This window comes from Grampus griseus (assembly GCF_964374135.1).
Source record: "Grampus griseus genome assembly, chromosome: 2".
Classification (NCBI taxonomy): Eukaryota; Metazoa; Chordata; class Mammalia; order Artiodactyla; family Delphinidae; genus Grampus; species Grampus griseus.
In genome coordinates, this window is record NC_139018.1 from 145,477,438 (window position 1) to 145,548,968 (window position 71,531).

At 48.5% G+C, this 71,531-nt stretch overlaps 1 pseudogene across 1 annotated transcript; it reads left to right on the forward strand.

The window, feature by feature from the left end:
- The first annotated feature begins 9,004 nt into the window (after positions 1 to 9,004).
- Positions 9,005 to 9,236, forward strand: LOC309817875 (NADH dehydrogenase [ubiquinone] 1 alpha subcomplex subunit 1-like; annotated as a pseudogene). Its single transcript has one exon. The product of its transcript is annotated as an NADH dehydrogenase [ubiquinone] 1 alpha subcomplex subunit 1-like (transcript).
- Positions 9,237 to 71,531: the final 62,295 nt, after the last annotated feature.

The following is a 71,531-nucleotide window of genomic DNA, read 5'->3' on the forward strand; positions in this document are numbered from 1 at the left end:
TTGCGGAGCACAGGCTCTAGGTGAGTGGGCTTCAGTAGTTGTGGCTCACGGGCTCTAGAGCACAGGCTCAGTAGTTGTGGCACACGGGCTTAGTTGCCCTGCGGCACGTGGGATCTTCCCGGACCAGGGCTCGAACCCGTGTTCCCTGCATCGGCAGGCGGACTGTCAACCACTGCGCCACCAGGGAAGCCCCCTCAGATTTGTTTTTAAACTGGGTAGGCGTGACTAGGACTTGTGACGACTTATATCATGGGTACAGGGGTTCATTTTCAACCTGTGCCTAGAAAATCTGATGGTGGTGACCCGTTGCCCTGAGCTCTGGTTGGCGGTTGGAGAATAATGGACATGTCACAGGTGACCCAGAGCCCTTCATGGGGACAGCAAGAGGGCTTGGGAGCTTGCCACCCAGGGCAATAGCTAACATTGTTGGTGGATTGGTAAGGTGTTTTCCTTTTTTCACTCGGAGGTACCATGGATTCTTTGCACTTCCTGCCCCTGGAATCAACTCTGAAATGTTCAGGCACTTGTTCTGGACAAATTTTAATTAGTCAACAGTCAGTGAGTAGGAGCATACTATTGGCATTTAGAATTTTCAGTTGGGAGATATACACATATATATGTATAATTGTATTTTAAAAAATATATATATATATATTTATTTCTCATTGGATTGGTTTTACATTCACAGAATGGATTCTCAAGCAAGGCAGCTCTAAATATGTTTTTCTCTGGGCTTCCCTGGTGGCGCAGTGGTTGAGAGTCCGCCTGCCGATGCAGGGCACGTGGGTTCGTGCCCCGGTCTGGGAAGATCCCACGTGCCGCAGAGCAGCTGGGCCCGTGAGCCACGGCCGCTGAGCCTGTGCGTCCGGAGCCTGTGCTCCGCAACGGGAGAGGCCACAACAGTGAGAGGCCCACGTACTGCAAAAAAAAAAAAAAAAAAAAAACCCACAAAAAATAAATATGTGTTTCTCTGAACTGTTGTGGGCCCCGCTAATTTTCATTTAAAAATGGAGTGTATAGTTTTTCCCAGTTTGTCTATCAGTTGACTTGGAAAAATCCATTGTTTCGAAACTAGGAGACCCGTTTGCTGAGTGAGTGCCTACATTAAGGATGATGGATTTCTCAGACCCCTCTGGCAGCAAGCGTGCACGTTGCTCAAATAAAACACGGTTTACGTTCCTCAGTCTTTTGGTGTTATGAGCGGGCCATGTGCTCTGACATATGTCCATGTTATCCAGAGCTGGTGACAGCTGTCAGGGGTGGGGAATCGGAAGTTCCAGAAAGCCTCCAGCAGCTGGCCAGCCAGCCAGCGTGGCTGTTGGGAGTTCAAATGACTCCTTCTAAGAGGGGCACCCGGAGGCCTGCGCTTCCTTCCTTGCCAGCCACCAGCTGTGGTGAGGATGGAGTGCGACCAGATGTGTGTGTGTGAGCGTTTGTTACAGTAGAGTGCCTGGGTGGTGCCAGTCACCAGGCTTGGTGTGTGTGTGTGTGTGTGTGTGTCCGTGTCCCCAACTCGCCTGCCAGGCCTCAGACACCAGGTGCTACCTTGGGTCTCTGGCTGGTCCCCGCTGGTCGCAGTGAGAGCTGGTGGTTGACTGCTGGACAGTGGGTCTTGGCCCCGGATCCCAGCCCTGCCTGCCTGGCCTTGACCGCTAGATCCTGAATCCCTGAGGCAGGCCTGACCTACGGCCCCTCCTGGACGTGCCTTTATCAGTGTACGTGTGCCGCGAAGATTCTGCCTGTGACCTTTCCCTGCCCTTCGGGTGGCGGACAGGAGCGAGCCAGTGTGTGGTAGGGTGGACGTGCCGTCTGCTTCCTGCTCTTGGGGGGATACCTCTGTGCTGTTTCTTGGGTTGGAAACTCTGACAGCAAAAGCCCCTCCAGACCAAGAACTCTTGATTGTGTCTCTCCTTCGGGCTTTAAGAGGTTTCAGCTTTTCAGTTAATTGCATTTCATTAAATAACGGTTTTCTTCGTGATCACAGGCTGGTTTGTGCTTAATCAGCAGTGAGGACTGTGTGGCTTCAGTGGCTGTGACCGCGCCCAGGGGCAGAGGCGCCTCTCGCTTGCATCGACTTCATGGGGGAGCTGCTGTGGGGGCCCCTGCATGTGGCATCGTGCTCCCCACTCCTCGCTTTGGGAACCCTTGCCTTCACTCTGCGTGTGTTGCTACTTTCATGTGTCGTATGAGATGACTTGTCTAATAATGGAAATAAAGGGGTGCCAGGCACTTAAATGGCAACCCCTTCCCCACCCCCGGCATTCACCTCCCGGCCCTCTGATCTCTTGGGTCGCTGCAATGCTAGCCCCCGAGCCCCTTTGCTGGGAGCTCCATCTGTCCATCCATCCATCTGTCCGTCCATCCAACAGGTATTTCCTGAGCGCCCGCTCTGTTCCATCACTCCCAGTCCCTGTCAAGAGCTGACTGGAGTAAGGAGAGAAGAGCCGAGAGGGGGGCTGCTGTGGAATGCAGGCGGGCATCGGAGCCCAAGGCTGCCTCTGGCTCTAAAGTGCTCCCGGAGCAGCCCAGGCTGGAAGGTTTGAGCGCCCGGCATGGGGGGTGCGGGTCAGGAACCCCATCCTGGAAGAGTGAGTGGGTTTGCCCGTCCAGAGCTCAGGCCAGAAGAGCCTCCAGGCAGAAGGGCCAGCCTGGAGTGGGGGACCCGGTATGGGGGTGGAGCTGAGTGTCTGGCAGCAGGATAATGTGGTTTGGGCAGGTCAGCAGGAGATGGCGGGTCCTGACCGTCAGGGGCTTGAGCTGCCTTGGAGGCCTGGGGGAGTCTTGCTGTGGTTGGGGGCAGAGCAGGTGGGGTGACACGCACTCTACCCGCCATTGTCCCGCTGAATCTAGGAGGTGTTTGCATCACCCAGCTTCAGGACCAGTTGGGTCGCCGGAGGGGTGGTGAAGGATGAGAAGGAGGCTGTGATGAGAACGGGGGGAGGGCGTGGGGATTGGGCGGGGGAGGTACATGGAGGGGTGCCTTGAGGCTCGAGGGGGGCTCTAGGAGGGGTGCTGCCAGGAGGCGTGGGGAGGGAGGAAGGATGGAGCCCGACACCTTCTGTGGGAGGAGGCTGCTGCCGCCACGTCCCGGCCTTGCTAGCTCGGATGTTTAATTTTACCCTTTAGAGATTTACAGGCTTTCTAGATTAAATTGCCACTATTCCTCTGCAAGAAAGACAAAGTCCATGACAGACCATAAATCACATTATTAATTTGCTTACATGGTGTCAACCTCTGTGGCCCCACTGACTTACTCGGAAGGATGCAGGACGCCTGGGAGACAGGGAGGCCTCTGTCCAGTTGTCAGCGAGCGTGAAAGGCTAGAGGGAACCAGGTCGCGGTGGCCAGGCCGCTCTGCCCACCAGGTGGCCGCCCTCATCCCGTTGCCAGGGCTCCTGGTGGCTTCCTGGCCTCTGTAGGGAGGGGGACCGACTTCTGCACCAGCCGTGCAGAGGGCAGGGGGCGTGGGGAAGCCGGGCTGCAGGTCAGGAGGCTGGGCTCCAGTGGCCTCTGCAGGCTGCTGAGCTCTGGGGGGTTCTTGGAGAGCTCCTCTCAGGAGCCCCGAAAGCCTGGGCACGCGAGATCCTGCCCAGTCTTCCCCTTTCAGGCTCTGGTGGGCTGTTCATCCTCCGAGTAATGATGGGTCAGAAAACATGCCTTACAGTTGCTCCCCTTTCCGGACCTATGGACAGCCTGCTCTTTGCGTTGGCACGGGTGGGGGTGGGCACCATTCCCTCTCCGTGGCCCGAGGCTCGGCCTCTGCGGGGAGCTGGCTAGGACGCTGGTGAATGCGTCTTTCACAGCTTACTGCCGTGCGCTGGAGCTGGAAACTGCCTGCTAATTGTGGGGCAGTTAGAAGTCATGATTTGTTGGGAGAAAGATGCATTTGTTGGGGTGGGGGACTCTCCCTGTGTGTTGACCTCTCTGCCTCCAAGGGCCAAGTGGCTGCTCCAGGTGGGGACGGGTGGGGATTGCGTGCTGCAGGGGGGCAGGCCTGGGGCTCGCTCCCCTGACGGTTTTCATCAAACCCCGAATATTACGCTGTAGTTCGTGTTGACTGGTAGCCCGACCCGGCTTTCTTCCTTTACAGTGAAGTAGAGAATCCAGACTTGGTGTATTTAATATCCGATATTTCATGGCAGAAAGCCAGTGGTCACGCTGGTGGCGTGGCTGCCTCTGTGCTCACGCGTGGTACCCACAGCCGTAGGTGGGCCGTCCCGTGCAGCCTTGATTAGCAGCTGCTGCCGACTGACTCAGGAGATTCTGTAAAATCCACATGTATTTGTAGAAATACAAAGAGAGTTTAATGTCCCAATGTAATGGTCACTTCCTTGAAGTGAAATTAGCTCTGGTTTCAAGGAAGAAAATGGAAGCATAACACATTAATTTCGGGCTGAATTGTGTCTCGCTCACCTGAGTTCCCAGCTACAAAAAAGTCGTGCGTTTTCCTTATGGAAACCATCTGCACTGACAGAGTCCTGGAGGCCGTGGTGGGTGTTCATCATCCAGAATTCACGGCAACGCATCACTCACATCCATCTGGACCTCACATCTCAGGCCCTGACACCAAAAACACATGTTCCCCTCCACACTGTGTGCTTCGTGGAAGATGTTCTAACAAATTACTCATCTTAAAATAAAGCACTGTCCAAGAAAAAGGCAAACAACTGAGTAGGAAAAGGGACCAAAGACATTTCACCAAAAAGAAGGCCCAGTAGCCACATGGAAAGGTCCTCAACTCCATTAGTCATCAGGGAGGGAAATGAAAAATAAATTGTAAATGTTTTAGGGTTCTCCATAGAAACAGACCATAGTGTGTGAGTGTGTGAGTGTGTGTGTGTGTGTGTGTGTGTGTGTGTGTGTTATATTTTTTTGGTTTTTTTGGCTGCACTATACGTGGCTTGCAGGATCTTTGTTCCCCGACTGGGGATTAAACCCGGGCCATGGCAGTGAAAGCACCGAGTCCTAACCACTGGACCGCCAGGGAATTCCCTATATGTGGAGATTTATTATGAGGACTCACATGATTATGGAGGCTGAGAAGTCCCCAGATCTGTGGTCAGCAGCTGGAGGCCAAGAAAGCTGGTGTGTAGTTCAGTTTGAGACTTGAAGGCCTGAGGACCCAGGGGGCCCATGGTGTGAATCCCAGCCCAAGGGCAGAAGATGAGGTGAGAGGTCCCAGCTCAACAGTGAGGCAGAAAAAGGGGCAAATCCCTCCTTCCTCCATCTGTTGTTCTGTTCACGCCCTTAGTGGGTTGGACGCCCACCCACATTGGGGAGAGTGTCTGCTTTACCGAGTCCACTGATGCAAACGCTCATCTCATCCAGAGACACACAGACACACCCAGAAATAATGTTTAATCTGGGCGCCCTGTGGCCAGTCAAGTTGACACATAAAAGTACCCACCCCAATTTGATACCGTTACACACCACCAGAAGGGCTAAAATTGAAAAGAGCAGAAACTAGGCATTGAAGAGGTTGTGGAGTGGCTAGAACTCTGATGGTTGATCGGGGTGTAAGTTTATACAGCTGCTTTAGGAAGCGGTTTTGCAGTGTCGCCTAAAGTTAAAAATGCACGTACTCTGTGACCAGCAGTCCCGCTCTGAGTGAAACTGGGTGCAGTGTGCATACGGCCACTGTCGTGGGCTGCATGGTGGCCCCTAAAGATGGCAGGTCCCCATCCCTGGAACCTGTGAATGTGACCTTACATGGTGAAGCCTTTGCAGACGTGAGTTGGGACACTGAGATGAGGAGATGATCCTGGCTTATCTGGGTGGGCCTTGCATGCCATCACAAGGGTCCTTTTTTTTTTTTCGGTGCGCCCCAACCAGGGATCGAACCCGGGGCCCAGTCCTAACCAGTGGACCGCCAGGGAAGTCCCCACAAAGGTCCTTCTAAGAGAGAGGCAGAGGGAATGTAGACACAGAGGAGAAGACAGTGACCACGGAGGCAGAGATCGGAGTGATGTGGCTACAAAGCAGGGAATGCCGGCAGCATCGGCAACTGGAAGAGGTGATTCTCCCCTGGAGCCTCCAGAGGGAGGGGGGCCCTGCGAACACCTAGATTTCAGCCACTGAAACTGCTTTCAGGTTCCCGGTCTCCTGAACTTGAGTTGGTCAAAGGCACGTGTTGGTGGTGATTTGCTCCAGGGGCCCCAGGAAACTAACAGAGCCTTCCAGACGCATGCACCAGAGCATCCGAAGAAGCGTGGTTGTCAAACTACAGATGACCCAAGGTCCACCAGCCGTAGACTGCTCTGTACACTGGGGCTTATCGCACATGGAAACCATCCAGCAGGCACTGCAAGTGTGTGCAGTGGCCTGGATGAGTCCTGCCATGTGCTGTTGAACCCAAAACCCAAACCCTAGAGTCCCTAGTCCCTACCGCATGGCTCCACTGATGGGAAGGGCAACAGGCAACTCTCCCATGTGGGGTGGGAAGTCAGGGTGCCCTTGGGAGATGGTGATTAGAGGGGGCACCAGGAGGGCACCGGGCTTCTGGAGGAACTGACAATGTCCCATTTATTTCTTTTGTTCTTTTTAAAGATTTTATTGATGTAAATTAAAACAATGTTGTTTTAATTTCTGCTGTTCAGCAAAGTGACTCAGTTATACATACATATTCTTTTTCATATTATTTTCCATTATGGCTTGTCACAGGGATATTGAATATAGTTCCCTGTGCAATACAGTAGGACCTTGTTGTTTATCCATTCTATATGTAATAGTTTGCATCTGCTAATCCCAAACTCTCAATCCTTCCCTCTCCCACCTCCCTCCCCCTTGGCAACCACAAGTCTGTTCTCTATGTCTGTGAGTCTGTTTCTGTTTTGTAGATATGTTCATTTGTGTTGTATTTTAGATTCCACATATAAGTGATATCATGATATTTGTCTTTCTTTGATTTACTTCACTCAGTATGATAATCTCTAGGTCCATCCATGTTGCTGCAAAGACAATGTCCCATTTTTTTTTTAATTAATTAATTTAATTTTATTTTATTTTTGGCCGCGTTGGGTCTTTGTTGCTGCACACGGGCTTTCTCTAGTTGCGGCGAGCAAGGGCTACTCTTCGTTGTGGTGCGTGGGCTTCTCATTGCAGTGGCTTCTCGTTGCGGAGCACGGGCTCTAGGCGCGCGGGCTTCAGTAGTTGTGGCACGTGGGCTCAGTAGTGTGGCTCTCGGGCTCTAGAATGCAGGCTCAGTAGTTGTGGCGCATGGGCCTAGGTGCTTCGCAACATGTGGGAGCTTCCTGGACCAGGGCTCGAACCCATGTCCCCTGCATTGGCAGGCGGATTCTTAATCACTGCACCACCAGGGAAGTCCTAATGTCCCATTCTTGATCTGTGTGAGGTTTGCCTGGGTGGGTTCCACTTTATGATAAGGAACTTTTCAGTGTCTATATTAAACTTCAATAAAAACTGAAAAAGAAAAAAAAAAGAGCAGTACAGCATCATGGAATCTTCAGGGAGAACTTTCAATTGACTGACTCATGGCTTATTTTCCTGCTGGAACAATAATATCAAAATCAAGATTACATTTAATTTAATGTGAGATGATTAAATGTGGCCATTCCACCAAGTGCTTATTAATATTCAGATGCACATTGTATTTTCTAAATGAAATCAGAGTCCATAAACCCAAGTAGGATGCTGAGATCTATACACAGGTAATTGATATGGATAAGTTCTCTCCATGAGAGTTTTTCTTCCTGCGCAAGGGCAGAGCTGTGCACTTAAGGAAAACCAGACACAAACAGCCCGAGCCCTTGAGGGTCACAGGCTCTGTGGTTTCAGGTGAGTGGGAAGCCAGAGAGCTGTAAGAAGAGATAACGGAGCGAGATGGTGTGTATGAACAGCTCCTTTGGGTTGGCCCAGAAACTGGGTGGGGATTCCGAGGGGCCCCCTGTCCGGCGCTCTCCAGGCCACCCTGCCCATCACACTGAGATCCTAGAGGTCCCTGCTGTCTGTGTCCACAGCGCCCCCTGGCAGCCTTCCCGGCCCCTCCCACCCCTCCAGTTGTGCTGGGAGACTGTCCATCAGCCGTCCAGCTTTGGGCTGGGTCCCACGTGTGGTCACTGCATCCGAGCTTGCGCACACGTGGTCTGTGTCCTGCGCCGTCTGAAATAGACAAGACCCACAGCATAGTGGTCTCCTCTGAGGTGGTCCACAGAGATGCGAGGGAGGCCGGGAGGTGACACCTGGCCTCAGTGGTCCTAGGCATGCTCCTGGCTCCACTCTGCTGGACTCCTGGCCCAGTCCTGGTGCTGGGATAGCACGGAGGCTTCAGCCGTGTGGCTCGAGGATCAGAACGGGGGTCTGAGGGCTGTGCCTGGACAGGCGGAGGCTGGGGACTGGGTGGAGCTGCACCCACCCTCCGGGGCCCGTGGGGAGCCAGCCTGGAGCAGCGGGCCCTGCAGCTCTGCTCAGCCTCTCCCCATGGTCCTGTGGCTGCTGTTTGTGATATGGAGAGCACCTCTGCTTGAGCGTGTGGGGTCCCAGTACATTGTCCGTGGTTGGGATTTTAGGAGGGGGTCATATCTGTGGGTGGTGTGGTTCAGAAGTCTAGAAACGCAAATTCGCTGAGCCTAGTGAGTGCCCTCCAGCTGCACCTCCTGCAGCCTCCCTGACCGCACCGTCTGCAGTGCATCTCCCCGGCTCCCCTCTTACGTGGCCAGTGGGTGGAGGAGGGTGTGGGCCTGGGCCAGGAGCAGCTTTGCCCTGGATGGTTAGCTAGGGAGCTGGACTTCCGCCAGGGGCCTGCCCGCCTCTTGCTGGCCTGAGGGCTGCTCCTGGCAGCCTGGCCACCCCGGGGACATCGGGACAGCTCAGAAGGAGACATTTCAGCGTGTGCAGAGGGAAAAGCACCACGCTGGGTTCTTGCACACTGGAAACGGGGCGGAGGAGGTTGGACCCTCAGGGAGCTTTTGATTTGTGTGAGATAAGAAGAAAGGGCCAGTTACCGGAAAGGGATTGAAGCCGGGTCACCTTTAAGGAGCTTGGAAGGAAGTGTTTGGCCTTGGTAACGGTGTCGCGATGTGGTTCGAGATTCTCCCCAGGATCGCCATCATGGCCGCGTGCTTATTCATTCCGGGAATGGCCACTGCACGCAACCACAGGTTCACTCACGGGGGCAAGGAAAAAAGGGTTGCCCATTATTCATATCAGTGGAAAGAGATAGGCGCCTCTCTGGAGTTAATCGTTACTATGTGTCAAAGGGTTTGGAGAACATTGATTAAGGAAGCATTTTCTTTTCTTTTTTTTTTTTTTTTGCGGTACGAGGGCCTCTCAACTGTCGTGGCCTCTCCCATCGAGGAGCACAGGCTCCGGACGCGCAGGCCCAGCGGCCATGGGTCACGGGCCCAGCCGCTCCGCGGCATGTGGGACCCTCCCGGACCGGGGCACGAACCCGCATCCCCTGCACCGGCAGGCGGACTCCCAACCACCGCGCCACCAGGGAAGCCCAAGGAAGCATTTTCTTGATTGATGAAAAATAACTCAGTTATGCTTGTCTGCCCCTGCTAGAAGGTTATGCAGTGTATTTTGTAGTGTGTAATAAAAATAAAACAAAAAAGTAAAATAAAAAAAAAAAAAAAGAAGAAGAAAGGGCCAAATGGGGCTTCTGTGGGGTGTGGCCACAAAGGGAGATTCGGGTCTGCAGGAGGTGGTCCCTGCTGGTGTTGACTAACAGAAATGAGGGGGGACGGAACTCCCCCCTCTTCAAGCGTGGGCTGTACCTGGTAACGTCCTTCCAAAGAGCACAGCCTGGAAAAGGGGAAACAGAGGAACTTGACAGTGGAGAAACCGGATAACCCCTCCTCGGCCACGGGATCCAGGTCCACCAGCAGTGATGCGTCGCCTTGATGGTGTGCCCCTGCATGGGATGTGATGGGGATGGCTCTTCAGCTCTGTGGCCTTTCTGCCCAAACCCCAAAACTTCTATCTAATCACAAGGAAAACAGCAGTTCAATGCCAGCAGAGGGGCGTTCTATCAAATACCTGAGCAGCACTCCTTAGAACAGATGAAACCGTAGTTTCACCAAACTCTGAGAATCTGTCACAGCCAAGAGAAGCCGAAGGAGACAGGATGTTTAAATAGAATGGGTGGGATCCTGGAGCAGATAAAGGACACTGGGTTAAAACCAGGGAAACGTCAATAGAACGTAACCTTGGTTAGCAGTAACGCACTGATATTGGTTCATTAGCTGTAACAGATGTGCGACTTGGATGTAAGATTTAATGACTGGGTAAATCAGATGTGAGGGTATTCTATGGGAACTCTGTACGATCTGCACAATTTGTTTGTAGGTCTACAACTATTTAGAAAAAAAATGTCTTTTGAAAGAAATTGGAGGGCAGTTTGAGTCCCGTCACCCCGGGGTTCCTGGCAGTGGGACCTGGGCTCAGAGCCTTGCTGTCCATCCCCCTGCCCCCGTCCAGCTCCAGACCCTTGGCTTTGTCGTCCCTGTTGGTCTTCCTTCTTTCCTCTCCACATGGAACCTGAGGGAAAGTTCAGTCCAGTATTTAGAATAGATTTTTTTAATGCCCCAGATTTCTGGGTGCTTGGAAAGAACCAGCTTCTCAGATGCAGTCTGCGTGGGTGCTGGGGGCCATCCCCAGGTGAGATAAGCCCCCCGGTAAGCTTGCGGGCACCCTGCCCAGGTTTCCTCTGTCTGACAACTCCAGAAAGCGCGCCCTGGGCATCTGCTTCCTTCTTTTTTTAAAAAAAAATTTTTTTAAAATAAAAATTGAAGTATAGTTGAGTTACAATGTTGTGTTAATTTCTGCTGTACAGCTCAGTGCTTTGTGACCACCTAGAGGGGTGGGATAGGGAGGGTGGGAGGGAGGGAGACGCAAGAGGGAAGAGATATGGGAACATATGTATATGTATAACTGATTCACTTTGTTATGAAGCAGAAACTAACACACCATTGTAAAGCAATTATACTCCGATAAAGATGTTAAAAAAAAATTTCTGCTGTACAACACAGTGATTCACATATATATATATATATATATATATATACACACGTTCTTTTCTTTATATTCTTTTCCATTATGGTTTATCACTGGGTACTGAATATAGTTCTCTGTGCTGTTCAGTAGGACCCTGTTGTTTATCCATATATAATAGTTTGCCTCTGCTAATCCCAAACTCCCACTCCACCCATCCCCCAGCTCCCTCCCCCTTGTCAACCACAAGTCTGTTCTCTATGTCCATGAGTCTGTTTCTGTTTCATAGATAAGTTCATCTGTGTCATGTTATAGATTCCACGTATAAGTGACATCATATGGTAATTGTCTTTCTAACTTATTTTGCTTAGTATGATCATCTCTAGTTGCATTCATGTTGCTGCAAATGGTATTATTCCTTTCTTTTTTATGGTATTCCTTTGTATATATGTACCACGTCTTCATTATCCATTCATCTGTCGACAGACATTTAAGTTGTCTCCATGTCTTGACTATTGTAAGTAGTGCTGCTGTGAATATTGGGGTGCATGTATCTTTTCGAATCAGAGTTTTCTCTGGGTATATGCCCAGGAATGGGATCACTGGATCATATGGTAATTCTATTTTTAGTTTTTTGAGGAACCTCCATACTGTTCTCCATAGTGACTGTATCAATTTACATTCCCACCAACAGTGCAGGAGGGTTCCCTTTTCTTCACGTCCTCTCCAGCATTTATTGTTTGTAGATTTTTTGATGATGGCCATTCTGACCTGTGTGAGGTGATACCTCATTGTAGTTTTGCTTTGCATTTCTCTCATGATTTCTGCTCCCTTCTTATGTGTTGAGGTCCTGAGACGGCTGCCCTCCCCTGATCAGCCCTGGGTCACTTCTGTGAGTGACCAGTGACCATTTTTTTAGGGGGTGACATTGCTCACAGCCGACATCATGGACCAAAGCTGATGTGTGTGCGGTTGGCAGTTCAGCCAGGAGGCAAAAGGGAGCTGAGCGTCTGTGTTTCTGGGCTGACTGAGGCTTCATGGCCAGCGCTGAGTAGGTGGTCGGGACAGCTGTGTTTCCACAGGAAGGGTGGCCTGGTGGGGACACGGGAAAACGGGTCCAGCCGGCAGCTGGAACCCTGGTTTGGGGTAATTACATCTTCTTTAACTTTTGTAATGGTCACTTCCAGTATTTTTGGAGGAGGTGCAGGATTCAGAGGAAGGAGTGAGCCCCACAGGGGAGGAGAAGCCCAGTCAGGACCCCGTCTTGTAAATGAGCGCAAACAGTAAGGATGGAGGGTGGGAAGGGCTTGTCTGGACCCGGCCTGCCTGCCGAAGCCCCCCGCACGCTTTGCAAGATGACGTGAGTTACAGATGAGATGATCCTCGCACAGGGTTACGGTGGCATTGGGCACGTGGGAGGCGCTCGGCGTGGTGGGGCTGGTGTCTCCTGGGGGAACGGGGGACCTGCACCGAGAGGGTCAGTCAGTCACGGCCCCTCACAAGTCCCTGAGAGGAAATGATTCCTGTGGGTCTCACGGCTCATCTGGATTTTAGGACAAGATCATGTTGAACCCTATGAAACAGCTGTTTTTGTTAAGTCAGAAGTGGTCAAATATAAGCAGCGTCATACGGCTTAATGCAGTTGTTTAGTATTAAAGCAGTTTTGGGCAAGAGAGAACACTTTTTCTTTTAACAACTTTAGTTATCGCAAGCCTCCCAGTTCATTGTATTAGAAAATAGAGATCAGCAAACAGGAAACTTAGACATCCTGGATTTTTCCTGCAGTGGGGGGTGGGGGGAGGCATTGTTCACGCGGGTTCTTCTGTGTGCTTGGCACGTGCACAGCTGCCCACACGCCTCCCCCTCTGCTGCGCCGGGGGCCTCTTTCTTCGACCCGCAGCGATGGGAGTTTGTCCGTCGTGCACTGACCCATGCCCCTTGCTTGGACATTGGGCTTGTTTAGAATGTTTTTCTGCTCTGAACGATGCTGTCATAAACACCCTGTAGCTCTGTTTTTCTTTTTTCTAAAATTTATTTATTTATTTATTTATTTTTGGCTGTGTTGAGTCTTAGTTGCTGCGCGCCGGCTTTCTCTAGCTGCGGTGAGCGGGGGCTATTCTTTGTTTCGGTGCACGGGCTTCTCATTGCCGTGGCTTCTCTTGTTGCGGAGCACAGGCTCTAGGCACGCAGGCTTCAGCAGTTGTGGCATGTGGGCTCAGTAGTTGTGGCTGGCGGGCTCTAGAGCGCAGGCTCAGTAGTTGTGGCGCACGGGCTTAGTTGCTCCGCGGCATGTGGGATCTTCCTGGACCAGGGCTCGAACCAGTGTCCCCTGCCTTGGCAGGCGGATTCTTGAGCACTGTGCCACCAGGGAAGCCTTTTTCTTTTTCAGCAGATCCCCATGATTCTTTCCTTATGGTATATTTCCAGAAGTAGAATGGCTGGACCTAATGTGAAGACTGCAGATTGACCTCCAGAAAGGCTCCATCGCCCACAGACCCTGTGTGAGGGGGAGAGCCTGCCTTGCTTCTCTCCCTTCCCCTTTCCTGTCCTCTGCCTCCTCCCTCCCCTCTCTCCCCAGCCCTCCCTTCTCTCTCCCTCTCTTGTCCTCCGCAGGAACATTCTCTCTCTCCTCCTCCCCTCCCTCTCCCCCTTCCCTCCCCCTGCTCCTCCCCCTCCCTCCCTGCTCCTCCATCCCCTCCCCTCCCCCGTTCCTCCCCTCCCCTCCCCCTTCCCTCCCTCTCCCCCTCCCCTCCCCCTGCTCCTCCCCCTCCCTCTCCCTCCTTTGATGCTGCACCACTGAGCAGGGGTCCAGCAAATAGCATTCCAGCTGACCACCCTGGGGGGCCTCCCAGCACACAGGCTCCCTAGGGCCCCTGGTCTGGGGTTTGCTTTTGGGGTTTTGAGGGGAAACCAAGAACCCATGGGGGAGCCTGCGGGGAGCTTCAGAGGCTTCCCTGTGACACACAGGCTGATCCTGAGGTGTGATAACCTTCTTCTAGGGAGACATCCCTTCCCTGAGAGCACCCCACCCCTATGCTGGGGGTGCTGGGGCGCTGACCCCATGGGCGGGAACCCGAACCCTGGGCTCACAAGCCATTATTTATTTAAAGAATACCTTATTTCCCTGGCGATTTGGCAAATGGATTGACGCCAGGCCCTCTTCCTGAACCACCTGGGACCACCCGGTGCATGAGTCAGGCTGGTGGCCCCCATGGGGCCCTTGGCCTGGTGTCCTGTTCCCCCTACGCCGTTGGCTGCCCTGAGAATCCAGGGAGAAGCTGCTGCCAGACCCGGTGGCCCCAGGAGGGTCTTTGTCCTCCTTTCACAGAAGCAGTAGATTCGTGGATTCGCTCTGTTGAGCTGGAAGGAAGAATCTTTAAATTTCCTCCGGTTGAAAAGCCCCAAATGGACCAATCTACATCAATTTCCCCAAATCGGACTTGTAGGCAAGTACTTGGAGAAATGGACTATTTCCTATGCATGGAAGCCAAGTCTGTGGGAACCTCCTGGTAATGAATTTTAAAGTGCTTGTCTACTCAGTCTCATTCCCAAATCCTGAGAGTCTTAAAAACCAGAAGCTGGAGGCCTGGGGGGTGGGGGGCAGGACTCCCCACTCTGAATGGTGGGGAGGGGGCAGCTGGGGAGGCCCACCCTTCTCTGCTGCGGTTCCCTTCCTCCAGGTCAGCAGCACTGTTTGTCAACAAGCGAGACCGTCTCTTCTACCCGAAGATTCTGAAATTTAGGAGTGGTTTTGAGCCCTCTTTACGTAGATGCCGTGTTCTGACATGCAGAGTTTCCATGTATTATTTCATTACCAAACGGTGAAAGAGCTCATAATTAACATGGAGATATGCCATCTCTGTGTTTAAATATTGCCTTCTAATAGTGATCTCGTGTCTGTAGAGGAGAGAGCCAACTTCTGGCCGCAGAGCGTGGGGTTGAAGGACCCTGGCCTCGTGGGTGGGGTCTGCAGCCTGTGGGTTGGGGAGCCTGCCCCGGGCTGTGGGCTGCAGATGGGGTGTTTTGATTATTGCCGCCCCATCTTCCAGGAACCCCCTTCCTCTCTGAGGTTCCCTGACACCCCATTTCTGGCCTCGTTCAGGCTCACTTTCTCCACTCACACGAGGGTGCCCAGCAGGAGGAAGCGGCAGGGCTTTCCGTGTCATCTTCAGAGCTGATGGAAGTGAAACCAGGCCAGCCGTGTCAGAATTTCGTGGGGGAGCAACTGGCAAGAAAACCCACTCTTTCCCTGTGGCACCAGAACCTCTGGTTAGAGGGATGGCCAAGAGTAGGAACAGGACGTCCACCGTGGACAGGAAGTGGCTCCCAGCATGCCGGAGATGGAGACCAAGTCCAAGGGCCCCGGATGGGAGACCAGGATGAGTGAGGTCTGATGCTAGGGGGCGGGTGGGGCTCGGTTATTTGAGAAGAGTGTATTTCCCTGATCAGCGGGACAGGAGTTCCATTTCATTGGGGTCCTTCCTTCCAGTTTGGGATGGGTTCTGGAATGGTGGTGGTGGTTTTTTTCTTTTTTTGGCCATGCTACACGGCTTGCAGGATCTTAGTTCCCCCGGCCGGGGATTGAACCCGGGCCCCCTGCATTGAAAGCGCAGAGTCCTAACCACTGCACCGCCAGGGAAGTCCCTGGAATTTGTATTCTAAGTGATAAAAAGGGGCAGGCGACTTTTCATGGCGGTGGGGTTAGCTTTGTCAGGTCCCCCTGACCTGGAGAGGTAGTGTCATTAAAATCCGGTAACTCAAGCAGTGCAGTATGATTAAGGACTTATTTATGTCATTGCGTTTTACTCGAAAGTTTGAAATCTGTTAAGGTGACTTTTAGGATTCTTGGTGTGGGTTGGGGACAAGTCTTTCTGTGGGTGGGTTTAATACTTTCTGTGTGCCCCTCGTTTCCTGGGAATCACTGAGGAACCGCTCTTTGATTTTCAATTTTAAACCCTTATCTTCCGACAGTCGGCCTCATCCGGAGCAGAATGGGCTGCAATTACAGTCGTCCTAATGGGATGGGTTTTATTTCGGGTGAGTGGACTGCGACAGCATTTCACTTCGTTCGTATGACTGCTCACCATCGCCCATTTTTCTTTCGTTTAATGGAAAATGTGTCGCTGAAGCTGCTTCACAGTCCTGGCCCCATGGTGGCCTGGGCGGATCCTGGCTCAGATCTGAGGCCACCTGTGCGCATCATCGGACGGGCCAGCCGTGGCCCAGGGAGGGAGGGCGAAGGAGGGGCCTATGTGGCTTTTATTTTGCTGCATTTTGTCCAGAAACATTTCGTATGCTGGGCCGAGTGGTTTTGATTTGGCCTTCAGCGGGAGCAAGGCATAGCAGGATTTCACGGGCTTCTGTGATGGCCAGAGATGCTGGCCAGGGTGCAGAGGCAGGCGGGTGCCAGGTGGGATGGAGGTGCAGGTCCCAGAGAGCCTGGCAGGGCCTGGCCATTCTCTGCAACAAAACTGTTTGCTTTCACTGACATTGGAGCGCTGGGATCAGGGTCCCACCGTCGACACGACCACTCACCACCTCTCCCCACAGCTGGCTCGTGAAACGTTCCAGAGTCAGAGAGTATCTGAGCTGTTTGTTGTAGTGTCTCAACTTGGGAGAGCTCGGTCACCCTTTCAGGAATAAAGTCTGCCTTTCCCCAGAGGAGTAGATGTCAGAGAAGGTGTGTTTTCTGTTTGAATCAACCCTGATGCAGCCTCGGAAGTACCAGAAAGGGGATCTCGCCTTGACACATACAGCTGGGAACCCTTTCATTTCCAAAGTCTGTTAAAAAATCTTAATGCTTGTTAAAAAAAAATCCACTCTACCATTGGTAAAAATATCCTCTTGTGCGTTTGCAAATGATACCTCTGCCTCTCTCAGGTGCCCCGTGAGTGTGGGGTGGTGCTCCTGAACGAGGCTGGAGCCCCTGGATTTTCCGGAGCCCCCGGCCTGGCTCCTCCTGTGAGCTGCTTGTGCCGTAGAAAGGGCACCTCCCCCCGATTTTGATAAGAAGGGCCTCTGGGCTCCTCACCATTCGGAGAAGCAGTGGAGTATCTTCTCTGTCTCTCACCTCATCCTCCCGGAGTGAGTCTTGCTCCTTGTCCCTTGACAGTCATTCCACCAAAGTTATTTTTTATTTTTTTAAAAATTTTTAATTTTTAAAAATTTTTTAAAATTAAAAAAAAATTTTTTTTTTCCGGTACGCGGGCCTCTCACTGTTGTGGCCTCTCCCGTTGCGGAGCACAGGCTCCGGACGTGCAGGCTCAGCGGCCATGGCTCACGGGCCCAGCCGCTCCGCGGCATGTGGGATCTTCCCGGACTGGGGCACGAACCCGTGTCCCCTGAATCGGCGGGCGGACTCTCAACCACTGCCCCACCAGGGAAGCCCTACCAAAGTTATTTTTTAGGCAGAGGCTTCTCTCTCGGTTGCCCCAGGCCCGGGGCCCCTCCACGGGGAGAGGAAACATCTGGGAACATCAGCTGATGAGACGGCTGTTGCGCCCCCCACTCTGTCTTCTGGCATCAAGGATATCTTAATTTTTTTAAGTTTTTAAAATTGTGGTAAAATATACATAGCATGAAATGTACCACTTAAATCATTTTTATTTGTACAGTTCAGTGGTATTAAGTACAGTCACTTTGTGGTGCAACCGTTACCACCATCCACCTCCAAAACTTTTTCATCTTCCCAAACTGAAACTCTGTCCGCATAAACACAAACTCCCCATTTCCCCCTCCCCCAGCCCCTGGAAACCACAATTCCACGTCTAAGTGAGATCACGTACGTAGTGTGTATTTGTCTGTCTCTGTCTTATTTCACTTAGCATAATGCCTTCCAGGTTCATCCACAACATCACAAATGATAGGATTTCCTTCTTCTTTTATCTATCTATCTATCTATCTATCTATCTATCTATCTATCTATCTATCTGTCTATCTTGTTTGGCCACGCCTTGCAGCCTGCAGGATCTTAGTTCCCTAACCAGGGATCGAACCCATGTCCCCTGCAGTGGAAGCGCAGAGTCCTAATCACTGGACCGCTAGGGAATTCCCTCCTTTTTTTAATACTATATAGTAATCCACTGTGTGTACGTGTGCGTGTATACGTATATGTATGTATATATGTGATATATTCTTTATCCATTCATCTGTCTATGGACCCATATTGCTTCCATATCTTTTGCGGCGAGCGGGGGCTACTCTTCGTTGCTGTGCTCGGGCTTCTCATTGCGGTGGCTTCTCTTGTTGCAGAGCACGGGCTCTAGGTGCACGGGCTTCAGTAGTTGTGGCTCGTGGGCTCTAGAGCGCAGGCTCAGTAGTTGTGGCGCACCGGCTTAGTAGCTCCGTGGCATGTGGGATCTTCTCAGACCAGGGCTCGAACCCGTGTCCCCTGCATTGGCAGGCGGATTCTTAACCACTGCATCACTAGCGAAGTCCCCTGCTTCCATATCTTGGCTATTGTGAATAATGCTGTAATGAACATTTGAGTGCAGATACCTCTTTGAGATAGTGATTTCATGTTTTTTTTGGATATATACCCAGAAGCAGAATTGCTGGATCATATGGTGGTTGTATTTAAAAGTTTTTGAGGAACCTCCATACTGTTCTCCATAGTGGCTGCACCAATTTACATTCCCACCAACAGAGCATGAGGGCTCCCTTTTTCCACGTGCTCATCAACGCTTGTTATTTGTTGTCTTTTGGTGATGGCCATCCTAACAGGTGTGAGATGATACTTCACTGTGGTTTTGATTGGCATTTCCCTGATGATCCGTGATGTTGAGCACCTTTTCATGTGCCTGTGGCTATTTGTATGTCTTTGGAAAAATCTGTTTAGGTCCTTTGCCCGTGAAAAAAATTGTTTTTTTCAGAGTTGTATGAGTTCCTTACGTATTTAGGGGTTCCTTCTTTTTTAAGGCCGAGTCACATTCCGTTGTATGTACATGCCACATTTTGTTTATCCGTTCATCCGTTGGACATCAAGAATACGTCGTGTAGTAGAAAGAACAAAGCGGTGAGACCTCGGTCTCTGCGGTTCACAGCCTCTGTGCGTTGGCAGGTGGGGGCTGACCACACTGGTGCTCGCTCGCTTCTGCTCTCAGCAGGCGCACATGTAGTCTCCACGGGCACCTGGGCCTGCTGCTGAGACTGGAGGGTGCAGATGGGTGTGGGAGCCAGTCCCTACCCCCAAAGAGCAGCAGGGACAGGCCAAGTGAATGACACCTCCTATCTAGGGCTTTAACAAGTTCAAAAAGAGAAAAGAGCTTGTATTCATCCTGAGGGCTGCATGGTCACAGGCCACCCAAAGGATGTGCCTCTGTTCCCAGAATTGGTGGGAGATTCTCTGGAGGATGTGTTTCTCCCAGAGCCCTTCGTCAGGATGGGAGCACCTGCCATGGCTACTGTGATCACAGTCAGCGGCACAAGAGCCCAGGAGGTCCTGCTACGTGTCGCCTCTCGTATAAGGATGTCAGTACATTTTATCTGAAGTTGATAATATATCCAGAAATAGAGGTGTAAAAATATTATTTAGAGAGATGGAAATAGCCACCAGAAGAATTAAAATCTGAACTAAGGAAGAGGATTGGCAGTGGCGTGGGGAAGTTGGGGTCAGGGAATATGGCTTTTCATTAGAAGCCCCTCCAGTATGGGATTATTCAGCCTGAGTGAAAGAATCGTCTCGTTTCTTCAGGTCTTTGCGGTAGCCAATGACTGACCTGTGTAGTTACGTGGTAGCTGGGGTCAGAGGTGTCTGTCCTCAGGTATGATGGCAGTCACAGTGTAAGGTGTCCAGTAGCACCAGGCAGGAAATGGGAAGAGCTCAGGGACTGGTGGGTTAACAGTGTCTGGCCCAGTAATTCCTGCTGAAACCTTAAGGGTGGGCAATAAATGAAAGAGCTGCCCCGGCAGATGTGACTTGCATCCTAACAGCAGTCTTCGATGTCTTCTGTCAGAGGCATGACGGCTGGGCCATTTCTCATCCGTGGAGACGGCTGACGAGGGAGGTTTCAATCCCGGGCACCTGGACAGTGCTTCAGTCCTCTACAGCACACCACCCGCGTTGGTTGAGAAAGACAGTTAACAGTTTTTGGTTTTTTTTTGGTTCTGGCTTTTAAAAAAATATAATTTTATTTTTTTAGTTGAAGTATCGTTGTTTTACAGTGCTGTGTTAGTTTCAGGTATACAGCACGGTGATTCAGTTATATATATAGGAGAATATATGTATATTGGATCGGCCAAAAAGTTCGTTCGGGGGCGTACGGAAAAACCGAACGAACTTTTCGGCCAACCCAATATACATAAATAGGAGAAATGTTTCTTCTATATTCTGTTCTCCCACGGTTATTTTCTTATAGCCCTTGTCCCAGTGCACCACAGTGATTTGTTTTCATAGATGTCAAAACCATGGCTGGTTTCCAGAACATCATCTTTGGAAATTCTATATAGCAATGAAGCAGGTTTTCTCTTTCCATTTTTATATAGCTGCGTCTATTTGAAATTTTAGTTTCATATCACATTTATCTAACAGTGTGTCCGCTCGAGATAGTTTGCATTCTATTGAATGGGCTTGATAGGAAATTATTAAAAAATTCAAATATTAGAGTTTCAAGGATCATAAGTGTTGATTTTTAGGGAATGTACCAATTTTCATCTAAGTGATTCTTTTCCAAAAGGGAGGGTCACGAAATGGATAACCTACGTTTTCTGGTTTTTCAGTAAGAAGCACTGATTGTGTTTTTTAAAGAAAGAACCATAAGAATATGTGATTTTAATTTTGACTTCATATTAATACCTTCAGAAACAGGAAGTTCTCTGTGCTTGGGTTGCGCATCTTTGAGTTTCCAGGAGTTAGTGCACTGAGGCCTGATCCAGGGAGCTGGACGGTTTGAGTTCTGCTGGCTGCCTTCCCGCTCTGTCCAGGGAGACCAGATCCCAGAGGAGGACAGCAGCAATTAGGCCTTGTTGGGAAGAAAGAACACAGCCACCAGCACTGGACCGTTTTGCTTCCCCTGAACAAATAAGATAGTGCATTGCTGGCATCTGTAGCTCCCGTAGGGCCGTGTGGCAGGGGTTGGCCTGCGGGCTTGCTTGGCAGAGACAAGATGCCCACACCCAGGGCTGCTCTGCATGGTCAGGGAAGGAGTTTAATTCATTGACAGTTTAGGGGCTAATGGTATTCACTTGTTCTGTATGGAGCTGGGGATGGATTCTTTCTCTTTCTTCAATTTAATAGAGCTTTACAAACCAAAATACATCCTGCTTAAGCCATTCAGAACTGTTTCCCGTTAAAAAAAAAAAACCCAAAAGGTAGCCCCTGTGATGATCCCCTCGCCCACCCCACACCATGGTGGCTTTGTGGGCAGTCTTCTCGCTGCCCTGAGCCCATCTGGACACGTTTCTGCTTCTCATCAGAAAGGGAGCTGTCACCAGTGCAGATGGGAGACTCACGTTAGCTTTAGTGATGGGAAGACGGAAATAGAAGTTTCCTTGATACCACCATGCCAAGTGAGATAATGAGGCTGCATCTTTGCTGCTAGCCGCTGAAGGCAGACATCGCTAGAGTAATTTGGATTAGTGGGAAGTTGGAACATATTGTTTTCAAAGAGATTTCAAGAGCATCATCTTTGGAAATCCTCTACAGCTATGAAGTGATTTTTCCCCTCAATTCTACTTATATAGTAGTATCTGTTTGAATTTTTCATTGGTTATCTGTTCCCTCTAATAGTGTATTTGCCTGAGCTGTCTCGAATTCTATGAAATGGCCTTGGCATTAAATTGTCTTAAATATTTTTTATTGCTATTTGGAAGACCCGGAAATATTTCCAGTGTTCGTATTTGGGTCACAGAGATGCCACTTTGCATCATTTTGTCATATGTAAGGGCCAGGCTATTTCAAGGAAGGTCCAGAGAAGAGACTTGCTATTTCTGAGCATATCCGATGGATTAGGAAGCACGGATTATTCAAAGATCTGTCCTTTGCGCTTTGAAATGTGAAATGGAAAAGCTGTGCTCAGGGGCAGGGGGATTTGGAAACTGGGAGGGAGCGGGTCAGGCTCCCTGCTTCATTCAGAACCCACATCCTGCCCTACCTGGCCCAGCATCACAGCATCGTGGAAGTGAAGATGCATAAAAAGCCCGAGTTCCAGCTGCTGGCTCCTAACTTGGGCGGGCGTGGGTGAGGAGGCTGGGTGGCTGGTGGGTGGGGTGCTCCATCCAGCCTGGCACCCTCTGGAGGCTGATTCTCTTTATTCTGCAGATTTCCCTGGGGACTGTGGGGATGGCCTCGTTTCACCGGGGCGCCCTCATACGGTTATGGGACAGTCCCACCAGGCTGCAGCGTTGTGAGAGGATGAGACCCTGGCCCCAGTGTCACCTGATTTTTATCCTTTGCTTCCTGGGCCTTTTGTTTGAAGGTACCTTGAGTATCTTGTGTGTGCATTTACTTCTAAAATGTGCATTAGGGACATCCCTGGTGGTCCAGTGGGTAAGACTCTGCGCTCCCAATGCAAGGGGCCCGGGTTCGATCCCTGGTCTGGGAACTAGATCCCGCGTGCATGCTGCAACTAAGAAGTCTGCATGCCGTCACTAAGAAGCCCTCATGCTGCAACTGAAAGATCCCGCATGTCGCAACGAAGATCCCATGTGACTCAACTAAGACCCGGTGCAGCCAAAATAAATAAATAAGTAAATAAATAAATATTAAAAAAATAATAAAATGTGCATTAAGCGTTTTGTAAGATTTCAGAGACATAACATCCATCAGTGTATTCATTCACTCATCATTCAGCAAGTGCTTGTGGAACACCTACTGTGCACCGTGCTGCGTGGCGGCCTGGCCATGGGCTGCCATGCCCTGGGGAGATCATGTTCTGGTATTGAGCACATCCGCACTGTCCAGGGCAGGGACCGCTGAGTTTTGTCCCGTGTAAATCAGATGCCTCGCACCGTGGTTTGCTGTGTTACAGGCAAGGACAGAAGGCAAGAACTTCCAGACAGACGTGGCGGGCTCGGCCTACCTGCCCAGTGGCCGAGCTTAAAGCCCATGGGTCCACACCTCCCAAGACAACATCCCTGCCATTTGTGGGGGACACCGAGGGGCGGGCAGGGTGGCAGGGTGATGGGCCCCGTGTGTGCAGGGTGCTGGGTCAGGTGATGGACTTACTGCAGCCGAGGAGACATCAGCCCCCACCTCGTGGGGCTTCGGTTTGCAGAATTTTAGCCGTTATCAATATTTAAAAAAATTTCTCCTGGTTGCACATAAAATCCCTTAGCTTCTTGCAGCGTGTGCTGAGGCTTTAATGCCATTCTGCAGATGTCCTTTCGTGATGCAAGAGGGCTTCCTGAGAAGGGGCTGGAAAGTGGTTTTCATCCAGCACTTTTGGCAGCACTGTCTGGCAGGTTAGGGTGGAAAGAGGGTGGGAGGTGGCAGGGGGGCGCTCACACCCGCTGTTTCGTGGTTTCAGATCCTGGGAAAGTTGCTCACTCCCAAGCATGGTTTATAGGAGAATCTAAATTGCCTCAAGCGACTTCTGAAAGGAAGCAGGCTTTATTTTCATTCATTAATTAATTTGGTTTTTTAATTTAATTTTTTATTGAAGTGTAGTTGATTTACAATGTTGTGTTAGTTTTTGGTGTACAGCAAAGTGATTCACTTATACATACATGTACATATTCTTTTTCAGATCCTTTTCCATTATGGTTTATTACAGGATATTGAATATAGTTCCCTGTGCTATACAGTAGGACCTTGTTGTTTATCTATTTTATATATAATAGTTTGTATCTTTTAATCCCAAACTCCTAATGTATACCTCCCCCACTTTCCCCGTTGGTAACGATAAGGTTGTTTTCTTTTTTAAAAAAATAGCATACAGATATTGCTACTTCTTTTTTTAAAAATTAATTAATTTTTGGCTGCATTGGGTCTTTCTCTAGTTGCTGGGAGTGGGGGCTACTCTTCGTTGTGGTGCATGGGCTTCTCATTGTGGTGGCTTCTCTTGTTGCGGAGCACGGACTCTAGGCCCATGGGCTCTGTGGGCTCCAGAGCGCACGGGCTTCAGTAGTTGCGGCGCACGGGCTTAGTTGCTCCGCGGCATGTGGGAGCTTCCTGGACCAGGGCTCGAACCCGTGTCCCCTGCATTGGCAAGCGGATTCTTAACCACTGCGCCACCAGGGAATTCCCATAAGTTTGTTTTCTATGTCTGTGGGTCTGTTTCTGTTTCATAAATAAGTTCGTTTGTGCCATATTTTAGATTCCACAAAAAAGAAGATATGAAAATGCTGTCTGCTTGATTTTTTGTCTGTGAAGGGTTTTTTGGTTTTTTTTTTAACGTCTTTATTGGAGTATAATTGCTTTACAATGGTGTGTTAGTTTCTGCTTTATAACAAAGTGAATCAGTTATACATATACATATGTTCCCATATCCCTTCCTTCTTGCGTCTCCCTCCCTCCCACCCTCCCTATCCCACCCCTCTAGGTGGTCACATAGCACCGAGCTGATCTCCGTGTGCTATGCGGCTGCTTCCTACTAGCTATCTGTTTTACGTTTGGTAGTGTATATATGTCCATGCCACTCTCTCACTTTGTCCCAGCTTACCCTTCCCCCTCCCCGTGTCCTCAAGTCCATGTTCTAGTAGGTCTGTGTCTTTATTCCAGTCTTACCCCTAGGTTCTTCATGACCTTTTTTTTTTTCTTAGATTCCATATATATGTGTTAGCATATGGTGTTTGTTTTTCTCTTTCTGACTTACTTCACTCTGTATGACAGACTCTAGGTCCATCCACCTCACTACAAATAACTCAATTTCATTTCTTTTTATGGCTGAGTAATATTCCATTGTATATATGTGCCACATCTTCTTTATCCATTCATCCGAAGGGGTTGACATTGCAGTGGAATATTTAAGCGGGGTTGGGGCTTGGGCCATTTCGCGGTAGGGTCTCCTTTTGGAGGCCCATCGTTCTTCTGAGGATGCCCCTGGCCGGCCCCTGGGATTTGACGTCCCCCAGATTTCAGGAGGGGGCTGTTGTCACCAGCTGCTTCTCTTCCTGGGTGGGCACTCACGGGGCCTATGCCACCTGTGCTCCCTGCACCCCTCAGCACAAACCCCTGCTGGAGTGACCCCACTGCCCCCAGAGAGGGGTCAGGGAACGCGTCCCGCCCTGACCCTGACCACCCTCTGTGGGTGCTGCTCCAGGGGAGGATGTGCGTCTCACCCTCTTCGTCCAGGCGCTCCTGGGCCTGAGTGTGGCTTCTGCCTGCTGCTCCTGCGTTCGTCCTCAGCAGCCGGCCCCGTCCTCCCCGGGCGTGTGTGTGCGCACGCACACACTCGCCACACACACACACACACACACACACACACACACACACACACCCATACACACACACACACACCATACACCCCATACACACACACACCACACACACACACCCCATACACACACACACCCCATGCGCGCGCACACACACACACACACATACCATACACCCCCACACACAGACACCCCATACACACACTCGCCATACACACACACCATACACACACACACACCATACACCCCCCCACACAGACACCCCATACATACACACACACACACACACCATACACACACCCCATACACACATACACACCTCATACACACATCGTACACATACATCATATACATACATCACACTTACATGTATCACATACCACACCATGCACCACACACACACATATACCCATACCATACACATGCATCATGCACACACCACACACACATACACACATGTGAACCCCTCAGTGAGTGAAACTAAATTCTCAGTTTCCCCCAGATCAACACAGCACCGCCTCCCCTCCCCTGGTCCAGTGCAGCCCTGGGCCCAGGTCCTGGCCCCCATCACCTCCTTGTGTCTGGTCCCCGCCTGCCTGCGTGTTTCCGTTTCCCCAGCCGCCCTATGCTGTGCGTGTTCTGATCCCCTCTGCCAGGGGTGACCTTCCTTCCCGAGGAGCCTCGGGCCCCTGCACTCTCCACACACGCCCCCTCCCTCCTGACCGCCGTTCCCCACTGTGGGTTTCCTCAGTGCTGACACCTCCCAGCTAGAATGTGAAACCCTCAAAGGCACAGACTATGGGTTTCATCTTAATACTGCTGAATAAGAAACGCATTTTGGTAAAAGACCCAACCAGTACGCACGTATTTAATAGAGTCAAAGTGATGCCCCCTTGGCCTCCTCTCCCATCTGCATGCCGTCCACAGAGGAAGTGCTGGCAGGCATTGGTGGGAGCCCTTCCGGTCTGTTCTGTTTGCCTTTGCGTTCATACATGGACTTGCACATGTGTATACATGGTCTAGCTGGCTTGCCGTGTCTGTAACTGGGATCTACACACACACAGACACACACTCGCAGACATGCACACATGCACATACTTCAGCTAACTTGCCGTTTTCACTCAATACCAGGCTTGTAAGATTTCTCTCTGTCAGTACATATTGGCCTACCTCTTTAAAAAAAGTCTCAGAGTATTCCAGCCTGTGGGCTCTGCCCTAATTTATTTAACCATTGTCCTATTGATGGGCACTTAGGTTGCTTCCAGTTTTTAAAAAGATTGCTGCAGTGAAAATCCCTATACTCACATCATTTCATATACATGTGACTCCTGGAAATGCAGTTGCTGGGTAAAAGGATATGCGTGTTTAAATTTTTGATAGAGAAGGCGGAATTGCTTTTCTGAAAGGCGTCACTGGGACTCCTTCTAAAGAAATAAATTTTTTTTAAAAGGAGAAAACCAAAGAAGTTATTCACCACCAATAGCTAAATAAAGAGAGAGTGGTTCTCCCTCAGACCATGAACTGTGAAATGCCACAGCCAGGGAGAGGCAGAGGATCTAGGCAAAGGTTGACATAGTTCCTAAGGTTTTCTGTGCTGTCCCCCTCACCCCGCAAAGCAGTCCTGGGGAAAGATGAGATGAACAACCCAAAAGCCTGAGAATCTACTAATGCCCCACAGTTTGGAGAGAGGAACACTGTGTGTGTGGTGGGGTTGGGGATGGATGCTCTCGGAGCCCAGTGACTCTCATTAAAGTCAGGAAAAACCTGTCCTCCAGGGGTGCTGCCCAAGGTCCGTTTGCACTGCATTCTGGGAGAATCCCTTAGTTCCATCTATCAGTTTACCCATCAGCTCCTCAATTATACCATTCTTACATTCAGCCTTCTGAATATCAACCACCATATTTTTTTGGGGGTGTGTGGTTTATCCCAGAAAGGCAAGGTTTATTCAACATTTGAAAATCAATCAACGCAATTTACCACGTTAGTAGAATAAAGGTGAAAAAAAACGATCTTCACAATAAATGCAGATAAAGCATTGGTCAAATTCAGCACCAAGTTTTTTACTATTATGAATAAAGCTGCTGTAAACACACATGTACAGGTTTTATGTGACCGTAAGTTTTCGTCTCACTTAGGTAAATATGAGAAATGGGATGGCTGGGTCTTATGATAAGTGTTTGTACAACTTTGTAGGAAGCTGCCAACATGTTTCCCAAAGTGGCTGCATCATTTTGCACCCTCATCAGCAAGGTATGAGTTATAGCTGTCGCATTTCCTCATCAGGATTTGGTTTTGTCAATGTTTTTTTTGTTTGTTTTTTGTTTTGTTTTGTTTTTTTAAGCCCTTCTAGTAGAGGAATGTTGTTACGATTCTTTTTTTTTTTTTAAACATCTTTATTGGAGTATAATTGCTTTACAGTGTTATGTTAGTTTCTGCTGTATAACAAAGTGAATCAGCTATATGCATACGTATATCCTCATATCCCCTCCCTCTTGCGTCTCCCTCCCACCCTCCTTATCCCACCTCTCTAGGTGGTCCCAAAGCACAGAGCTGATCTCCCTGTGCTATGCGGCTGCTTCCCACTAGCCATCTGTTTTACATTTGGTAGTGTATATATGTCCATGCCACTCTCTCACTTCATCCCAGCTTACCCTTCCCCCTCCCTGTGTCCTCAAGTCCATTCTGTGTGTCTGTGTCTTTATTCCTGTCCTACCCCTAGGTTCATTAGAACCATTTTTTTTTTATAGATTCCATATATACATGTTAGCATACGGTATTTGTTTTTCTCTTTCTGACTTATTTCACTCTGTATGACAGACTCTGGGTCCATCCACCTCACTATAAATAACTCAATTTCGTTTCCTTTTATGGCTGAGTAATATTCCATTGTATATATGTGCCACATCTTCTTTATCCATTCATCTGTCGAACCACCATATTTTTTAAAATTTGGAAGCATAATTATTTCAGCAGTTTTAGGTTTACAGAAAAGTTGAGCAGAAAGTCCCCATGTGGCCTGTAACCCCCATACCCCCTAATTTCCCCTGTTATTAACATCTTGTGTTAGTATGGTACATTAGTTACCACTGATGAGCCAATATTGATACACAACCGTGGGGATTTATGAGCTGCTGCAAACCCTTTTTCAGGGCACACCATGTGAGTGGCTGGGCACAGGGAGGGAGGCACTGTGTCACCTGAGTCCTGCCGGATGTCACAGCAGATGGAGCCGAGGGCCTGAACCTGGCATGCACTGGGGTTGCCCCACTGGTGGCTGTTGAACGGAGGGTGGGTGGGCCATTGACCGAAGACGCCCTGATTCCCAGGCAGCCACCCCTACCCACTGTGGCTGGCCTGTGGAGCAGGAGCGTGGCTGAGAAGCTGGCTGCATTTTTAGCCTCAGGGACACGTTGCGCGTGGCAGCTTGCAGCCCGTGGCAGGTGCCGGGGTGGGTGGGTTCAAGGCGGTTTTGCAGCATGGGGAGCGTGCAGCTTCAGGGGCTGGCAGGCACTCAGTGTGATCTCAGCGCTCTCAGTGGCGTGCTCCATTGCTTCCCGTCCGCTGTAGCTGGTGCCTTTGACCCCAACCCGATGCTCCATCCTCGTCTCTCGGAGTCGCTTCCCCATCTTTGCTGCTTTTTGCGTTTATCCTCCCCTTTCCTTAAGGCTGGAATTGAGGCCCATGTCCTCGGCTTGCTGGCTGCAGTGGCATGTGAAGTCTCTGGAAAGCTGTGCCTTTGGCAGGCCGGGAGCCTAGAGGGAGCAAGGAGATGTGGCTGGGAATGATTGTGAAAACTGCAGAGACAAGACAGGCTGAGAAGATTGTGGTTACAGCTGGAGTTCAGGGACGCCTCTCCCAGTTGGGTTTTGAAGGATGAATAGTAGTTTGTCAGTAAGATTCTAGAGGCGTGAAAAGGGAATGGCTGAAACGCTGGCCTGGAAGGTGTGAGACCCCGACAGCATTGGGTCTTGGGGGTGTGACGGGGGTGAGGCTGCAGGGATGGGCAGAACACAGACCCGGGAGCTCATGGTCCAGAGCTGATCACCGCGTGGTGCAGCGCCATGCTTCCAGACCGCATTAGAGTCCCTGGCTGTAGGTGGGGGCAGGCACGGTGTGATTTGGGCCGGGTGTCATCTGCGTGGAGGGTGGAGGGGGTCCGTGATTGGATTTAGGAGGCCCCCAGCTGGGTAGCCTGCTCTGTGGACAGGAAGCATCGCAGGAGCCCTCCACGTCAGAGCTCAAGGACTCTTGTAAGTTAATGCGGGTCTGTGCCCTCACTGGACAGGCAGGGAGACCAGGCTGCCGGTGCTGGAGTGGGGCCTGATCCCCACATCTCAGCGCCCCTGGCATCCTCCGAGATGAGGAAACGGAGCCCCAGGAGGTTCTGGAGCCTTCACAGGCTGTAAGGGCAGAGCTAGGTCTGAGCCAAGGTCTCTCTGTGGCCCAGCTGTACGCAGAGATGCAGGTGCCGCCCCTGCCAGGGTGGCTCCCCCACGTGTCAGGGAGCAGACGGTGGCCCTTGCACACGGGGTGGCTTGTGCTGCACACCCGCACATGCACACACTCACCCTTTCTTTGACGAGACTTTGTTTAGTGCATCTTGTAAAATTCCTACCCTCACTGCGCCGTGTGCAATGCACACAATTTTAAGATAACCCAGACATCACCAAGCTCTATCTTGTGTAGCATTTTGGTTTTTTTGGGAAAACAAGTTGGGGACAGAACCTTGAAGAATATGCTTCCTTTCCTGTCAGAGCAAAAGGAACCTGTAATCTTAAGGCCACGGGGTTTCCTGCATCTTCCTCCAAAAGGGTTAGAGAAATGCATCCCCAGGAGACCGGGGCCAGTGGCTGCTTCCTGAGTGCCCGCTGGCTTTTGGGAGTAGAGGGAGGGCTCCCCTGAAAACTTGGGGAGACTCATGATCACCTTGCCACTCTTTGATTTTCAAACTGTTGGGTGGCTCTGTGGACCCCGGGAGCTCTGATCACAGAGTCCTGAGCTGCTTTGACGTCAGGCACAGGGAGCTTTATGGAGCCTGTGGTCCGGCACTGCATCGGAGAACTTCCTTCTGCTTGTCCAGGAGCAGCCTGTGTGCTCAGCCCGCTGACGCCAGCCTGTGTCCTCTTTCATTTCAGTCTCTGGAGCATCCGAGCGTCGCTGCATCTCGTCTGCATCTCGTCGGGGGAGCTGACGGCCGGGCCAGGACCGATCTGCGGATGGCCCAGGATCCCCAGGCGCCTGCAGCTTCCCGGTGAGTAGGACCTGCGGGGTCACCACGCTGTCTGCCCTGCGTGCCTGGTCATCTGAGCATCTACACTCACAGGCTGCCCGGGGGCTGGGGGACAACTGGGCCCGCCCCCCTCATCTTTCTCCAGCAGAAGCTCCAATGCAGCTACACTCACATGTTTCACCGTTTTCTGTTTTGACAAATTGATGAGGAGAAAGACGAGTTTGGGGCGTCCCCAGAGGACAAGCCACGCAGAGCAGACGTGGTTTCCTGTCACCCTTCTTCTCTCCTTTCAGACCCACCTTGTCCCCTTCTGCCGCTGGGGATGCTCCAATCTGAGTGGCGCCGTTGCCCGCTTCCCGCTAGGGTGCTGTTAGGCCAGATTGTGATATTAGGGGAATGCTGGCCTCATAGAATGTGTTAGGAAGTGTTCCTGCCTCTTCTAATTTCTGAAATAGATTATAGAGAATCGGTATCATTTCTTCCTTAAATGTTTGGTACAATTCAGCAGAGAAACCATCTGGGCCTGGTGATTTCTTTTGGGAAAGTTATTAATTATTGATTCAATTTTTAAGATACATATAGTTATTCTGTTTGTCTATTTCTCCTTGTGTGAGTGAGTTTTGGTAATACATGTCTTTTAAGGAGTTGGTCTGTTTTATCCAAATTATCAAATTTGGGGGCATGGAATTCTTTGTAGTACTCCTTTATTATTATCCTTTTAATGGGCTATTATTATCTTTTTCTGTGGGATCAGTGTTGATGACTCCTCTCTCTCTTTTGGTGTTGGTAGTTTGTGTCTTCTTTTTCTTGGCTAGCCTGGTCAGCAAAACAGATTTTGGGTTCATTGATTTTCTGTATTTCCTCTTCATTTTCAATTTAATTGATTTATGCTCTCATTTTTATTATATTTCTTCTGCTTGTTTTAGGCTTCAGTTTCTCTTCATTTTATTTCCCAAGGTACACGCTTAGGTTATCGATTGGATATCTTTCTTCTTTTCGAATGTATACATTTAATGCTATATATTTCTAAGCACTGCTTTTGTTAAATACATTGTGGAAATTCTGACAAGTGGTATTTTTGTTTTCATTTAGTTAAAAAAACTTTTCTTTTGATAGTTCCTCGTTGACCCATGTGTTGTTTAGAATTATGTTGTTTAATTTCCAGATATTTGGGGATTTCACCCATTTTCCTTTATTGATTTTTAGTTTAATTCCATTCTGCTCTGAGAATGTACTTGTTCATGTGTGCTCTATGGCCCAAAATGTGTTCTGTCTTGGTGCTATGGTCTGAATGTTTGTGTCCCCCCCAAACCCCGCCCCAAATTCATATGTTGAAATCGTAACTCCCAAGGTGATGGTATTAGGAGGTGGGGCCTTTGGAGGGTGACTAGGTCATGAGGGTGGCATGCTCATGAATGGGATTAGTGCCATTATGAAAGGGACCCTGCAGAGCTCCTCACCCCTTCTGCCATGTGAGGACACAACAGGAAGTCTGAGATCCAGAAAGGGGCCCTCATCTGACCAGGCTGGCCCCTGATCTCGGACTTCCAGCCTCCCGAACTGTGAGAAATAAATTTTTGTTGTTTGTATCGCACTGTAGTATTAACATTTCGTTATAGCAACCCATACGGACTAAGGCACTTGGTAACTGTTCCATGCAAGCTTGAGAAGAATGTGTATTTTGCCACTGTTGGATGGAATATTGCATGCATGTCAGTGAGACCCAGGTGATGGATAGTGCTGTCCAGGTGAACCATCCTTGCTGATTTTCTGCCGGCTTGTTCTATCAGTTACTGACAGGGGATGTTAACGTTGTCAATTATAATAGTGGATTTGTCCTTCTCTCTTTGCAGTTCTATCAGTTTTGCCTCATATATTTTGATGCTCTGTTAGGTACATAGCCATTTATGATTGCGATCTCCTGTTGGAGAATTGAATTACGTATCATGCGGTAATGCCCCCTCTTTATCCCTGACAGTTTTCCTTATTCTAAAGTGTGCTTTGTCTGAAATGAGTATTGGTACCCCAGTTTTCTTTTTTCTTTTTTTTTTTTTTTTTTTTTTGCGGTAGGCGGGCCTCTGACTGCTGTGGCCTTTCCCATTGCGGAGCACAGGCTCCGGACGTGCAGGCTCAGTGGCCATGGCTCTCGGGCCCAGCCACTCCGCGGCATGTGGGATCTTCCCGGACCGGGGCACGAACCCGCGTCTTCTGCATCGGCAGGCGGACTCTCAACCACTACGCCACCGGGGAAGCCCCTTTTTTTTTTTAATTTTGAAATGAGATTATTGTTTGTTTATTTTTTATTGGAGTATAATTGCTTTACAGTGTTAGGTTAGTTTCTGCTGTACAATGAAGTGAATCAGCTATATGCATACATATATCCCCTCCCTCTTGGACCTCCTTCCCCCTCATCCCACCCATCTAGGTCATCACAGAGCACCGAGCTGAGCTTCCTGTGCTTCAGGTTCCCACTAGCTACCTATTTTATACATGGTAGTGTATTTATGTCAAACCTAATCTCCCAGTTCATCCCACCCTCCCCTTCCCCGACTGTGTCCACATGTCCATTCTCTACGTCTGCGTCTCTATTCCTGCCCTGCAAATAGGTTCATCTGTTGGTACTACAGTTTCCTTTTGGAATTAGCACGGTATATCCTTCTCCATACCTTTACTTTCAACCTAAAAGTGTCTTTATATTTTAAATGGGTTTCTTGTAGACAGCATGTGGTTGGGTCTTGTGTTTTTATCCACTCTGACAAACTCTGTCTTTTAATTGGTGCATTTAGACCATTTACATTTTAAATGATTATTGATGTATTTAGATTGATGTCAAACTTTTCTTTTTTTCAATTAATTTTTATCGGAGTATAGTTGATTTACAATGTTGTGTTAGTTTCTGCTCTACAGCAAAGTGAATCAGTTATACATATACATATATCCACTCTTTTTTAGATTCTATTCCCATGTAGGTCATTACAGAGCATTGAGTAGAGTTCCCTGTGCTATACAGTAGCTTCTTATTAGTTGTATATAGTAGTGTGTCAATTCCAATCTCCCAATTTATCCCTCCCCCCACTTCCCCCTTGGTAACCATAAGTTTGTTTTCTGCAACTGTGACTCTATTTCTGTTTTGTAAATAAGTTCATTTGTACCATTTTTTAGATTCCACATATAAGTGGCTAGCACACTTTTCATTCACTGTCTTCTGTTCTTGCCACTTCCTTTTCTCACTTCTCTGGTTTTCATTGACCATTTTATAGGAATCAATTATATTTCTCTTAGCTAATCATTTTTAATTCTTTGAAAATTTTTTATTGTTTGACTCAGAGTTTACAATATACATTTTTAAGTAATCTAAAATCCATCTTCAAATAGCACAATACTTCTTCAGATTTAGTGCAAGTCCCTTAAAACAGACTAATCCCAGTTCCTCCTTCCCGTCCGTTGGGACACTGCTGTCATTCATTTCCCTTACCCATAAGCTAGAATCATCACAATACATTGTTACTATTAGAGTTTTAAATAAACAGTCATCTTTTAGATCAAATAAGAGTAAGAAAAGTATAAGATTTTATTTTACCTTCATTTATTCCTCCTCACACACTCTTTCTTCATATAGATTCAGGTTTCCAAAGTATATAGTTTTCCTTCCATTTGAAGAAGAATCTTTTAATATTTCTTTCAGGGTATGTCTGCTGGTGACAGATTCCTTCAGTATTTGTCTGTCTGAGAAAGTATTTATTTCTCCTTCACTTTTGATAGCTAGTTTTGCTGGATATAGAAGTACAGGTTAGTGGAGTTTTTTTTTCTTTTTCTTTTAAAGCTTTGAAGATTTTCACCTATTCCCTTCTTGATTGTGTAGTTTCTCACAAGAAGTCTGATGTAATTCTTATCTTTGTTCCTTTATAGATAAAATGTTTCCCCACCTGCCTCTAGCTTATTTCTTGATTTTTCTCTTTGTCTTCAGTTTGCTACAGTTTGAGTATGATATGCCCAGGTGTAGTTTTTGTTGTTGTTTTTTGTTATTGCAGTATAGGATTTACAGCGTTGTGTTAATTTCTACTGTACAGCAAGGTGATTCAGCTAAACATATGTATACATTCTTTTTTATATTATTTTCCATTATGGTTTATCACAGGATATTGAGTATAGTTCCTCGTGCTATACAGTAGGACCTTGTTGTTTATCCATCCTATATATAATAGTTTGCATCTGCTAATCCCATGTTGTTGTTTTTTAAAGTATTTATTCTGCTTGGTGTTCCTTGAGATTCCTGGATCTGTGGTTTGATGGTGTCTGTTGTTAATTTTAGAATAAATGTTGGCCATTATTAGCTCAAATATGTTTTCTTCCTCATTATCTCTTTTGTTTCCTTTGGGTCTTCAGTTATACGTATGCTGTATCTTTCAATATTGTCCCGTGGTCCTTGGATGCTCTGTTCTATCTCTGCTTTCACCCCCACACTGGCCTTCTTTTTTATTTTGCATTTCAGTTTGGGAAGTTTCTATTGGCCTATCTTCCAGCTCCCTGATTTTCCCCTCAGCCGTGTTGAGTCTACTGATGAGCCCATCAAAGGCATTCTTCCTTTCTATTACCAGTTTTTAAAAAATTTCTAGCATCTCTTTTGGATTCTTTCTTAGACTTTCCATCGCTCTGTTCATATTACCCTTCTGTTCTTGTATGCTGTCTACTTTTCCCATTAGAGCCCTTAACATATGAATCATAGTTCCTTTAAATTCCCAGTCTGAGAATTCCAAAGTCTGTGTCATATCTGAGTCCAGTTAGGATGCTTGCTTTATTATCTCTTTAGAATATGGGTGTTAAAAAAATTGTTTATTTTTTTGCCTTTGATATGCTTTCTAATTTGTTGTTGAAAGTCAGATATGTTGTATTGTGAAATAGGAACCGAGGTAACATGCCTTCTTGTGGGAATCTGTGTAAAGCCCATTAGGAGCTGGGCTGTGTGTCGTGTCTGCTGAAGCTGTAGGTTCCAGAGGCTTCAGACTCCTCCAGTGGCCTTGGTTTGGCCTCCCCTCTGGACACTGGGCTTCCCTCAGTCCTGCTCCTCAGAGAGGGTCTGGTCTTGGAGCTCCTTCAGCTGGAATCCACTGTTATCAGACAGGAGCCCTGTTGGTGTGGTGGGAAGGTGTGGGGGAGGGCATGTGTTACCTGAAAACTGGGTTCGCCTCTTGGTGGGTGTTGAGCCCAGAGACACAACTAAGCGGAGATCCGGAGAAAGAAGGATTTATTAGTTGCAGCAAGTAAGGAGAACACCAGGGATCTTTCCCAAAGCAGCGTCTCCCCAGCAGCAAAATTGGGGAAGTTTTAAGCTTAAGGGTACATGCATATTCATGAGGGGGCTTGAGAAGAGCAGAATTCAGCATAGAACTTCAATCAACAGAGTACAAGCTTTAGTTGATTGAAGTCATGACGGCCAACATCATCATTCCATCCTCCACCTGGGTGGGGGCCTTAGTTTCTGCAGAACTCAAAGGTGTGTTATTATGTGTATCCCCTGAGGACCCAGGACCCTGCCCCAAGGCTGCACTGTTGTTTCTTGACGGTTCCTCCCTTGTCTCTGGATCCCCTCCCTTCCCTGATTAGCAACTGTTTGAACCTGTCCATTGGAACTCAGGGAAGGTCATGGGGGCTGAATGAAGCCTATTTTCTGTAATCAAGAAATGGGGGACACAGAAAGGCTTTTGTGCCCAGGAGCCCCACAGGGTCCTGTTCCCTTTCAGCAGGTTCTGAATGAATAAACTAAAAGTGGTAAATAAAGAGGCCAAGCCACTTGGTCACGGTGACGGCTAGTTTGTAGGATTTCTCTTGTGCGTTGTGGTTTTGGGGAATTTGAAGCCCAGATGAGGGAGCCTGTATCCGGGAGCCTCCGGAAGTCCTCAGTGAATGGAGGAAGTGGCCCACAGCTGCCACGCGAAATGCAAGATGATGATGGTGCTGGTGGTGGTGCTGGGGCTGTGGCCACACCAGGCAGCTGGGTGGGCCCAGCCACACAGAGGCAGGTGGGCTCTCCTGCTGTCACTTCTAAATTACTAGCTGTTTTGCCCTCTTACTGTGGATGAACCTTCCATCCCACCCCTTTCCCTATGCCTGCAGTACTTTGTTTTGGGGATCACAATAGCGGGCCTTCCGCGCGTCAAGAAAAACAGAATCGCCCCCGTCCTCCATGTCTTGTCAGCGATCCCTCCGCCAGCATCGAGTCTCATGAACAGATTTTTAAACTGTTGCCATCTGTTCTGCTCTTAATTGCAAGTGTAAAAAATATTATTTTCCCAATTGCATCAGGGGAAGGGGAAAAATATGTATTCCTAAAGACCAGAGTTCTTGAATGAGGCAGCCTGGCTCTGCTGCCCACTCGCTAAAGATGATGTTGCTTCTTTGCTCAAATGGAAGCATTTTATAGCGGTGGTTTACTTACAGGGTAGTATTGGCCCACTTACATCTATAGAACAAGAAGTCAGGAGAAGGGAGAAAGTGGCCGATTTGCCATGGAGGCGCAAAGATCCTGTCCCCCCACCTCTCAGAGGGCCCAGCCCCCTGCTCTACCAGCAGTGTGCTGTCAGGGGTATGTCCTTGTGACCCCTCCTGCTGCTGGGGGTGTTTCCAGATGCAGGCCAAGTGTCAGGGCTGTTTTCACCCTCAGAAGCTGGTGAATTCGGTCTGGGCTAGTGCTGGGCTAGTAGTGCTAACGCCAACCTAGGGGCCCGTGTCAGAGCCGTGCATCCTACCCAGAGGACGGACATGGCAGCATTTTCTGTGGTTCTGAACTGGGTTTGGGGTGACAGAGAACAGAGTGCACGTGTGCACGGCACTTGTGTGCGGAGTCTTGCGGCCGGACGACACCAGGTCCAGCCTATTGGAGGAGGGCATGTCCTGGCTCGGACCCCCTGTGGAGCTGATGCTGGTGTCCCGCAGAGACTTCAGAGCTGGAGGCCGCTGTCCCCACTACATCCAGTCACCTGGACTGCCAAGAAACGAGTGAGGCATAGCTTTAACTTTGCCCCCACTGTCCCTCCGAACCTGCTCCAGGGGCTACTTCTTTCCTGGCCCAAATGACCCTTCAGGGAGGCCCTGGAACTTTCTGTTGTTCTAAGTCAATAACATGTTCTCTGGTGACTTTCAATCCCAGGAAGAGTCTCATTTCAGGAATACAGGTGAGCCATCGTGGACCCTCTGGAGCTTCTCCTGTCTGGCTGGAGCCTCACCCATCTTGGGAGTGGGCAGTGGAGGGAGGGCTGTGTGTGTGCTCTTTTCCCGTTGCTGTAGGAAGGGGGACCCATTCCAGGGCCCGAGAGTGGGGTCTTGTCAAACACTCAGAAGTGAATTGTTGGGACTTCCCTGGTGGCACAGTGGTTAAGAATCCGCCTGCCAATGCAGGGGACACAGGTTCAAGCCCTGGTCCGGGAAGATCCCACATGCCGTGGAGCAACTGAGCCCGTGCACCACAGCTACTGAAGCCCACGTGCCTAGAGCCCGTGCTCCACAGCAAGAGGAGCCACTGCAGTGAGAAGCCCGCTCACCGCAACAAAAAGCAGACGCCACTGGCCACAGCTAGAGAAAGCCCGGGCACAGGAACGAAGACCTAACGCAGCCATAAATAAATAAATTAATGAATTGTCTGAAGAGACACATGTGCTGACAAAGCAAGAGACTTATTGGGAAGGGGCGCCCGGGCGGAGAGCAGTAGGGTAAGGGAACCCAGGAGGACTGCTCTCCACGTGGCTTGAAATCTCGGGTTTTATGGTGACGCGGTTAGTTTCTGGGTTGTCTCTGGCCAGTCATCTTGCCTGGCCCATATTTGGTGACTCAGGGTCCTTCCCGGTGGTGGGTGCATCTCTCAGCCAAGATGGATTCCAGTGCAAAGGACTCTGGGAGGTTGTCAGGGCATATTATGGGCTGGCATCTCTTCGCTCCTTTCAGCCCCTCCTGAATTCCCCTGGTTAGTTTTCGGTGGCAGCACCATGTTCCTTATTGGGACGTCGTGCTGTGAGACAGCTCAGGCAAGCGCTCATCATTGTTCCTGGCCAAGGCGGGTGGTTTTGGTCAGTGGTTCCCTAACACCATCTCTTGCCTCTGGTGGCCAGGGTTGGGCCACGAGGGTCAGAGCATCTGGGTAAAGGGTGGTCTTACCCCTCAAGGGGCTGGGTGGCACTCTCAGGGGCCAGCAGATGTTACTTCTGCATTGTCCTCTCCAGGGGCACTTCTGTCAGAATGTCCTTCTTCTTCTTCTTATTATTTTTTTGGCGGTACGTGGGCCTCTCACTGTTGTGGCCTCTCCCGTTGCGGAGCACAGGCTCCAGACGCGCAGGCTCAGCGGCCATGGCTCACGGGCCCAGCCGCTCCGCGGCATGTGGGATCTTCCCGGACCGGGGCACGAACCCGTGTCCCCTGCGTTGGCAGACGGACTGTCAACCACTGCGCCACCAGGGAAGCCCTGTCCTTCCTTTTTAAGACTGAATAATAGTCCCTTGTATGTATAGACCACATCTTCTTTATTTATTCATCTGTTGATGGACACTTGGGTTGTTTCCACCTTCTGGCTATTGTGAATTGTGCTGCTATAAACGTGGGAATGCAGATGTCTCGTTGAGTCCCCGCTTTCAGTTCTTTTAGGTGTATACTCACAAGTGGAATTTCTGGATCAGATGGTAGTTCTGTGTTTATTTTTTTGAGGAACCTCCATACTGTTCTCCATAGTGGCCGCACCATTTTACATTCCCACCGACAGTGCAGAAATGTTCCAATTTCTCCATATCCTCAACAACACGTGTTATTTTCTGAGGGTCATTATTATTATTTTTTTTGCTCTGTTTCTTTGTGGCAGCCATGCTAATGGGTGAATGGGTATAAGGTGGTAGGTACTTGCTTTGTATGGCGGCATCCACTGGCTTCACGAGATGTCTTGGAGCGGATGCAGTGTGATCTAATGCTGAAGCCATGAGTCAGCTCAAGGCAGTGGTGCATGAGTGTGGGCAGAGGCTGAGCTCTGCTGCACCTCCCTAGGAAATCTGGGCTCTCTTGTGATGCCCTGCAGGCGCAGCCAGGGTCCTGGGGTGCTGCGGGGTGCAGTTTGGAAACCACTGTCCTCGAAAATGAGCTTCAAACAAGTGAAGGATGGGAGAGAGTGACATAAAGAGTGGGGGAGGGACTTCCTTGGTGGTCCAGTGGGTAAGACTCCGTGCTCCCAATGCAGGGGGATCCCTGGTCTGGGAACTAGATCCCACGTGCATGCCGCAACTAAGAGTCCACGTGCCCCAACTAAGACTTGGAGCAGCCAAAGTAAATAAATAAATATTTTAAAAAAAGAGTGGGGGAAACGTAAAACACGTAGTTATGTGTGGAATTAAGATGAACTGAGGGGACTAAGTGTGGTGTAAATGGCTCCGTTCTCCATCTCTGTATTTACAGCCCTAAAAAGTGAGGAGAGACTTCGACAGAATGTAGGTAAACATTTTGGGTGGTTTTCTGGAATCGTTTTAGTGGTACTGTTAGCACTGCTATTCTGAGCAGGTTTTGTGTGTCATGTGAGATGAAGCAAATGCATAATCATGTGATCTTCCAGTTTGAGGACTCTGAGGACCAGTTTTCAGTGGGGAGGAGAAAGGAGATACAGAGGAAAAATAGTGAGGAAAAGGAAAACCCTTGTAATCCTGAACTTGAATGAACTTGAATGACAAGGTCAGTGTGAACTCTTGAACCCACTGTGTTCCCCAGAGAGGCCTGGAAATGGTGGCCTCACCAACAGCAAGAAGATAGCCAGGCCCCTGATGGTGGTCTTGAAATACAGTTTTCTACTAAAAGAAACTAGGACTCCTTGGACAAACAGCAGATTCTGTGTCGAGAATAGGAACTGTACAAGTTGTACCTGGAACATTTTGTCAGAGCAGAGAGGAGAGGAACCATCAGACCCACTAGAATGGTATTAAAAGGGCCTGGGACTTGAAGAGGCCAAAGATGGGACAATTTGAACATCAGTAAGAGGAAAAACTGCAATGTATTGAAATGCATCTAATATGCTTAAATCCATGAGTTCTTTCTTTTTTTTTTTAAATTGAAGTATAGTTGATTTACAATGTTGTGTTAGTTTCAGGTGTACAGCAAAGTGATTCAGTTATATATATATATATATATATATATATATATATATATATATACACACACACACATACACACACACATAAGAATATATATATTCTTTTTCAGATTCTTTTCCATTATGGTTTATTACAATATATTGAATATAGTTTCCTGTGTTATACAATAGGTCCTTGTTGTTTATCTATTTTATAAATAGTAGTGTGTATCTGCTAATCCCAAAGTCCTAATTTATCCCTCTACCCTGCTTTTCCCCTTTGGTAGCCATAAATTTGTTTTCTATGTCTGAGTCTGTTTCTGTTTTGTAAATAAGTTCATTTGTATCATTTTTTTAGATTCCACATATAAGTGATATCATATGGTATTTGTCTTTCTCTTTCTGACTTACTTCACTTAGTATGATAATCTCTAGGTCCATCCATGTTGCTGCAAATGGCATTATTTCATTCTTTTTTATGGCTGAGTAATATTCCACTGTATATATGTACCACATCTTCTTTATCCATTCATCTGTGGAGGGACATTTAGGTGGTTTCCGTGTCTTGGCTATTGTAAATAGTGTTGCTAGGAACATTGGGGTGCATGGATCTTTTCTAATTAGAGTTTTCTCCAGTAAATCCATGAGTTCTGAATGATACCAAGGAAGACAAAATGAAACAAAAAAGCCTAATTGGTCACCTCATCTTGTTTCCCTATGCACGTGGCACCAGTGGGCAGCCTAGTGGCAGGTGATGGGGTTTCTGTGTATAGAAGGGGTCCAGCACGTGGATGCATGAATGGACACCCTGGGTTGTGCTGATGCCAGCTGACGTTGCAGAGAGGGAGGCATCCGGACCTCACGGCCTCTGGAGGAGGAAGGACGCCACGTTGCCCTGGAAGTTGTTTGCCTCCAAATTCTAATCTGAAACACATTCAGCCTCCAGATCTCACCACCAATTTGCTGGTACACAGAGGACAGGGGACAGTATTCTGCTAGGCTGTGGGGACAGTCATCAAAATCCCAGCCAAGGGAAGTGCTCTCCGACAAATGATTCGGTGTCTTCAGTGGATTGAAGGAGATGTGTAGGGCTGGGCACTCGGTGGGAAATGGTTAAGGAAAGGTGAGATGGTGATACCCCCAGAATTGGGGGTGGTCATGGGGCACATGGCAGGGGCTTTGTCTCAGAGCGGCGCGGGGGATGCCTCTGGGGCGGCCGGCACGGTCTGTCTCCTTATCTGGTTGAGGTTCCAGGGTATTTAATAGTCATTTATTAGGCTAAATATTTGCCTAATGCTGTTGCTGTTGTTTTGTATGTGGGTTGTTTTTTTAATTGAAATACAGTTAATCTACAATGTTGTGTAAGTTTCAGGTGTACAGCACAGCGATTCAGTTATGTATGTGTGTTTTGTTTTTTAAAAAAATTAAGTTATTTTTGGCTTGTTGGGTCTTCGTTGCTGTGTGGGCTTTTCTCTGGTTGTGGCGAGCGGGGACTACTCTCTGTTGCTGTGCACAGGCTTCTCACTGCGGTGGCTTCTCTTGTTGCGGAACACGGGCTCTAGGTGCACGGGCTTTAGTAGTTGTGGCTCACGGGCTTAGACGCTCCACAGCCTGTGGGATCTTCCCGGACCAGGGCTCAAACTTGTGTCCCCTGCATTGGCAGGTGGATTCCTAACGTCTGCGCCACCAGGGAAGCCCTGTATGTGGGTTATTTTGACAATAAAAACATTAAAAGAAGACATTTAGGAAACCGGATCACGAGGGTGAACGTCCAGCCTGGTCCTGGGAGTGTGACGTATCCAGTCACTCTAACCTTCTCCCCTTCCTGCGACACACGGCTGACTGCGTCATTTCTCATATTTTCTACCTTAGACCTTTTATTGTAAACTTACCCATAAATATACTTGTGTCTTTGGTTCTGAGATTTCCAAAGGGTGTATGGAGTTGTGTTTTCATTTTTCCTGTGATTCTTATTCCATTTTCTTTCCTGTAAGGAGCTGTGTTAGGTCAGGTCCTCTGAGAAGCAGACTAAGGATTAGATATGTGTGGATTTTGTTGGGGGAGCAGCCTGCGAGGAAGCTGGGGAAGGGGTGTCAGACAGGAGGCGGGGGGGAGGAGAGGAGGCTTCAGGTGCAGCCCAAGGAAGGCAGAGCTGCCTGGAGGCACCTGTGCAGGGTCCATGTCTCCCAGGGAGGGTGGGGTCTGCGTCAGGGCCTCAGCTGCGCTCAGCCCGTGGGACCTGCTGTGGAGTCTCAGCCTCGTGGAGTGAGTCCCCCAACATTGATTTGGGTGGATAGCCTTTTGCTTGCAGTCAGGTTTTTCAGGAAACGCCCGTGAGTGGTGGGCGGTATGGGTGGCCGTGTTGGGATCCTGGCCAACACGGCTGGCTAGGTGGCCCCGGGGCACGTCAGGTGGCCGCGCTGGGCCTCGGTGGGCTCACCTGTAGCGCAGGAATGCTGATGGACTGGTCCAGAGCACAGGGACAACACGGGCCCATCACATGGGGCTGGTGCTGGAGCATCTCTGTGGTGTTCTTAGCTCTCAAATGTAAATACTGCGACCCACCCAGAATTACAGGGCAAAGCTAATGGAATCAAGAACGTAAAACTTCCCTGCTCCCTCATGCAGCTCCTCGAGTTTTGGGATGTTTCAGTTCAAAGGAGACGGGCCTCCCTGACTGCTGGCAGCATCGCCAGGTGAGCTCTTGGAGGCTGTAACACGAAAGCCTTATCTCCTGCCCCTGGTCTTGGTTCCGGTTCAGGCGCCCCTCCATCTCCTGGGTGGTCCCAGTGTCTTCCAGGGAGCGCTGGTCCTGCAAACCCTCCAGATGAGCCCTTTTTGGGTGGCACTGTTGATCTCGTCTGATGGATTAGGAAACTGGGGCTCAGAGGGGGACTGTCGGGGCCACAGCTGGGAGGTGAGTGTTCAGGGCTGCAAACAGCCCACTGCATCCTGGGTGGAGGGAAGCTGGTCGCCGGTCACACGTGTGAGGCCCCCGCCATCGTGAGTCAGGGGCTTTTCCGGGGGTGCTCATCTGCTGCCCTGCCTCCTTCACCCCCTCCCTGGGCGTGGCTGCACGCCTCGCTCCATCCGTCTCTCGCTTTCCACTCCAGACCCGAAGGCCCCGCTTGGCAGGACTCTTTATGGATCCGTCGGCCCCCTTCTGCGGGCCTCACTTGCCTGCTTGGGGGCTGTAGTGGCCCTCACGATGCGACATCACAGCCTGCAGCCGGCTCCCTCTGCAGGAGCTCCCCTGGACCCCGGGACAGCCTCCCGACTAACCCTCGAATCCTGCTGCCTCCAGTCCCTCTCCACTGCGCCGCTGACTGGTCTGTCCGAGGAGTGTGTCTGACCGAGTGTTGGTACTGGCTGCCGCTGCTCTCGGGATCCAGGGAAAACCTCTTGTCTTGGGGAGCACAAGCCTGGCTCCTTGTCTCACCCACCCCTGTCACCCTCCACGCTCTAGGCTTCAGTCCCCCAGAACTTTGTTTTCTGGTCCTTGAGTTTACCTCCAAACCATCGGCCATACTTACTGTGCCTTCTCCCTGGGACGCCTCCAGGTCCCGATGTCCTAACTCTTCCTTCTCCTCTGCACGTGGTGTCTACTTACAGAAACAGGACCCCGTGGCGCCCTTCCTGGTGCGAAGCCTTTCCATGTTCTCCACTTCTTGTTTGTAAGGAATAGGCTTCATTCAACCTCCTTGACCTTCCCTGAGTTCCCAAGGGCAGCTTCAACCAGTTTCGAATCAGGGAAGGGAGGAGAGGCAGAGATAAGGGAGGAGCAGTCAAGAAACAATAGTGTGGCCTTGGAGCAGGGTCCTGGGTCCTCCTCGAGGAATATACATAACAATGTATCTTTGAGTTCTTCTGCAGGACCCAAGGCCCCCACCCAGATGGCAGATGGTAACTTCAGGCTGAGCACAAGACGCCTGGAGCACTGCCCTGTTACCTTGCTACCAGCCAATCAGAAGAAAGTCACACACCCTGCGGCCCTCACCCCAAATTTTGCCTATAAAAACTTCTCCTGGAAAACCCTCAGGGGGTTCGGGGTTTTTGAGCATGAGCCACCCTTTCTCCTTGCTTGGCCCTGCAGTAAACCTTTCTCGGCTCCAACTCTAACGTTTTGATTTATTTGGCCTCACTGTGCATTGGGCTCACAGACTAGCGTCAGCAACGTTAACTCCTCCCCAGGAGGGCTTCCTGGGGCTAGGGGTGCCCCGTGTACCACCCCTCATAGGACAGGTCACACATCTGTTCCTTGGATGTGATGTCCCCTAGGGTGTAAGCTCTTGGCGGGCAGGACCTGTGCGTTTTGTAACGTCATGTCGAGCTTCCTGTTTGAGGAGTGAATGGAAGGGCTTTAAAGTGTGTAGATCTGTGCAGGGAAGGGGCAGGAAGGAGCCTCTGCTTCACACTTAAGTTGTGAAAAAGAGATGCTAGAGAGGAACATGAGAGGGGGTTGCCGGGAGCCCCCTCCTGCGGGGGGGATGGTGCGTGGAGAAATGTCTAGGCATTGTAGCCCTGCCATGTTGCTTGCCTCCAGTAGGTTTTGGAGTTTTGTGGAGCCTGGAAGAGCGGCCAGAAGGGAGGCTGGCAGGAAGGTTGGGGTGTAAGGCCCCTGGGCTGGGGTGGAGGACCCTCCCCGCCTCTCCAGGCAAATGGTGGGCTTCCTCCTTCACTCAGACTTTGCCCTGGAGAATGGAGCCCTGTCTTAGGGCCATCTTGGGGAGCACCAAAGCCGTGCAGGAAAAACGTATGGATCCACAGGGTACCTGGTAACCGTGCCATCCTGTGATTATTGGAACTTGAGGAAAAGTGAAGTTTTGTTTGGAGTAGAGAGGGCCTGCAGTAAGGAGCCTAGTAGAGCATGAATATTTATCTCAGTAATCAAAAGTTTAAAGCAGGAAGCAATGTGAGTAATACCTCAGAGTGTCTTGGGGTAATCCTGGCCGCTGACGGTTGTTAAAGTTTGTAGTCGCATGGATCCTTGGAGCTTTCCCGAAGTATCCATGCTGGGTGATGTTGTCAGGATTGTTTTGTTGGCATGAAGGATATGGGGGCTTGATGTGAAACTTTCACACTGCAAAAAGAGGGAGAAGTGACGTTTTCAGTGTGTTGGCCAGAAATCTTAAAGTAATGACCTACACTCATTGTTTTTTTGTTGTTTCGCTCTCCCCAGGAAGACTGACGGAGAAAGAGCGTTAGCTCAGAAGGTTGGTACTTTATTTACAGAGCATGTTAAATTTAACATAAGAGTCACAATGAAGAGAAGGACTCTGGGTCTACAGTGTATAAGAAGTCTTCACCTAACAAGTCTGCTTGGCTCTTTGTGTCCACACTTGGTGTGACTTGTTGTAGTAGATGGATAACAAACTTATTACTGTTACGTGCTTGGGGAGATATAGCTTCACTCTCCGTGCGTGTGTTTCTGCCTCATGAGTTTTGCTTTTTTTTTAATCCACTTAATTAAGATCTTGGTTTTGTTACAGATAGGATTCTAATGTAAATAGAGTTGAATGGTTCCCCGAAGATGTCCACACCGTGGTCCTTGGAGCCTGTCAGTCTGTTTCTTTACACGGCAAAAGGGACTTTGCAGATATGACTGAGTTAAGGGGATTGAGATGGGGAGATACCATGGATTATCCCGGTGTCATCCAGGCCTGATGTAATCATGGGGTCCTTGTAAGAGGGAGGCAGGAAGAGCCAGAGGAGGTGCTACGATGATGTGCCTTTGGAAGCAGAGGTTGGAGGGATGCACTTTGCAGAGGGAGGAAGGGACCACAAGCCACGCAATGGGGTGGCTTCTAGAAGCTGGAAAAGACAAGGAAACAGATTCTCCCCTAGACCCTCCAGAAGGAACCAGCCTAGTCAACACCTCATCTTTGACCCAGTGAGACACATGTAAGATGGTAAATTTATGTTGTTTTAAGTCACTGAATTTACGGTAAGTTTTTGCAGCAGCCATAGGAGAAAGTACAACAGAGACCTACTGACTGACTGAGCTTTAAAAGGGTGTCAAGGTCAGCCAGTTGTTCTCTCCCTTCACCGTGCTCTTTTTGCTATCGTCTGTGTAGCATTCCCCTGCCTTTCGTGAATAATGGGAGAACGTCTTGGGCACCAAATCTTCTTTTGCCTGCCTCAGTGCACTGGCACCTTTTGGGAGGTGAACGTTCTGCCTGCTGCTCTTCTGGAATGATCCATGTGGGGCCATTAGTGAGAAACATCTGCTGAGATGTGTGGCAGCTCCCCGGGGAGTGATGAAGAGGCACTGAGGTGTGCTCGCCCCTCTGGGGATGTGACTGCCCATCCGTCCTTGTGGGCGTGGCCAGGTGTGTATGTGCAGGGAGCAGAGAGGATCCAGCTGTTCTTGAGGGGTGGTGCCTTCTCCCCAGAGCCATCAGGGGGTGGTCATCCTCCCATCTTTCCTAACACCAGCCCCAGGTCCCTGGAGCTGCCACTCAGCCTCCAGGGGTGAGAAGGTGAGCTGGTTGCCCCTAGCCCGGCCTCCGCAGGCTTCTCTGCTTCTTCTGACCGGTTCTACTTCCATGGTGGGCAGCAAGGGGCCTGGTAGCCTGGCCTCATCACCAAGGATGGAACGGCTTGGCTGCACAGCCACCTTGGGACCAGACCTCCCAAGGTCTGGGATGGCTCCGGATGGCTCCGAATCATCATAAAATCTGTCTTAAAATCAGCGCTGGTTTAGCCTCAAAAAATGCACCTCCAGAGGTTAGGAAAGCTCAGTTGTAACTATCGCTAGGAGCTAATGATGGATTTATTATTCAGTATTGGGATTATACTCTAGTCCGTTTATGGGTTTTTCCTCTAAATTGCTGATGTTTTTTTTTTTTTTAATTTATTTATTCATTTATTTATTTTTGGCTGTGTTGGGTCTTCGTTTCTGTGCGAGGGCTTTCTCTAGTTGTGGCAAGCGGGGGCTACTCTTCATCGTGGTGCGCGGGCCTCTCACTGTCGCGGCCTCTCTTGCTGCGGAGCACAGGCTCCAGATGCACAGAGCTCAGTATTTGTGGCTCACGGGCCCAGTTGCTCCGTGGCACGTGGGATCTTCCCAGATCAGGGCTCGAACCCGTGTCCCCTGCATTGGCAGGCAGACTCTCAACCACTGCGCCACCAGGGAAGCCCTAAATTGCTGATGTTTGAAGTGGAAGCTTTCGACGCTGACTAATGCTTCTACTCCAAGATTGGCTTTCGGGCAACTTATTTATAAATAAAGCGGCTTTTTAAGGAACACCCGCGAATTTAAACAATAATTAGTATAATGAGTCGCACAGCCAAATGAGGTGGTGGGGAGCACAGTTCTCCAGATGGGGACGTGGGAATCTGGGTCCCTGTACCCTGGGGAGAGAGACGATAGCATGGTTATTTCCACATGTAGAGTTATCCTGGGTTCAGGGGGCATTTGTGTATGTGGATCCATTCGATTTTCAGAATAGCCCAGGGTTGGTTTGTGTAGAACAGAAGCCTGAGGCAGGACTTTGCCTAGTGACCCCACTCATCAGAGGGGCCGCTCACGTTTGCCCCGACCCCGGTGCTCTGTGTTGCGAGCTCTTCTGGTACTTACGTTTCTTTCTTTGCCTTAGTGGCCATTTCCCCTCCTCCGTCCCCCAGTATCCTTGTTCTCTTTGACTAGTGGGGAGATCTGATTATTTTTGAGAAAAGCATTACAGTTCTTGGAGAAGTCTGCTCTCTGTTTGGAGATGGTTGGCGTAACTCTTAAGAGGGCTTTCTGCACTGGATAACTTCAGAACTGGGCAGATGCGGGGGTGGGGGGAATGGTCTGCCTGAGAGCACTGGGTCCCCAGTTCTGTCCCTCCAGGCCCTCAGCCGTCAGGAGCTTGTTTCTGTTTTCCAGCAGCTGCCTCTGTTCTCTTATTAGAGGCGTACGTTATAAACGCAGACACGAGCTGTACCTCTTGGGCTGGGGGTCCCAGGGGGCTGCTGCAGGTTGATGATATTCATTCCGCTCGGGCGGAGGACTGAGCAGTGTGGGAATGAGACACATCACGGGGGACAGCTTGAGTCCCTCATGCCCCGTGCAGTGCTCTGAAACCTTCAGGAAAGCTGCCACACCTACAGAGGGGCGTGGGCCTGGCGTGTGTGTGCGTGTGTGTGTGCATGTGTGCAGAGAGAAGAGAAGAAGGCATGTTTGCAAGGAGGACAGTGTCTAAAAGATCAGAATTCAGTAGAGACAGCAGGTCACAGCCCAGAGAGCTTCAGGGGAATCAGTGGACGTCTTGAGGGGTTTCTCACGGTGCGTGGAAAGGTGTGCACCAGCCAGACCGTGTGGATCGTGAGGAGAGGTGCCTGCCTTCCTCGGAGCCGTGCCTTTCTGTTGCTTTTCGCCGGTAGAAATGTAAATTGGTTCAGCCACTGAGGGAAACAGTATGGAGGTTCCTCAAAAAACTAAAAGGAGAATTACAATATGACCCAGCAATTCCACTCCTGGGTATTTATCCAGAGGAAATGAAAACAATAATTCATAAAGACATATGCACCCCAGTGTTCATAGAAGCATTATTGACAGTAGTCAAGATGAACACAGCCTAAGCACCCATCAGTAGATGAATGGATAAAGAAGATATGGGGTGTGTGTGTGTGTGTGTGTGTGTGTGTGTGTGTAGTAGAGTATTACTCAGCCATAAAAAAGAATGAAATTTTGCCATTTGCAGCAACATGGATGGGCCTGGAGGGCATTATGCTTAGTGACATAAGTCAGACAGAGAAAGACAAATACTTATATGTGGAATCTGAAAAATAAAACAAACTAATGAATATAACAAAAAAGAAACAGACTCACAGATACAGAGAAACTAGCGGTTACCAGTGGGGAAAGGGAAGGGAGGAGGGGCAAGATAGGGGTAGGGGGTTGAAAGGTACAAATTACTACGTGTAAAACAACCTACAAGGATATATTGTACAGTTAAGGGAAATATAGGCATTATTTTGTAGTAACTTTAAGCAAAGTATAATCTATAAAAATATTGAATCACTATGTTGTACACCTGAAACTTATATAATATTGTATATCAACTATACCTAAATTTAAAAAAAAACTTTGAAGTTTAGGATGGTTTTAGATTTATGGAAAAGTTTCACAGGTTGTACAGAGAGCCCCCACGTACCCCTCACCCAGCTTCCATATTATTATTATTATTTTTGCGGTACACGGGCCTCTTACTGCCGTGGCCTCTCCCATTGCGGAGCACAGGCTCCGGACGTGCAGGCTCAGCGGCCATGGCTCACGGGCCCAGCCAGCCGCTCCGTGACATGTGGGATCTTCCCGGACCGGGGCACGAACCCATGTCCCCCGCATCGGCAGGCAGACTCTCAACCACTGCGCCACCAGGGAAGCCCTGTGGTCTTTTTTTTTGATGTAGATGTTGAGGTTCATTGGGGAAGGGGAGGTAAAACTGGTCTCCTTGGTCACGTCATGACCCTGTTGCTTCCTCTGGCCTGGACGACCTGACATCTCCGTCAGCCTGGAATCCCAGCCTCCATTCGGGTTTTGTAGGCTCCAGAATTTCTGAAGAAATGAGGATTCATATGGTTGGTTCAGACTTCCACCCCCTCGTCACATCACTCCCTGCCAGCATCTGTGCCTGTATCCTTTGAGCTCCTCCTGAGACTGGAAAAAATGTATCCGGCTCCAAGCCACCCCCTCCTTATTTTAGCACCAGGTGCTACCCCTGGAGCTTCCCCCTGCCCTCCAGCGCTGTTTCCTCCTCTCTACTGGATCCCTGGCTGCACGCACATGACGGCTTTTATCTCCCATCTGAGAAAAAAGAAAAGTCTCTTGGTCCCACTTCCTCCTCCTGCTTCTGTCCTATTTTTCTGCTTTGTTTTGCTGTAGAACTTCTGGGAGGAGTTGTCTCTACTGGCTTTTTCCAGTTCCTCCCCGCCCTTTCTCTCTGAAACCCGCTCCAGTCAGACGTTTCCCCTTCCTACTGATGCGTCTACCGACTCTGCTGAAACTGCCCATCGAGGTCGCCAAGGACCTGCAAGTCCTCCTCTCCCTTGACTTGTAATTTGTCCTCTCCCTCCCCCCGAACTGCTTCTTCCCTTGGCTCCCAGGGCTCCATATGCCTGGGATTTTCTTCCCACTTTGGTCAGTCCCCCTACTGACCTCTGAGGGTCGGAGAGCCCCCGCCTCAACCTGTGGACCTCTCCTCTGCTTCATCCACACTCACACCCTGTTGACCTCACCCAGTCTCATGGCACTAAACCCATCATATGCTGAAACATCCCAAACTTATGTTTTCACTCTGACTTCTCTCCTGAATGCTAGACTTGTGTATCCAACTGCCCATGAAACATCTCCTCTTGAGGTCTAAGAGACCCCAACTCGACAGGTGCCAAGCTATCCCCCACCATCCCTCCTAACTCCCGTCTCTCGTTGTAATACATGGCAGCTCCATCCTTCCTGATGCCTGGATCATAGTCTTGGAGTCAACTTTGTTTCTTGTCTTCCTCTCAGATCCTACATCTCATCAGTCCTAGAATCCCATCCCTGGTCACCACCTGCACTGCCCCATCATCTCTCCACTGGGCTGTTGCCCTCGCCTCCAGCCTTCCCATGTCTACCCTGACCCACACCTTTCCACCCAGGTGTATCTCTATATGGCAGCCAGGTTACTGCTTTTTTTTTTTTTTTTTTTTAGTTTTATGGAGTATGGTTGATGTACAATGTTGTATTAATTTCAGGTGTACAGCAAAGTGATTCAGTTATACATATACATGTATTCATTTTTTTCAGATTCTTTTCTCATAAAGGTACAACATCTACAGAATATTGAGTAGAGTTCCCTGTGCTATACAGTAGGTCCTTATTAGTTATCTATTTTATGTATAGTAGTGTGTGTGTGTTAATCCCAAGCTCCTGATTTATCCCTCCCTCCCCTTTCTCCTTTGGTAACCATAAGTTTGTTTACTATGTCTGTAAGTCTGTTTCTATTTTGTAAATAAGTCCACTTACATCATTTTTTAAAAATTAGATTCCACATATAAGTGATATCATATGATATTTGTCTTTCTCTGTCTGACTTACTTCACTTACTATGATAATCTCTAGGTCCATCCTTTTATTTTATTTTTAAAAAATTTAATAGAGTATAGTTGATTTACAATGACTGCTTTAAAACTTAAATCAGATCATGTCACTTTTCATTCCAGAACCCTCCAGCCTGCCCCCATCCCCCTCTCACTGAGTAAAAGCCAGAGGCCCCTCCTTGACTGTTTCTTCTCTGACTTCACTTCCGAAAACTCTATTTCAGAAACCCACGTGGCCAGCAGCATCACCTTCTTCCCATGTTGGTCCACACGTTCCCCTGTCCACGAGGCCTCTGCAGACGGCCCCCTGAGTACTGGTTCTGGTCCCAGCCCCACCAGGAGCAAAGTCAGGCAACTTCCTGCCCCCCCCTGCTCCCCACGTCCTCAGGACCCCGGGACCTTTCTAAGTCTAGGTTGCTTGGCCTCTGTGGGTTTCTACATGGGGAGGGTCCCCGACTCTGGCCATCAGGGTTGCGTGCATGTAGACACTGACTGCTGGGCTTGGTTTTCTCCAGACATTTTACATCACCACCCAAGATATATATAAATTATAGGTCTCAAACAGAAGTTTCAGGAAACGATTTTTACACTCATTTGAGGTGATGCATCCTGTACAGTATTGTACTTCATTTTTTTGTGTGTGTGTGTGGTACGCGGGCCTCTCACTGTTGTGGCCTCTCCCGTTGCGGAGCACAGGCTCCGGACGCGCAGGCTCAGCGGCCATGGCTCACGGGCCCAGCCGCTCCGCGGCATGTGGGATCTTCCCGGACCGGGGCACGAACCCGTGTCCCCTGCAGCGGCAGGCGGACTCTCAACCACTGTGCCACCAGGGAAGCCCTGTACTTCATTTTTAAAATTCTGGTTGCTGCTCAACCAGTGGACCTCATGGTCTGCCCTTGGGTCCCCGCAGTGTGTAAGCCACAGCTCTTTCCAACACATTCATCATCTTAGAGGTGAGAAGCCTGAGCCGCAGAGAGTTACAGGTTTAGCCAAGGTCACATCAGTTAACTCACCGAAGAGCCAGGACTAGCACCTGGTCCTCTGATTCCTGTCCTGGCTCATTTTTTGGATCTTGTAATTAATTTTAATGACTGTCCCATTACGGCTTATTTAAATTACCCCAGGGAGGAGCATCAGCTCTATTAGAGAAGTTTTATTGTAGCTGCCCACCTGCTCTATTCAAGGAAGTGCATCTTTTGTGGAATTTCTTCTGGGTAATTAAGAGGGTCTAAGAACCCAGTCTTATAGTCATTGATTTAACTGTAGATAGCAATGAAGTTAAATTTAAAAGCTGGTTCCATCTGCAGGGGCATATGAGCGATTTAAATTAGAAAAGGTGTTCACCAAAGCACTACCTAGGTGCCTGGGGAGGCATGCCTGCCCTTGTGTGACTCTGGACCAGCTCCCACGTGGCACCCCGAGGGCAGGGCTATGGTGGGGGGCAGGGGTCACCATCCCATTCCACTGGGCGTGCTTAGGACAGAGCCTTGCGGGTTCTGGTTCTGTCTCTTGGCTACTTGTGTGTTGATAGGGATTCTGTGCACATCAGGGTTGGAGCAGCTCTGATCTGAGGATGATTGGTTTTTGGTTTATAGTTTTTACCATTAAGTTGGTCATCCTCAGCGACCAAGGGTTCATAGCGTTTGGTTTCCTGTTTAGGGCACCATGCTAGGTTCTAGTATAATACAGTTATGGCAGCGCTCTCTGGGGATTTGCTGTCTGGTGGGAGGGAGGGGTGAGGCACACAGCATTAATCATGGTTTTAGAAAGTGGAGGTGCCGCGGGCACCCCGAGGCAGGCAGGATTTAGATGCATGAAGGGGGAGGGGAACTGGTAGGGAGGGCGTCATCAGCAGGAGGAACTGCGTGAAGAAGGTGTAGAGGCAGGAGGATGCTGGATATAGTTGGGGACACCTTGCACCTGAATGGAGGCAGGTGACAGCCAGATTTTGGAAGACCTTAAATCACATTGTAAGCTATTTGGACTTTATCCAGTGGGTCATGGGAGCCATTGTAAACTTAAAAAAAATACTTGTTTTTACAGAGTTTTATAAATTGTGGCATGTTTAGTCCATTTGACCTACTGTAACAAAATACCATAGACTAGGTACTTAGAAATGACAGACATTTATTTCCCATGCTTCTGGAGGCTGGGAAATCCAGGATCCTGGCACCAGCAGATTCGGTGTTTAGTGAGAGCTTCCTGATTTATAGATGATGTCATCTTACAGTGGAAGGGGTGAGCTAGCTCTCTGGGGTCTCTTTTTATAAGGACACAAATCTTTATGAGGGTCAGAGCCCTCATGACCTATCACCTTCCAAATGTCCCACCTCCTAATACTGTCACCATTGGGGATTAGGTTATCAACATAGAGAATTTGGGGGGGACACAAACATTCAGACCATAGCCTGGTAAAAGACACAAAACATAAAATTTACCATTTTAACCATTTTTAAGGGTATAGTTCAGCAGCATTAAGTACATTCACATTGCTGGGCAATCATCACCACCATCTCTCTCCAGAATTCTTTTCCTCTTGCAAAACTGAAACTCTGTTCCCACTGAAAACTAACTCCCCATCCCCCAGCCCCACCCCCACCACTATTCTGCGTTCTCTGATTTTGACTCTCTTAGGTGCCTCATATAAATGGAATCACACAGTTGTCCTTCTGTCCCTGGCTTACTTCACTTGGCATAATGTCCTCAAGGTTCATCCACGTTGTAACAGGTGTCAGAATGTCCTTCCTTTTTGAGGCTGAATAGCATTCCATTTTATGCATATACCACATTTTGTTTATCTGTTCATCTATCAATGGACATGTGAGATGCTTCCACCTTTTGGCTATTGTGAATAATGTTGCTAAAAACATGAGTGTATACATACCTCTTCTAGTTCCTGCTTTCATTTATTTTGGGTATATACTCAGAAGTGGAATTGCTGGATCATAGGGTAGTTCTAGTTTCAGTTTTTTGAGGAACCTTCATACTGTTTTCCATTGCTTGCACCATTTTCCATTCCCACCACCAGTGCACAGGGTTCCAGTTTCTCCACATCCTCGCCAACACTTGTTTTCAGTTTTTTGGATAGTAACCGTCCTAGTGGGAGTGAGGTGATATCCCCCTGTGGCTTTGATGTGCATTTCCCTGATGGTCGGGTATGTGGCATGTCTTCTCACCTGTGGGAGCACTGTGGCCTCTGAGCGGGAGTTCTGTGGTGGGGAGGTTTGGGGTGGGGGTGACGTTGTCCCTGGTACTGCAGATCAAGCCCCCGACTCATGGCTTTGGTGGCCTCTGTGGGAACGTGGGGGGTCCAGGATGCCCCCCGCAAGTCCAGAGGGAGCACTGTTGGGTTTGGCCACATGCCTGTCTGCACCAAGCCCACGCCCTTTGCCCTGGGACTGTGTTCCCGCTACTTTGGATTGCAGTCAGAGGAGCAGGGCAGGCTAGGGGAGTATTGAAGCCAGTGCATCACTGTGGGTGTCTCTGCAGGACTGTTGGTCATTAGTGAGGCTCCTCCTCCTGGGCACATGGGAGGACTGTGCTCCTCCACTTCCTGTGGGGTAGAGGTGACCACATGACTGCTTTGGCCAATGAAACATGAGCAGAAGTAGCAGATGCTTTAAGAGCAGGTCCTTGCTCTCTCCCCAGTCACATCCATCTGAGAAGCACATGTTAAGATAGAAGTGGCTGACCTGCCCTGGAGAGTAAACATTGAGTCAGCAAGATAGAAACTCTTATTAGAATAGGGCACTGTGATTTAGGAGTTATTTGTTACCGCAGCACAACCTAGCCTGTTCTGACTGACGTAGGAGGAACCTGAAAACTGTTTTCAGTGCAAAGATAGGTTAAGATAAAAATGTTTCATTTAGAGGTAACTCCCTATGCTCCTTGATACCTCGAAGTACGGAACCCCTCAGATGCAGCAGAACAGTTTCCCAACAGGTAGTGGGCTGCATTTTCCTGTAGGTGAGTCCCAGACGTCAATTATCAGACGTTAATGGTTTCATTTGCCAGCAACACGGAGCTCTGGCCTGACTGCCCACAGCCCTCCCTGTGTGGGGCTGGGAGCTGGTGAGAACTCCCAGAATGACTTCTGTATTTTCCAGTGTTTTGCAAATCCAGATTTAGCCAATTTAGATTTTAGGAGACAATGCCAAACTCCGTGGACCTCATTACACTTCCAAAGCAGGAGGGTCATTCTCGTTAGTAGTTATTCTCCACTGTTTTTGAAAACAGAAATGCCTTTTTAATAACAGAACATATTCCACACCTTCCCTACTTGGCTGTAGTCATGTTTTTAGTACGATTTTGGTCATTCAGTAACTATTCCTCTAACAGATCTTTTTAAGTTTAACTTTCTGTTTTAGAACTTCTCAGATACTTACAAAAGAAGAGAATTGTATCATTGGTCTTTGTCATGGGATTGTGTCCCTCCAAAATACATAGGTTGAAGTCCTGACCCCTGGTACCTCAGAATGTGACTGTATTTGGAGATAGAGTCTTTAGAGAGGTAGTTAGGTTATAATGAAGTCATTAGGGTGGGTCCTGATCCAATATGACTGGTATCCTTATAAGAAGAGTTTAGGACACAGACATGCACAGAGGGAAGATCATGTGAAGACACAGGGAGAAGACAGTCACCTAAAAGATAAGCACAGAAACCTCAAGAGAGAGCAGCCCTGCCCACACCTAGATCTTGGACTTCTAGCCTCCAGAATTATGAAAAAATGAAATTTCCAGGCAGTGGTCCTTTGGTGTGGCAGCCCTAGCAGACTGATACGGTCCCATGCACTCTTCTCCACCTTCAGTATTTAAACAGTCTTCACGACTGCCTCTGATGTGCCAGGAGTGTGGGGCAGACAGCTGAGAATTAGAGACGGCGCCTGCCCTTGTGAAACCTACCGTCTGTGGAAATTGGAAAAGTTCACAAGGAAAAGCTGTAATTGACTATAAATACACGACATCTGTAAACCTTAGAAATCATCGCCGGAACACATAACGCAGTTGGTCTCCCAGCAGCGCCAGGCAGGTGGATGAATTCTCCTAGCCCTTGGAGCCCTATTGTGTGCTCCTGGGACCAAGGCTTCAGGCAGGAGATGGGTTTGTGGTGTAAGTGGAGGAAGATAGAGTGAGCAGTATGGCCTCAGTCAAGCCAAACCTGTTATGTGGATGGGAGTCAGGCCACTTCGGAGCAAGCCCGGCCGGCGAGGACCAAGATGCAAACACCATTCTTACAAGATAAAGAAGTGAGGGGATGAGCAGTCACGATGAGAAGTGATTCATTTGCTTATGGATGGATTCATCCAGCATTCCTTTAAATACCAAATCCCCATGTACGTTTAAAAATACCCATTTGGCTCAGAAACAGTAGGCTGAGTGAAAGATGCCAGATACAGAAGAACACATATTGTACGGTTCCATTTATATGATGCTTCCAGAAAACGCCTAATTATAGGGAGAGAAAGCAGCTTCGTGGTTGCCTAGGGTTGGGGATGTAAGCAGGGATGGGCCAGGAGGGAGTGTTGGCTGGGGATGGTGGAGATGTTCTAAGACTGCGTTGTGGCCAGGGCTGAGCATCTGAATACATTCCCTGAAAATCGTCACCGCTTATAATAGGCAAGTTGTGTGGTATGTAAATTATACCTCGATGAAGCTATAAAAAACACTCATTTCAGCCCTGTGGAAAATCATGGGAGTCTTCTCAGAGGAAGTAGGCTCTGAGCTGGATGTGAAGGACAGAGTGCCTTCAGGTAAGGAGAGACCACCGGAGGGAATTTCAGCTGGAGGGACACCATCCTGGGGGAGGGGGCTGGCCGGTGGCTGAGATGGAGGGAAGAAGATTGTCACAGGTGAGAGCATCAGGTCACAGAAGGGATACGCAGCAATTCTCAAACCTGGTTGCACATTCCCACCTCCTGGAGAGCGTTTCTAAAGCACAGATGCCTGGGACCCATCCCTGAGGATTTGGATATAATTGGTCTTGGGCGGATCCCAGATGTAAATTAAAAAAAATTTTTTTTAATGAAATGATAATTCGTTTCTAATTCTGTCATTTCTTTTTTCACTTCCCAGCTGGAGTGCTTCTATAGATGCCTCCTTCATCTGCTATATATATGGTTTACCAGGGGGACATTTCATAGAGAAAAGGCAGGGCAAACACGTCATTCTTTTACTTCATTTACCACTTTCAAAGATGAATGTGTTTCCCATGATCCTCCAGTACGCTTTTTAAAATTTAAACTATCATTGTGAACTCATGGGCTTGGACATGTTTGATAGGTTTCAAACCCTTGCAATCATTATCCTTATTGAAGTTCAAATTGTGCTACCTTTGGCCAGTGGGAGTGTCTTCAACTTGGTCCTTGAGACCTTTGGACACACCCCTACTCAGCTTTTTTTTTTTTTTTGGCCGTGCTGTGCGGCATGCGGGATCTTATTTCCCCAACCAGGGATCTAACCTGTGCCCCTTGCAGTGGAAGCATGGAGTCTTAACCACTGGACTGCCAGGGAAGTCCCCCTACTCATCTTTGATAGCTTCCTTGCCTTTTGCTAATGAAGTAGTTTTATTTTTTCATCCCTCTCTCACAAGCTCGTGAGGTATGCCTTCCTTTTTCATTCTTTCAGTGGTTGTCCTAGAGGTTATGATATGCAGCCTTGACCCATAGACTCTAGTGATTATAGAGTCATCTTTAAATCGGTACTTGAACCACTTCCTGGACAATACAAAGTCTTTACATCCAGACATCAGTATTTTTTGAAAGCTGCGCAGGAGCTCTTTGTCTCGTCCGGGATTGAAAAGTCTGGATGGGTGGATGGTGGATGTATTGAGGACATTGACAGCTTGTAGGGGTAGAGCAAAGGCCAGACCTGAAGTCTTCAGTGAATAAGGAACCGTGTGAGTTTCTTAGTTGGTTATCAGGTTCAGATTTTAAGGAACAGTTTTCTAATTCTGTTTTTGTTTGTTTGTCTGGCCTGATGTGGCTGTAGTGACATTTTCAATTTATGGATCCTTTTAGAGCTGGGAAAGAGGGATGCCCTTTTGCAGAGATGCTTATGTCAGTCAGGTGCTATAGGAATTGAAATTAACATTACTCAGCCCAGGCCTGACAGGGGGATGCCTTTAAGATTCTCAGCATGTGAGTTTGAATGTTCACAGGCCCCAACTCCTCCCCAGATGAGGGGTCTCCCCTCTGCGAGGCGCATCGTTGAGGGCCTTGGTGATGAGATGAGATGTCGTCTGGGTCTTCCGTTACCATCTGACACGTGAGGAGGTGGAGGATTGATGAGAGCCTTCCAGACATATGCTCAGAGCCGCATGGCTGGTGTCCTTGCAAGGTATCTGTTGAAGATGCTGGGATGTCTGACCTGTGGCATGTCTCAGTCTTTAGATGGTTACACTCATGGTGCACTTCAGCGGGTCCTTTGGTCCTCTGTCTCCCGCACGTTGGCAGTTGTACCACTGGACCGTCAGATTCAGGTTGCAGCTCCTCTGCCGAGATTAGAGGAGACGCACCATGTCTGTTTGTTCCTCTTTCTGCGAGTTTGAGGCACCCTTTGTGGTCCTCTGTTACGGCTGCCCTGGCAGACTAACAGCCACCAATGCTTATGTTAGTGCCTTGTTGGTCATTTCAGTCCTCGGATAGATTCCTCAGGAGGACCTCGTGAGACCAAGATCCTTAAGTCCTTGCATTTTGGTGTCAGGTTGCTCATGCCCTTCATACGTGAAAGTCAGTTTTCCCGGATAGTAAATCCTTGAATGTCTTAAATATGCTAGTACACTTTCTTCTGGAGGTAATCATTGTTGTCAGAACGTCTGATGACAGTCTCATTTTCTTATGAATGATGTGCTCTTTTGCTCTTGGAAATTCAAGGGATACTCCCCCCTCCTCTTTTTTCTTGATGTTTGTAGTTATTTTACAGATGTGTCTTTTTTAACTTGAAGTGTAGTTGACTTACATTAACTTGACACTACATTACATTGACTTATGTTAATTTCAGGTGTAGAACATAGTAATTCTATATTTTTATAGATTACACTCCATATGAAGTTATTATAAAATATTGACCATATTCCTTGTTCTGTACATTACATCCTTATAACTTATTTATTTTATACCTAGTAGTTTGTACATCTTAAATTCCTTCACCTATTTTTGCCCCTCTCCCCAACCCAACCCACTCCCCTCTGGTAACCTCTAGTTTGTTCTCTGTATCTGTGAGTCTGTTTCTGTTTTGTTGTATTTGTTCATCAGTTTTATTTTTAGATTCCACGTATAATCGAAAACATGCAATATTTATCTTTCTCTGCCTGACTTATTTCACTAAGTATATACTCTCCTGGCCCGTCTACATTTTTGCAAATGGCAAAATTTCATTCTTTTTTATGACTATTTGTGTATGTGTGTGTGTGTGTGTGTGTATATATATATATATATATATATATTTGATGACTTGACTATTGTAAATAATGCTTCTATGAACATTGAGGTACATATGTCTTTATGAATTAGTGTTTTTATTTTCTTTGGATAAATACCGAGGAGTGGAATTGCTGGATGGTATGGTAGTTCTATTTTTTATTTTTGAGGAAACTACATACTGTTTTCCATAGTGACTTCACGAATTTACATTCCCACCAACAGTGCACGAGGGTTGCCTTTTCTCCATATCCTTGCCAACATTTGTTATTTGTGGGTTGTTGTTTTTTTTTTGCAGTACGCGGGCCTCTCACTGTTGTGGCTTCTCCTGTTGCGGAGCCCAGGCTCCGGATATGCAGGTTCAGTGGCCATGGCTCACGGGCCCGCCCTCTCCGCGGCATGTGGGATCTTCCCAGATTGGGGCACAAACCCGTGTCCCCTGCATCGGCAGGCGGACTCTCAACCACTGCGCCACCAGGGAAGCCCTGTGGTCTTTTTGATGATAGCCATTCTGATGGGTGTGAGGTGATATCTCATTGTGGTTTTGATTTGCATTTCTTTGATGATTAGTAATGTTGAGCGTCTTTTCATGTGCCTGTTGGTCATCTGTATGTCTTCTTTGGAAAAATGTCTACTTAGGTCTTCTGCCCATTTTTTGATAGGGTTTTTTCACTGTTGAGTTGTATAAGCTGTTTATATATTTTGGATATTAAACCTTATTGGTCATATCATTTGCAGATATTTTTTCCCATTCATTAGGTTGTCTTTTTGTATTGTCAATGGTTTTCTGTGCAAAACCTTTTAATTTTAATTAGGTCCCATTTGTTTATTTTTGCTTTTGTTTCCTTTGCCTTAAGAGAGAGATCCCCCCCAAAATATTGCTACGATTTAGTCAAAGAGTATTCTGCCTATGTTTTCTTCTACGAGCTTCATGGTTACCATTCTATTCTTTCATTTCTAATTTTATTTATTTGGGCCCCCTCTCTTTTTTTCTTGATGATATGGCTAAGTGTTTATCTTTTTATTTTATAATTTTATTTATCTTTTCAAAAAACTGGCTCTTAGTTTCATTGATCTTTTCTGTTTTTTTTCTATTTCTGCTCTGATCTTTATTATTTGTTTCTTTTTGCTGACTTTGGGCTTTGCTTAGTTTTCTTCTAACTCCTTTAGGTGGAAAGTTAGGGTGTTTATTTGAGATTTTTGTTGTTTCTTAAGGAAGGTATGTATTGCTATAAACGCCCCTCTTAGAACTACTTTTGCTCTGTCCAGTAGATTTTGGAAAGTTGTGTTTCTGTTTTCATTTATCTCAAGGTATTTTTAAATTTTCTCTTTGACTTCTTTGTTGACTCATTAGTTTTTTATTAGGATGTTGTTTTGTCTCCATGTGTTAGTGTTTTTCTAGTTTTCTTCCTGTAATTGATTTCTAGTTTCAAAATGTGATCGGAAAAGATGCTTGATATACTTTTAATTTTCTTATAGTTATTGAAAGTTGTTTTGTGGCCTAGCATGTGATCTATCCTGGAGAAAGGTCTGTGTGCTCTTGAAAAGAATGTGTATTCTTCTATTTGGGGATGGAATGTACTGTATATATCTATTCAGTTCATCTGATCTAATGCTCATTTAAACCCACTGTTTCCTTATTGATTTTCTGTCTAGATGTTTTATCCATGGATGTAAGTGGGGTATTAAAGTCTCCTACTATTATTGTATTACTCTCAATTTCTCCCTTTATGTCTATTAATATTTGGTTTATATATTTATGTGCTCCTATATTATGTGCATATGTATTTAGGAATGTTACATCCTCTTCTCTGACTAACCCCTATATCATTACATAGTGCTCTTCTTTGTCTCTCATTATAGACTTTGTTTTAAAGTCTGTTTCATCTGATACGAGTATTGCTACCCCAGGTTTCTTTTCATTTCCATTTGTATGGAATATCTGTTTCCATCCCTTCACTTTCATTCTGTGTGTGTCTTTTGCTCTGAAGTGAGTCTCTTGTAGGCAGCATATAGATGGGTCTTTTTATTCATTCAGCCTCCCTATGTCTTTTGATTGAAGCATTTAGTCATTGACATTTAAAGTGATTATTGATAGGTATGTACTTAGTGCCATTTTGTTACTTGTTTTCTGGTTGTTTTTGTAGTTTTTCTCTGTTCTTCTTTTTTTAGTCTCTTTCCTTTTGGTTTGATGATTTTCTTTAGTTTTGTGTTCGGGTTCCTTTCTCTTTGTTCTTTGTGTCTCAGTTGGAAGGTTTTGATTTGTGGTGATCATGAGCTACATCTATATCTACTTGTACTTATATCTACTTGTTTAACCTGATAGTCATTTAAGTTCAAACACATACTAAAAGCTGTCCATTTTTTACTACTTAACCCCCTATGTTTTATATTTTGGTGTCCTGTTTTACATCTGTCTATGTATCCCTTAACCGTTTATTGTAATTAGGCCAGTTTAGTGGTGATGTTTAGTTTTTAGTTTTAGTTTTAGTTTTTGCTTATTGAGGCAACTCTCTCTCTCTTTCAGTTCTGAATAATAACTTTGCTGGGTAGACTATCCTTGGTTGTAGGTTTTTTCCTCTAAGTACTTTAAACATGTCACAGCACTCGCTTCTGGCTGGCAAAGTTTCTGTTGAAAAATCAGCTGATAGCCTTAGGGGAGTTTCCTTGTATGTGACCCTTTGTTTTTCTCTCTTTTTCTTTAACTTTTGCCATTTTAATTATGGTAGGTCTTGATGTAGGTCTCTTTGGGTTCATCTATTTTGAGCCTCTCTGTGCTTCTTGGATATGTGTTTCCTTCTTCAAGATAGGGACATTTTCATTCATAATTTCATCAAATACATTTTCTGCCCCCTTCTCTCTTCTCTTTCTAGGACCCTTATAACATTATACAAGTGTATGTTTGTACACTTGACACTGTCCCAGAGGTCCCTTAAACTATCCTCATTAAAGCAATTTTTTTTCTTTTTGCCGTTCTGATTGGGTGATTTCCATTAATCTGTCTTCCAGGTCACTTAGACATTCTTCTCTGATACCTGCTCTGCTGTTAATTCCTTCTAATATATTTTTCATCTCAGTTATTGTATTCTTCAGCTATGGTATCTGATTGGTTCTTTTTTTATATTTTCTAGTTCTTAATTGAACTTCTCACTGTGTTCCTCTGTTCTTCTCCTGAGCTCAGTGAGCAGTTTTATGACCACTGCTTTGAATTCTTTATTAGGTAAATTACTTATCTTTGTTTCATTAGGATTTTTCTCTGAGGTTTTATCTTATTCTTTCACCTGGAACATATTCCTCTATCTTCTCATTTTGTTTGTCTTTATCAGTTTGTCTCTATTAAATCAGGTGAAACAGTTGTCTATCTCAGTCTTGAAGGCGTGTTATTGTGGTGGACCATCCCTGTGTAGTCTGCATGTGTCCAGTGGCTTGGCGGAAGAGCTGGCACAAGTCATGTCTGTTACTGGGGTGCACTGGCGGCCATCACCCCAGAGTGGGTAGGAGTGGGTAGAGGCGGAGGGGCCAGATCCTGAGCCTGGTGTGAGCCAAGGCTTTTCACCCCGTGCAATGGAGGTCACCCCCTTGGTGGGGGATGGGGTTGGAGCCAGAGCAGTTGGAGCCAAAGGCTGGCACCAGCTGTGTCTCCTCATGTGGCGTGGTGGTGTTTGCTGCCTTGGTGGTGAGTGGGGACGGGGTCAGAGGGGTTGGAGCCTAAGCCCTTCCTGAGCTGCTGCTTTTCTACAGTGATGGTGGTTGCGGCCTTGTTGGGGGATGTGGTCAGGCTATGAGAGGCTGGAGTTGCAGTCCAGAGCGAGCCCTGGATTTTTTCTGGTGCAATTGCCTTGGTCCCTTGGAGTGGGACCAGAGCAGGAGGGGCTGGAACCAGAACCTGCTGCAGGCTGGGGGTGATCCTTACAGGCTGGCCAGAGCCTCAGGCAGTTTTCAGTCTGCTGCCTATGCCCTGGGACTGGGAGCAAGCAGGTCTCTCCATGCGCCCTTGAGCAGAGTCTCGGTTTCCTGTGGCTCTCTGGAAGGACCTATGGGTTTTTAAACCAGTCAGAGAGGCTCGTCTTCCTGATGCCAGACCCCAGGGCTGGGATGCCGAATGTGGGGTGTGACCCCTCACTCCCCAGGAAGGGTTCCCAGCCTGTGATATCCCCTCCTCTTCTTGGTTGCCCACCAGGGATATAGGTCCTGAAGAGATCACTTCTTCTCCCTCCATGCAGATTCTGTGTGTCTCTTTCTTTATATCCTTGGTTGTAGAAGATCTGTTCTGTAAATCTTCAGAGAGAGTTGCTCTATATATAGCTGTATTTTTTAAAAATATTTATTTATTTATTTGGCTGCATTGGGTCTTAGTTGTGGCGTGCGGGACCTTCGTTGTGGCATGCAGGGTCTTTAGTTGCGGCATGTGGGCTCTTTTAGTTGCGGCATGCATGCGGGATCTAGTTTCCTGACCAGGGATCAAACCTGGGCCCTCTGCATTGGGAGCATAGAGTCTTAACCACTGGACCACCAGGGAAGTCCCTGTAGATGTGGTTTTGATGTGTTCATAGTCGGGGGGGCAAGCTCAGATCTTCCCACTCTGCCATCTTGATCCTGCCTCTAAGATATGTCTTAATGCTGGTCATTCTGGGTCAGTATTCTCAGGTACATGGTGGGCTCTTTCAATAGGTAACTTAAAGTTTCTCAAGTTAAAGTTTTAACTTTAACTTAAGTTAAAGTTTTTAAGAAACTTAAAGTTTCTTAAGTTAAAGTTTTTGTTATTTGTTCTTTCCCCTTGCTTTGGTTTTCTTCTTTATGAACTCATCAATGTCCTGGATCTTCTTTGCTTACCTTCAGTAACTGTCACTTTCTCTAGACTTCTCTTTTACCTCTTTATTTATTTTTGGCTTTCAACACTTTCCTCTTCTTCATCATCTTTTTTTTTTTTTTTCGGTACGCGGGCCTCTCACTGTTGTGGCCTCTCCCGTTGTGGAGCACAGGCTCTGGACATGCAAGTTCAGTGGCCATGGCTCACGGGCCCAGCCGCTCCGCGGCATGTGGGATCTTCCCGGACCGGGGCACGAACCCGTGTCCCCTGCATCGGCAGGCGGACTCTCAACCACTGCGCCACCTGGGAAGCCCCGATCATCTATTTTTTTATGGTATTATCTGTTCTGTTTATTTGCTCTTGGGTTCCTTCTAGTTTAATCTTAATCTCTGAAATAATTGTCTTCATTTCTGATGAAAACATCTCTAATTCTTTCCTGAGTTCTATCGTCTAATTTCTGAGTATGTCTAATTTTGTGTCATGGTGTTATTTCATGCCTTTTCTTAATTTCTTTTAGTTCAATTTGGAACAAAGATTACATTTTTATCTTCTCTGTGAGCATACATTTTTGACATGCTTTCATTGTCTGGAGGAATGTTATTTTGCTCCTTGCTCTCTCTCTCTCTGTCTCTCTCTCTTTTTTTCTTACAATAGTCTCTTATAATGGTATTTGATGTTAGTGTTTTTCTGTTGATCTTTTTGGTGTGAAATTAGTTTTCCTGAACTTTTGGAAGGAGACATGGTTCAGGACAGCTCTTCTATATGCACAGAGCTTTCTCTTCTGTTATTTATGTGTAGTGCTACAAAAAAATATGACCTGAGATTTCCTGAGCCCTGTTTCCCTTCCCCGCTTGTACTTGGCCTTCCCCTTTCCTTCATCTCTGTAATCTCTGTCCTGCTAGATTTTGATGCCACTCCCAGTGGTTTTCCTCACCATGGAAGGGAGCCCTTGTTCCAATTCAGAGAGGTCACAGCACCTTGGTCCCCACTGTAGACATTTTATCCCACTATTGCTGCAGAGAAAGTCCATCCTGTTCTCCCCACCTGGCTTTCCCGCAAACGTCAGTCGTGGCTCTTCCGGGCTCTCCTGTTGTCAGGTTTCCTGGTCACCCCGCTACTTCCCGTTTCTTTTGCAGATGTCAAGACCACACAGGTCTTGAGACTGTTAGTACTCGATTCCTACCTGCTTGTGTTTTCAGGTTTGTGGGGAAACATTGTCACCTAGTTTTGTTGTAAATGTTGTCTGTGGGTTTGGGGTTTTAATCTGTAGTTGCTATGTTTGTTTTAGGTGGGCATTCAGGGAGGTTTCAAAACCCTGCTGCTGACCATGCTTCCCTCCCCACGCTCTGCCTTGAGGCTTGCTTACCGCCTGTTTTTTTTTGGTACCATGCTGCCGATCACCTGACCCCTCGGAGCACATCTGTTCTTTTCTGTGGTTCTGCCAAGTTGCTAGTTCAGATCCAAACAAGCACCAGAAGGTGGATTTGGAAGGGAAGAGATGCTGTCTATGAGTTCCCGGCGGGAGTGCGTCCTGGGGGAGGCAGTATCATTCCCCTACTTCTATCACAGAGGAGTGTGGTTTGGGCAAAAAAGGGAGAAAGGGAAGCAGCATGTGACAGTATGAAGCGCTGCTCTGATCCAAGTGGCTGCTCTCGACACCACAGCAAAGAAGAGGCCGTATTGGATCTGGGGACCCATCCACCCTGGTTCTAGCTGACTCCACTGGCTAAAGGAGTGGGTGGCCGTGTGGGCACCCTGTCACAGGCAGTGCTGTGGGGGCTTCCTTCCCACCTGCATGCTCGCTCACTCTCCCAGTCTGCCTGATGGGTAGATTTCCCATGCGACCAGAAGGAAAAGACTAAACATGGCTGAAGATTGAAAGGACCAAAAGCTTACAAAATTCCAAGTGAGGGCAGGATGAGGAGCTCAGGTCTGAATCATCCCGTAGTTCCTGGAATGTTCCCACTTGGATGTCTCAGCCAGAGTTGGGGAGAGCACAGCGCTTCCTCCCCTGGCCCATCTGGGGTGTGGTGACTGCCCAGGAAATGCCAGCATCTCTCAAGCGGGGTGAGATCAGAGGAAGCTCCTAGCGGCTTGCCTGGCTTTGTCAATCCTGAGTCTCAGAAACACAGCAGCGCTCTTCACCGCTTGTTCAAGCTGAATTGTTTTTTCAGAGCAGGCAGCTTCACTTCCCGTTTCTTCCTATGTTTCCCTTTACGTGGCAGAATAATATTAAACCCTCCCCATTATTCTGTAAAACCCAAATAATACAACACACACTACACAGCCTGGCGTAAAACAACTACAAACGCATGTGCTTTTGAAAGCGATACACAGATACATGTATTTTCCGATCTCCCTTATGGCGACGGCCACTACATCTTGGGAACACGCTTTGCTTTTTCTGTGTCATAAAGTCCAGGACTACATCTTGTCACGTTTAGAGCCTGCAAAACCATCCTGATGTCTTATGGTTCTAAGTCATCAGGAAGGCTGCTTTCAGAAAACTTCATACGATATGGGGGGCAGGGGGGTGGCGCCCCGCCCTCAGTGGGGAAATGCTGAGAACAGGTCTGAGATATAGTAACTCAAGTATTGGCTATTGAGGGAGTTAAAAAGAGGGGCTTGGAAAGCGTGTGGGATCAGAGGTTCTGCTTCTGGGAGAGCGGAATGTTCCCTGGAGGCCTGGTGTGAAAGGGAGGAGGGGTTAGCTGGAGGAAGGATCTCAGTGAAAGGACAGAGCATCACGGGGTAAGAATGAGAAAGACCAGAGAAGGGGGGAGGGGTGGAGGAGGAACATCTCTATTACTTAGCGAAGAAGTTAGACTTCAGAGCAGAATGGGAAGAGGGCAGGGCTGAGCTAGGACCCTGAGCAAAGCCACACAAATCCCACGCTATGTACTGCACCCCCTGCCCCAATCTCCTGCTGTTGCTGGTCCAGGCAAACCAGAGAGTCTAACTGAAATAAGTATAAATTCAAGCCAACCTAGACTCCATACAAGGTAAGGAAAATAGAAGTGAGTCACAAAACGTGCAGGCCTGTGAAAACAGTCAAGAAATAAAGGGCCACGAGTAACCTATCATTAACAAGCCATTGCAACTGTGAAAAAAGCACCATGAGTGCCTCCAAACTGGACCGCTTGATGCAAGTGGACACGGGCTAGGAGGGATGCAGTTAGCCCACCTGGCCAGGGCGTGGTCCTCCCAGCCATTCAGTTTGTCCACCAAAGTGCTGTGCTTCCCGCCCCTGAGGGGCTTACAGGAGTCAGCTTTGAAGGACCACCAGCCATTCCTTCTCAGGGCAGCCTGGCTTCTCTGGGGGTGTGGGGGGAAGCTGTGAGGACTCTGACCTTGAGCTGGAACCCCGTTTCTCTCTCTCAAGTCCCCTGGGACCCCCCACCCCGGGTGTCGTCAGGCGTGTGTCCTTCGTAGGCTGCCACTTGGCAGTCTCAGGCACGACCCCCCTCGCTACCCTGGGTCAGTTCTTGGAGCAGGTCCTGTGCCGTTGGTCTGTCCATTTGTCCATCAGATACGAGTGGGCGGGCATGTGCTCTGCTGGGGTGGCCTGCCCATCCCGCCCCCAGCTGGGCCTCTGAGGGCGCTGGGCCACCCAAGGGCTCTGCCGGGCTGCGGTGTGATGCAGCCTCGGCATCTGGGGTCCCGGCTGGCGCAAGGTACCGTGCAGGCAGGAGGGGGCAGGGCAGACCTCACCCTCGCTCCTGGGGGTCTTGGGGGTCCCGGGGGTGGTAAGATATTTGCTCTTCACTCGGGAGACCGCCTCTGCTCCCCAGCAGCTGCGTCGCCTTCCGACGCAGCCAAGTAAGACAGCGAGGGGCCTTTTCCTATTAGAAAAAGGGTGAACGTCTTTCCGAGGCCTCGCCTGGGAGAAGCTAGGACACGGTGTGGGGGGGCACCCTGTCCTTGTGCCACTCACGGCAGGGTTTGGAGGAATCACACACAGCGCTGCAGGGCCCTGGGAGGAGGGGCACTGTGCTGGGTGACCCAGGAGGACCTGGCGTGCAAGCGGGGGAGGGGTGGGCTTGGGTGGCGGGGTGGGCAGGGATGTGGCCAGAGGTGGGCCGGGCCCCACCTGCCAGTTTGGACACGTGGACGGGCCAGTGGGGCACGGGGGGGCAGACGGGGTGGGGGCAGGTCTGAGACAGAGTGTAGGCGGGATGCTCTGCGACGGGGGACACAGCTCCCCAAGGCCCGGGTGACTCTTGTTGGTTTCCGGAGTGTTCAGCATTGCTGCTGGTGGACTTCTCCTCTTGGGCAGTTGTGAAGCAGAAAACCCGTCCGGAGCCAGCCTTCCCCTGCCCAGCACTACGTGTGTCCCAAGTGTGGACTCCTCTCGGTGTGGGTGCTGCCCTGCCGAGGCCTGTGGGGGGCCGGGGGCAGCTGGACGCCCCACTTCCCTGACGTCCCCCAGGTCCCGGGGGGGAGTCTGGAATTGCTGGTATCACCAGGGCTGTGCGAGTAGGTAGTGCCCTGCGAGGTACAGTCTCTCGGGGGAGGGTGGGGGGAGGGGGTCTCAGCACATGGTGAAGTGAACCCGGGGCCTCTGACCCTGCAGGTTTGGCCCCGACTGTGACTTTGAGCTGGTCACCTACCTCTGGGTCCTCAGATCTTCGGGTGTAAGACAGGTGGACAGCGGAGTTCAGAACTGATTTGCTGAGCCTTCCTTGGGTCTTCGTATCTGTCATAGAAAGAAAGGAAAGGAAGGGAGGGAGGGAGGGAGGGGGGAAGAGGGGGCGGGCAGGGGATGGAAGGAGAGGGCAAGCCAACGCAACTGTAGCCTGCTAGTCATAGCAGTGCCTATGTATGAGGCTAATGAAGAGAACATTTCATTGTAAAGCAACTACTATTTTAAAAACATCAAATTAAAAAAAAAAAAAGAGTACATTTCTGTCTGAAAGCCGCCTTGAGGTTTTCCGTAAACACCGAAACGTGAGCCGGGGTCAGAGCTATCCTTCAGAGAGAGGGAGGTGGTGCAGACATGTTTGATGTAAATTGTGCCCTTTAGCCCTCACATTGGGTAGCATCTCCACGGACCACTTAGGCTTGCCCTGTTGCTTTTGGAGAAGTAAAAAAAAAAAAAAAAAAAATCTGATTGAGTTAAATCTAATTCCTGCTAGATTATGATCGTTGTAAGGCTTGAATGGTGGGCCTGCCTCCATACTTGTAAAGAATTCAGGATTTTGTGTAAAAACCACAGTGAGCACAGCCTAGGATTTTGACACAAGGCAGGATTTAGTGCAACATAATAGAGCTTTCATTCTGTTGCTCTCCGGGCTGACAAAGTCATGGTATCTCCTTGGGCCTCAGTTTCCTCATTTATTAAGACACCTGAGGTAACAGAAAACCCGTGCCCTGTTGACATAAACTTTTCTTGTGTAATTGAAAAGTCCAGATGGATGGTTTCAGGCAAGGCTTGATCTAGTAACTTGACCTCTTTTTCCTGGGTTCAATTTCCTTCTCTCAGTCCTGTCTTCTATTATATCCGCTTCATCCTAAGGCTGGTTTAGTAAGAATATTCTGACTGTGTATATTTCTGCTTTGGCAGTAGAGGGTTTGTATTTGGTCCTCAAAGTACTTGTGTCTTATTTAAAGTCTAGTCATTGGAAAAGAAATTGATAAGGATGGACCCAAACAAAGTTAAACAAAACAGCAGATTGTCATGATAAAGCAAGACTGGAAAGAGGCCTTTGACAACCATGACCACCTGAAGGACACACTGATGATGTCCTGAGAGCAGCTGCCTCCCTGGGCCTAGCGGGAGCATCGCACGCCTGCCTGCGGGGCTGGCATCCAGCCTGCTCTGGCATCCGGAAGTGTAATTAGAGACCTCAGTAATCGGCCAGCTTTGGTGATGATGCCAGGTTGGAATAACCTCTGTGGAAAAGTGAAAGCTCTCATGAGATACATCTTTAACACCAAAGGCAGCCTGGTACTTGGGTTAAGGTCCTGGCATGTACAAAGTCACAGGTGTATCAGGGAGGGGAGTACCTTGGGGAAACAGGAAGTCATCGCAGGCCGGCTGTGGGATTCACTGGAGAGCAGACCCTGCAGCAACAACAACGTCCCCCTCTTTTGGGGGGCTTGGATTACCCCAAGAAGCCTGAGGTTTGGCAGGTGTAAACACTTCGGCTTACAATTCCAGCCCCGCTACCCTCTCCCTGTGTGTTTCACAGGCATGTGTGGGGAGAGATATGCAGGGTGACCCTTGCCTGAGCCCAGCCCTACTTTGAGAGTGAAATTCATTTCCTTGTCCTCCTTTTCCAGATGAGAGGCTGTGTATTGGTGGTGTGTGTGGTGAGTCACTGGCCTGGATGACGCTGCTAGGATCCTGTTCTTAACATACAGTTTGGAGGCCTGACGTGGCAATTTAGTTTCTTGTCAGCTTTTGCCGGTACGTTATCTTCTAGCATCTCTGTTAGCATACTTAAAAAAACCCAAACCTGGCTTTCACTTTTCTCCTGGAGGCTGGTGGGGGATGTGGAAGCCCCCAACTTGTGTAGTAAACAGGTGGCCTCCAGGAGGGGTGTCACCTCCCTGACCCATCCCCCCGCAGCATGTGAGGGGGTGTCAGTGAAAAATCCGATAAGAATCACGCTAAGACGAAAGAAAAGAGAATTTTATTCAAGCCAAATTGAGGAT